At 45.8% G+C, this 72089-nt stretch overlaps 2 protein-coding genes across 2 annotated transcripts; one reads left to right on the top strand and one right to left on the bottom strand.

Annotated features, from left to right (window-relative positions):
* Window positions 1–16242: 16242 nt before the first annotated feature.
* Window positions 16243–16944, bottom strand: LOC127309093 (uncharacterized). The gene has a single exon (XM_051340074.1). The coding sequence runs from the start codon at window positions 16942–16944 to the stop codon at window positions 16243–16245; it is 702 nt and encodes a 233-aa protein (XP_051196034.1).
* A 25816-nt stretch (window positions 16945–42760) lies between these two features.
* Window positions 42761–49412, top strand: LOC127305127 (anthocyanin 5-aromatic acyltransferase). The gene is made up of 4 exons (XM_051335501.2): window positions 42761–43272; window positions 43599–43703; window positions 43789–44031; window positions 47936–49412. Exons 1-4 carry the CDS (start codon window positions 42922–42924, stop codon window positions 48626–48628), a joined length of 1392 nt encoding a protein of 463 aa, XP_051191461.1. The 5' UTR covers window positions 42761–42921; the 3' UTR covers window positions 48629–49412.
* The last annotated feature ends 22677 nt before the right edge of the window (window positions 49413–72089 follow it).

Raw genomic sequence — 72089 nt, 5'->3', positions numbered from 1 at the left:
CGGTGGGTTTGGCTGAGAAGCCCCCGACTTGGGCGATGAAGCCCCCGGGTTTGACTGAGAAGCCCCCGGGTCAGCCGGCACGAATATGGAATCCGAGTCCGGTGACGGTGTGATGGATGGCTTCCGCAAGTGCTCCAGGGCGACGCCTGGTGGGATTGCTTGCCGGGTTGAGCCTATCTTGGATAGGGCGTCAGCCGCCTCGTTGTTTGCTCACGGCACATGATGGAATTTACAACCATCGAAGAAGCCGTATAGCTGCTGGACGTGGAAGCGGTACGACGCCATGTTGGCATCCTTCGCGTCACAGTCGCCAGACGCTTGCTGTATAACCAAGTCGGAGTCGCCGAAGCAAAGGATGCGACGCACGTTGATCTCCTTGGCCAGCTTGAGCCCATGAATGAGCGCCTCGTACTCCGCCACATTATTGGATGCGGCGAAGTGGATCTGCAGGACGTAGTCCAGCCGGTCTCCCTTGGGAGAGGTGGTGACGATGCCGGCTCCCAAGCCGGTGCACATCTTCGAGCCATCGAAGTGCATCTTCCAATGTGTGGAGTCAGGCACAGGCGGCAGGCATTGCATCTTAGCCCATTCGACGAAGAAGTCGGCGAGGATCTGCGACTTGATGGACGTTCGTGGCTCGTAGAGGATGGAGTGGGCCGCCAGCTCCAGGGCACACTTGGCAACCCGGCCATTGGCATCCTTGCTGCCAATGATTTCTGCCAAGGGCGTTGTGGCCACCACCTTGATGGGGTGCTCTTGGAAATAGTGCTTGAGCTTCTTGGCCGCCATGTACACGACGTAGGTGACCTTTTGGTAGTGCGGGTAGTTTTGCTTCGACTGGGAAAGCACCTCACTGAGGTAGTAGACTAGGCGCTGAACCGGCTGCTCCTTGCCGGCTTCCTTGCGCTCCACCACTAGGACAATGCTAATCACTCGATTGGTGGCTGCGATGTACAACAGCATCGGATCCATTGAAGCTGGCGATGCAAAGACGGGTGTGGTTGAGAGCACACACTTCAAGTCACGGAAGGCTTCATCCTCCTGCGGCGAGCAGACAAATTTGTCCGATTTCTTGAGCAACTGGTATGGGGCAGTGCCTTCTCCCCCAGCCGGCTGACGAAGCGGCTCAAGGAGGCTAGGCAACCGGTGAACTTCTAGACGTCCTTGAGGCACTGCGGCAGCTCCATATTCTCGAGGGCACTGATCTTCTCCGGGTTGGCTTCGATCCCTCGCTGAGAGACGAGGTAGCCAAAGAGTTGGCCGACTGGCACGCCGAAGATGCACTTAGCCGGGTTGAGCTTCATCCGGAATCTTCACAGATTGGTGAAGGTTTCTCTCAGGTCATCAAGGAGGGTGTGCTTCTCCTTGGTTTTCGGAACGACATCGTCCACGTATGCGTGAACATTTCTGCCGATTTTCTCTTGTAAGCATTTCTGCATGCACCTTTGGTAGGTGGCGCCTGCATTTTTCAAGCTGAATGGCATAGTCGTGTAGCAATAAACCCCATACGGGGTAATGAACGAAGTCTTCATTTGATCAACCAGATTCAAAGGAATCTGGTGGTAGCCTGAATAGGCTTCTACGAAAGACAACAGTTCACAGCCGGCAGTCGAATCTATGACTTGATCTATGCGCAGCAGGGGGAAGGGGTCCTTCGGGCACGCCTTGTTCAGGCTGGTGTAGTCGATACACATGCGCCAGGAGCCGTTCTTCTTCAGGATCAGGACCGGGTTCGCCAACCAGTCCGGGTGCAGTGCTTCCATGATGAAGCCGGCTGCGAGAAGCTGGGCGATCTCTTCACCGATGGCCTTCCTTCTTTCTTCGGCGAAGCGGCGAAGGGGTTGCTTCACCGGTCTGGCCTCTAGCCTGACGTGGAGGTGGTGCTCAGCCAGCTCCCTCGGCACACCCGGCATGTCCCTTGGAGACCACACGAAGATGGCCCGATTCTCACGGAGGAAGCTGGTGATCTCGCTTTCCTATTTACTGTTCAAGCCGGCACCGATGGTGACGAACTTGACCGGCTGCGCCGGGTCCAGCAGGATCTTCTTTGTGTTGTTGGTCGGCTGGAAGTGTGTCGTCCCAGCCGGGTTGCCTACAGCCGGCATGTCCGTCTGCGCGGCCTTGGCCATGGCGACGGCATCGTGGATGAGCCGCTTCTCGGCAGCGATGACCAGCGTCTGAGCCATCTTGGAGCTCTGCGTGGCACATTCCATGGAGCGGCGATAGTCGCCGGCTACGGTAATGACCCCTTTTGGGCCCGGCAGCTTCATCTTCAGGTACCCATAATGGGGCACCGCCATGAACTTGGTCAGGGCCGGACGGCCCAGGAGCGCGTGGTAGGGGCTGACTAGGTCCACCACCTCGAACTCGATCTTCTCGGTGCGGAAGTGGTCCGGCTTCCCGAACATGACCTCCAGCGTGATCCGGCAAATCGGCTGGCAGGAATGGCCTGGCGCGATGCCATGGAATACGGTAGGGGTGGGGCGCAACTCACTCTCCTGGATGCCCAGCTGGCGGGCAGTGTCGCGGTAGAGGATGTTGATGCTACTGCCGCCATCGATGAGGACGCGCGAGAATCGCACGCTGCGCCGGCTTGTGCCGATGGTGGGGTCGAGGACCATGGCATAGCTTCCCGGCTTCGGCAGGACAGACGGTGTATCGCGGCGATCAAAGGTGATGGCCTGCTCTGACCAGTTTAGGTACTGGGGGACCGGCGGTATGACCGCGTTTACCTCGAGGGAACGGCTTCGTTGGCTCGTTTTGTCCTCGGGCTCGGTGGTGAAGACGATGTAGGTGGCTTCCTCGGCCAAGTATCGGCCATGGTGCACTTGGTTATCCTCGTGGTGCTCGAGGTTGGCGTTCTCTGCGCCAGCTGGCCACCCGGCCTACCGGCTGGAGGAGGCGGAGGTGGGGGTGGCAGCGGTTCACCGCTTCTCAGCCGCTTGGTGAACTGGCACTCGCGGGTGGTGTGGTTGCAGGGGTTCTTGCCGCTGTGGTACTTGCACGGCATGTCGAGCATCTGCTCAAAGGTGAACTCCGGCTTCCAGGGCCGGTCCTGTTTCTGGCGCTGGCCGCCGCGTGATCCACGGCTGCCACATGGGTGGAACCATACCGGCGATCCGACTGGTCGTTGTGCCGCTTGCCGCGGTAGTTGTCCCTCTGGCTGCCATGGGAGGCTCCTTCTGCCGGCTTGTTCTCAACCGGCTTGTTGTGGTCGCCTCGGGCCGGAGCCGGCGAAAAGTCAGCCGGAGCCTTGCCGGCTTCCTCAGCCAACACATACTTTTCCGCGATGGCCATCAGGGCCACCATGGTCTTGGGGTCGCTGCGTTGCAGCTTCTCCCACAACATCGTGTTGGGCCGGCAGCCGGCCATGAAGAAGCTGATGGCCTGGATCTCGTGCACGCCCTCGCAGGAGTTGCGCATTTCGCACCAACGCGTCAGGTACGCGCGATCCGTCTCATCCGGGCCCTGCAAGCACATCTCCAGCTGCTGGGGGCGACCCGGATGGCGATAGGTCAGTGAAGTTGTTGACGAAGGCGTCTTCGAAGTCCAGCCAGCCATTGATGCTGCCGGCTGGCAGGTTGTTGAGCCAGGTGCGGGCGGAGCCGACCAGCATCAAGGGAAAGTAGCGAACAGCCCAGCGCTTGTTGCCCTTGGCAATGCCAACTGCTGTGGAGTAGTCCAGCAGCCAGTCCTCTGGCTTGGCGGTGCTGTCGTACTTGGGGGTGTCGCAGGGGAGCTGGAAGCCGTCGACCATGGGCTCGCCTAGGATCCGTGGCCCAAAGCACTTGGGGCCGGCTGGGCCTTCCTCTTCCGCAATGCGGGATTCCACGAGCCGGTCGAGGCGGTCTCGGGCGTCAACCGGCTCGACGCGCGGGCCCAGCCGAGAGCGGGCCGGCTGGCGAGCGCCGCTTGCCTCGGGAGCCGGCCGGCGCTGGCGCCTGTCTTCCGGCTGCTCGTAGTCATAATCGTCACGCCGGCTTGGCGGTGGGCGGCTTCGGCCGCTTCCGCCGCTCCACTGCCGGCTTGGGCTGTCGTGCGTGGCCTGGGAGTCCCTGCGCCAGCTTGGCGAAGGAGAGGATGACTCCGCCGTGTCCCGGGGGCCGCCTCGGGTGTTGCCGGCTGCACCAGGGGCAGGGGAAGCACTAGGGGCATTACCAGCATACCTGGGGTGCTTGCCGACCGCGTCCTGCGGCGCGTTGGCGATGTTGAGTAACTCGGTTACCCGCCTGATTTGGCGGCACAGCTCCTCGCCCTCCATGTGTCGTAGCTCCTCCACGGCCGCCTAGGCCGCGAGCATGTTCTTCTCGGGGGTGTTGTAGACGGGCAGCTCCGTGGATGGAGCCGGCGTTTCCGTGCCATCACGCTCGATCTCCGCGCCCAGGGCGTCTCCCCTGCGGCGGATCATGCCGGCTCTGCTGGGGTCGTTGCCGGCTGGCGTGTAGCTGTGGGCGCGGTTGAACTCGCGCTGGGTGATCTCCAGCCGGCGCTTGGCAGCAGCTACTTCCTCCGCTTGCTTCAGCAGGATTTCGCGGTGCGCCTCGAGGTCAGCCTTGATGGTGGTTGGATCTGCGCCGGCTGTGAGCAGGGTGCTGAGCTTGGCGCAGACTTCCTCCAGCCGGGAGGGTGGTGGTGGCGCTTTGGGGCCGGAGCCGGAGGCGTCGCCGTCGATGTTGCGCTCCAGGTGCGGGCCACGGATGCGCGTGGTCTTGGTGACGTGTTCGTCGCCGGTTGCCATAACCTCCTGCATGACACAGGGGCTGGCGAGGGTGTTGCTGGCGCCGGCTCCTGGGGGAGGGCTTGCACAACGCAGCACCTGCCGCGGGTAGTGCGGCGGTTCGACGGTTGCGATGTAGACGTCGTGTCCGCCGAAGGAGATGCCGCTGCCGCCGACAGGTAAAGGCCTATCGGCGAAGCAGCCAGCATTGTCGTTGACGCAGTCGAGGGAGCCGAATCTCCAGATCAAGCCTGAAGCGACTCGCTCGCCGGTGGTTGTGAAGCCCGTCCGGAAGGAGACAGCGGCCGCAGACGCTGAAGGCCCCACGGTGGGCGCCAAATGTCGTGGTATCGTCACAGCATATGCCATAGGGTGGCTAAAGAGAGTGTTTCCTACTATGATCTACGGTGGTATCCGGATGCGGGTATGGGCACGAGCAACACGGCGATGTACCCAGGTTCGAGGCCCTCCTGTGGAGGTAACACCTCTACTCCTGCTATGAGTGTATAAGCAATGTCACAGTACAATGGTGCTCCTTGAGCTGTATCCGGCTGCTCGGAGAGGCTAAAGGTAGACGAAGGTCTCTCTCCCAGAGTAGCTCTAAGACTAGAATGGCCAAAGGATCGATCGTCCCCCGCACGAGAGGGGTAGCGCAACTTATATAGGCGCTGAGAGTTTACAAAGAAGTCCCTATGACCTAGTGGCCGGCTCCGCCGGCTCCAGCTTTCCCGCTCGTTCCCGAGGCACTGTCGTCAGCAGCCGTTGAGGCGTTGAGGCTTGTCTCGTCCTACTGCCGAAGTCAGCGGCGACAGGACGTGCCAAGCATCGTGGGAGAGGTTTCTCTGTCACCACCGGTAGCCTGTAGCAGTACGATGCAGCGTGAGCCACGATGGCCTGTCCGCTGGGGGCACTGTTGCTCCACAGTGCCCCTTACTTTACAGGAGATGAGATCAGCGTGGACTTTTGCACCCGGATCGCCCTTCCAGTTCCTTCTCCTGCAAGGCTCGCTAGCCTCGAGCCGGTCAGGGAGAAACAAACCAGCCGGACATGGCACGTAGAAGCCGGCCCAGCCACAGCGCAGACGGCCATGGCCAGACCAGCGTAGACTTTAAGCCAGCCGGCTCCCAAGGTAGCCGGCCACGGCTCCAGCCGGCTGTTCCTCAGCCGGCCTTTGCCGCGGGCCAGCCGTCCTTGAGCCAGCTGCTCCCAGTCCTTTGCCCTACCCGGGGTCTTCCCCCCGACAACAATAGTTGATGGACAGCTCTACAAACGAAGTGCAAATGGGGTATTTCTGAAATGCGTCTCAAATCAAGATGGCATCAAAATCCTCAGAGAGATCCATGTAGGTGATTGGGGGTATCACGCCGCTCCCATGTACCTCGTTGCAAAAGCTTTCCGGCAAGGGTTTTACTGGCTAACAACTAAAGAAGATGCTGAGAAAATAGTGAAAACCTGCCAAGGTTGTCAGTACTACGCTACTCAACCAAATGATCCGGCTCTGGAGCTGAAGAACATCCCTATCACTAGGCCGTATGCGGTCTAGGGGCTCGACATGGTCAGAAAATTGAAAAAATCATCTCTTGGCGGTTTTGCGTACCTCTTGGTTGCTATTGACAAGTTCAGTAAGTGGATCGAGGCAAAGCCAGTGAGAAAAGCCGATGGTGCTACGGCACTAAAATTTGTCTGCAGCCTCGTAGTGAGATACGGCATCCCACACAACATAATTACAGACAATGGAATGAACTTCGCTCAAGGAGAACTAAAGAATTATTGCAATGACGTAGGAATCCGGCTTGACCTTGCATCCGTGGCGCACCCACAGTCCAATGGGCATGTCGAGCGAGGCAATGGCCTCATACTAGCCGGAGTTAAACCTCGCCTTGAAGAACCGTTGCGCCACGCCCGGAGCTTGGGGTGAGGAGGTTAGACTCTGTTATGTGGAGTTTACGAACTACACCTAACATATCAACTAGGTTTACCCCCTTCTTCCTAGTATACGGATTTGAAGCTGTGCTTCCCTCCGACATCATCCACGACTCCCCGCGAGTTTCCGCCTACAATGAAAAAACTGCTGACGAGGCTAGACAGTTCTTTATGGACCTGATCGAATAAGCTTGGAATTTAGTTGACCAACATTCCACCATCTACCAGCAGAAACTCCGACGCTATCACAGTCGTCGAGTCCGGAACCGCTCGTTTAAGGAATGTGACTTGGTCCTCCGCCTTCAACAGGTGAAAGAGCATATGTTGCAATCTCCATGGGAAGGACCCTTTGTCATCAACAAAGTGCTGCACAACGGATCTTACTACCTCATCGATTTACGCGAGTTAAAGGATAGACTTGCCAATTGGCACCGGAAACGCAAGCGAGAGGATACGGATGACATATACGATGAAACATACCGCCCTTGGAATATAGCACAACTACATCCTTTCCACACATAGCAGTTTTCACATTACATACTTTATAATAGTTATGATACATGATCAATGAAATAAAGCATATGGTTCACTCTTTGAGTCTTTTACCTCCTTTAGTTGTTCATTTTTGGATTGTGTATGTTTTTTGACTAAAACCGTAGAGCTGGATGTTTCCGCCTAGGCGTGTATAAAAGTTGCGATTTTTTCAAAATCGTCCTATAGGGCGTAAGCTTAAGTTTTCTGGTGGATGATTTATTTCGTTGCGAATTTATGGATTCCTGGTAGCGGCTTCCGGCACCTGGGATGGGGGATTGTTTCCGCAGTCATTGATAGATCGCCATTAGGCTTCATCGCCGTCGGCAAGTCTTTTCCGGCTAAAGGTCTTCCGGCTCGTGGAAGGTCAAAGAAATAAGCCGGAGAACTTAGAAACTAGCACTTGCTTTCCAAACAAACGAAACATGCGTTCATAAATTAAAACGGATCGCAGGATATGTTTTTTCCGCCCACATACGCATGTTTCGTCCTAGCTACTTCAAATGATTAAGTTATATTACAAACCCACACAGGGGCCAAAGTGATGCATCTTATTGTTTTTCAGGAATCACTCGGGGGATTCTGCGTCATCCTGTGAGGCTTGGTATGTGCGTCCTTGCCGGAACATTCACCGGAGTCATCATCTAAGCGGTTCGCGCTGGACCCGGAGCCCTCCTCATCCTCTTCGTCGTCTTCGTCCTCTTCGTCATCCTCATCGTCGGAGAAGCCAGGCGGAGGGGCATGCTTCTTATACCACGCAGAGTGATTCACTCGTCGGGCAAAGAGCGTGTCGAAGCCTTTGGTCTCCACGAGAGCTTTCTTGACGTTGCCGCCCTTGGGGACTCTGCGTGCAACTGTTGCGAAGTTCATGGCGGGGAAGTACGACTTGCACATCGCCAAGGCAACCGAGGCGGCTCTGCGAGCTGAGGACTCTTGCCAGTCCCTGATTAGATCCGACACCATCTTCATCATCTTCATCATCGTGTCGATGACTGAAGTGCGGGCTCTCTTCAGGGATAGCGTTTGGGCAATGCCACGACAAGCTTGGAAAATATCATCGATAGAGTTCCGGGCCTCTTCGTATGCTTCCATCCTCGACAACGCATATTCATTATTCCATTCAAATTCAAGACATGTTGGTTCATACAAACAAATGTATGATCAGTTTCCGGGTAGGATGAAAAGCGTACAAAGGATGTGCCGGAAATACAAATTCCTTACGGAAGATTAGTTCATCAATGTCGGTCGCCTCCGCCTCGTAAGCCTTCGCCTTTGACACAAGAGTTTTGACCCTCTGGTTGCTCGTTTTCAGCTTTTCGGCAAGCTCCGACATAGCCTTGGCATGCTTCTCCTCGAGTTCTCTCTTCTCTTTGGTTTCTTTCTCGGATGATTCTTTGAGGAAATTCTTGAGGGACGCATGCTCGGTCTTCAGCACCTCGAGCTCGGCGGAGATGTCATCGACGGAGGGGCGCTTGGCAAGTTGTTCTGTAAGGCGGAAAGCAAGATTAAAGTACAGACACAAAAATATGTTAACATGAAGAGTGCGTTGAGGAGCTTGAAGCAAAGTCGGAACCCTTACCATCGTTGATTTTCAAACGAGTTTGAAGGATCGAAATCGCATTTTGGCTCTCCACATACCTTTTGTGCAGCCCCTCGATCTCCGCCTTCTGCTCCAGCACCAGCGCGCGTACGCAGATCCTCGTGAAGCTTGCGGGTGTTCTGTGAAGCAAATAGAATTTTTTTTTTTAAATCTAGGGGGCTGGACGCGAAGTTAAAAATTCTTGTGCTGGGAAATTTCAAGTTTCCGCTAAGATCTATTGGAGTTGATGCAGTTAAAGCATCGGTTCACACATATTACTCGGAAAAATCTAAACCAATGCTTAGGGGCTGGTATTACCTGGCGCATATTCTTGTGCTTGTCGAAGAAGATTCGGAGACTCCCCTCGAGCGCCGTTAGATCTTGTTGCTCCGTCTCCGGGTTCCCTGTAATATCCCAGGTTTAGAGGCTATAAAATGAAAGAACACCAAAGTGTGCATTGCATCCATGCATAGAAAATCCGGGGAATTTTCGTGCTTTCAAATAAAACTTGTCATAGTAACTGAAGTTTCACTTGACTTGCTGGAATTGAAGTAGAGCATCAAGTCAAGCGCTATAAACTTCACTGTGATCTTTGCTAAAACCTTGCTTTGGGTAGATATGGTTTGATCCAGGGGCTAGATCAAATGGAATTAGTTTTACAACAAACAACACCTTATGTAAGGATCAACTACAAGATCTTATAAAGAATCTTAACATAACCTGTCAAACAACAACACAGGAATAATTATTCAACCATAAATCTAAGAACACAATTAAATAAGAAACTATTCTCTACTTATCTTTTCTATGTTCTTCTACTTAATCAATGTTTCTACTATGATGCTCATTGTATATCTTCAACTACAATATTGAACCCAAGTCAAGGACAATCATATTCTTTCTTGATCAACCCTTGACTATTCAATCTTGTTCATTCAAGCCTATTCCCATTAAACCCTAGAGAAAGGAGAGAACCATTCATATATTTATACTATCCATTAAGTGGAACTCTAGGTTAATATTCAAATCCTATCCTAGTGAGATAAGTCCTTGATATTAATTAATGCTACCAGAAATATAAGTTAAGTGCTAAACCCTACTTGACCTGGTTAACCCTGGATGGTAAGTAAGAACCTATTCCTCTAATAATTCATTAGGAGGCCAATGTTAGGATCATTACACCTTGGTAAGGATAATAAACCCTAGAAGAACTCTACCTATTCCAGATAGTTCAAGCTACATGTGTATACTGAAGTATATGGACTAGTACTTGATTTTGGAGAAGAGAACCATGTTTCACTAAGGAATCCTTATAGGGCCAATATCATGATCATTACAAATTGGGTGATGATCATAAACCCTAAGAATATAAGTGAGTGTGATGAGAGAAATGATAAAGAAGGGATTAGTGAGGAATAAGTGGATCATGTCTAATGGATGATCATATCTTGTAGATTGAGATGATAAGTTAAATCTATATGATTAATAAATCTCATCTACCACATGAAATAATAGGTACATCACTAGTAGTTCACCCCAAACCAATCCTCATGCCTTGGGTGGGGGAGTAATGACATTGTACTTAAAGATTGTTTATCCAAACACTAGAGACAACCCTAGCATTGTCTTTATCCATGAACCCTACCATACTAAGGAGAATAACCCTATCCAATAAAACATAACCAAAGTTGATGCTCATATCCTAATCCTAGTTGTGTATCACATGGGTGATCCCAACTAAAACTTTCGGCCACATTTGCATTTCAACCCAAGTGTCACCTTGGGTTATGAGAAGAACCCTGCCATACCTCATGCCTATTTGATACTTCAAATAGTGAAGCATCACTAAAATCCTAAACCTTTCACATAGGATTCACTCCACATGAAATATTATGCCTAACATGTATATCATGGATCACAAGTGTACACCTAAGCTAGAAGTACCTTAAGCTTAAGTACCATTTAAGGGATTAGAGTGAAACCCATATTCAATTCTAATTTGCTTTCCAATTACTTTGTTTAGTTGACCAAATAATGTAGTGTTGGATAAAATAGAACCACTTTAGTAATTGAATTGAACCATGATGAGTTTACGATTTATCTTAAGTAATTCAAGTAAAAAGTTGCCAAGCAAGGTTAGTTAATATAGAGTTTATTCAACCATCTTCTTAAATCCTTAGAAATAATCGTATACATAAAATCATGATTTCAACACCATCCTCATTACCATTTTTCTTAAGTCTCTAGAAATTTTAAGCACCTGCAATCATGACCATGACATCACTTCTCAATTAAGAAATCAATTTAGTATTAGCTTATAAAGTGTTATTTGTAAGTAAATACAAGATGAAACTAATACTATCACTTGTTAATTAAAGTAATTTTTGAAAGGTAAATTGAACACTTCAAAATTCTTATATCAAATTATACCTATGGGAAATATTCTCTTCTCATACGCAATAATGTTAATAAGATTATAAAAGTATTCAAACAAAGTATCTTAAATAACCCAAAGTATTTATAAATATTGAAGATAATTAAGTAGGATTTAACTAATCTAAAACATGCAAAACAGAATTGAATTAAAAATAGAATTCAAAACAAATACAAAATAGAAAAAGAAAAAGAAAAAGGAAAGGGAGAGAAGGCTTACCAGAGCAGGCCACCGCAGCCCAGGAGTGGCCCAACTGCAACCAGCGCATCAGCCCACACGCCGGCCCAACCCAAGATACCGTTTCATAATAAAACAAAACGATGGTAGGACCGTCTTCCACCTCCCGATCGTGCAAGCACCTGCGTGTCGCTCCAATCGTTGTCCTCTGTGCCAAGATGCTCGCCGCCGATGTTGCTCGTCCATAAAGCCTTGACGCCGCCATAGAGGAACCCTAGAAAGCCATTTCCCCTCTTGATTTTTGATAATTTTGAAACCCTAGCTCGTCGGCCTCTGCTTCGTTTCACCATGTCCGACCACCCCGGGGCCTTCCGAGTAGCTCAGGAGGAGCGCCTCGTCTTGCTAGTCCTCCTGGTGAAGTCCTGCGTCAAGGGGAGCTCGGGGGAAGAAGAAATCGAAGATTCCCTCCACGGTCCTGAGAGGAAAACGACGACCGTATCATCGTCGCCTTCCTCAATCCACCCCGGCGACAGTCCAGGGAGCATCCAGGTGATTATCTGCTTCTCGAGACCTTCCGTTTGCATCCCAGCTCGTGCTATAGCTCGCTATCACCGTCGCTCGCCGAAGACCGCCGCGTTTCATGGTCGTTGGTACGGTTCCAGTAACCATTTTTGAGCGGCGCCACCACCATCAGTTTCGTCTTTGCATGATGATTCGAACGGAACCAATAGCCCATCCTCTAGAGCCCAGGATCGACGGCGCCATCGTCGACTTCCCGCCGTCTAGGAGCTCCCTAGCCACATCTCCGATTTTGACCAGTCAACTGCCAACGTGGCAGCTGACATGGCCAAGGTCCACCAGTCAGTGTCTCTGGCTATCTTCTATCTAGGTACAAATAGCATTTTAGCTTAAATTCTAAATTCCAGTAATAACTGAAATCTTACAGAAATAAATAAAATTCAATATAGCTCAGAAAAATGCAAGTAAGATATCAAATTGTTCAAAAAAAAACTCTATTCAAATAAAATATAATATAAAAATGTTTGTCAAAATGAAAATTTAATTATTTTAACTTTATTAAATATGCCTTTTCATTTATCCTAAATACAATTTGAATTCAATAATTATTTAAATTTCAAAAAAATAGTGTCTAATCAATAAGTAAATAAAATGTTAAAATTAGTTTTCCTTATCCTATTTTCATCAACTAAAATATTAATAATATTTCATTAAACCGTAATTTGCAAATTATTATTTTCTATTTTCTTTAAATATTAATAAAGCAAGAAAATATTAAAAACTAATATTATTTTGGTAGCTTAAAGATTGTTTACTTAAACATTTTTGGTTCATAAGTTATTATTTTAAAACCTAACAATTATTATAAAACCCTAGTTCCTAACTTAAACCCTAAATAGGAATTACCTTAATTCTTGAATCTTGTGAAAATTAATAAAATGTTAAATCATTATTAATTTTACTTTCCAAGTACTTAATCACATTAACTCTAATACCAACTATTATTTTAAAGGTTGTATCATAATTAGAAACTATAATTCTAATACAAGTAAGAACCTTGGTCCCATTATTTTATGTGATCATTCCACATTAGAATCAACTCTAAAACCCTAATTATTTATCACATGTGATCATGTGAATTTCACTTTACATGTAGAACCTTGATAAGTAACCAATGAATGCATGCTCATGATCCAGTAAACTAAAACAAATTCACATAAGATCATCATTGCATGTCTTTATTTTTGAATAATACCTATACAATCCACTAGTGCCACTTAGGGGCAAACCCTAACTTGTTACTCTCATCTAAACCACCTTGGTAACCATCCTTTGATATGATGCTTATGAGAAACCATCGTAATAAACCTGCCAAAACTTGTTACATAGACCCATTCTACTTTCGAACCTAACTAGTCCCTAATAACGAACTAAATGAATCCAATAGTAAACCTTATAGCACTTAGCTCCTACTTGTACTAACTCTTGTTCTTTATCAGACCTGTTCTTCAAAAGTTATTCCTTTGAAGTCAATAACAAACAAACCATAGAGTCCAATAGTTCTTACGTAAAATACTTCTTATTTATTATATAACTTGTTCTTCAAGAGTTATTTTTTTGAAATATAACATATGTAATCATCAACCATGCATCATAGGACTTAAAATTGACAACTGTTCTTTACATATTATACAACCACTATTCTTTGTGTGTATGCTTGTTATAATGCATTATATCACTTGCTTATGCTATTCATATCACTCAACCCTAATCATAACCTCGTTTGAGAACGGTCCTAAAAGTGCAACACACCCTAAAGAAATCTTTACAACTCACCCAATCCTAAATCATCGGGGTTAGGTTACACTCGGGATGATTGCATCTCATATTATGCATTATAGCATCTTTGCCAGTTCTTTAAACATTGTACTTACCGGACAATGATGGTATTTCAGAATTTGGAGTTCTCACGTATCGAAGATTTTGCCTGCATAATCTTGCAGTCTAGAAAGGTAAGTTCATCGCTTGCTCATGTCATTTGATTATTTTTATGAAACTATATGCAAAGTATTATACTTATCACTCTTGCATTGAAAAGCAAAGTATTATTTTACAATTATTAATATGACTATGTGGTGGGCAATGAAACCATGGTATGTGCTGATTGAAGTAGCTATAATTCTATAGCAAGCCAAGTATCTATAGAGCAAGAGTTAGCAAAAAGTTAGATTGCGAGTCGTTCTTCTGAAGCATTATTTGAAGTTTTACCTCACTGTAAAGTAGGAGGCTATGTTGATCTTCGTTCGTGTATTCTTCTATAGACATACCTTGGACTCGCATATGTTTCTGTTGTACCACTCCGAGGGATGTAATATGAGTGGAACGGTATTTCACTTGTGTTATGTCAATAACTTGTGTACTACACCATGCAGTGGTACGCTGGGTCACCACATTCCCTCACACTTAATTCATCAGATTTGTCATCTCCACATGACTCTGTGATAGGGGAATCTTTTAGAGAAATGGAAACAGATGCGGGTGTGTTTGGGGCGCACCAGTCGCACTGCTCAACAACAGCTTCTTTTTGGCATCATTAGCCGTAGCTTCAGCCGAGGTAGCGTCGGGCTCTTCAGGAGGAGGCTGGGATGAGGAGGCGCCCTTGCTGGATTCTGCAATTGGTTCCTCTGGAAGGTCATCATTGTTGATGACGTACTTCAGGTTTGGAGCTACGGAAGAGGTGGCTTTGGGCGGAACGTCCACCTCCGGGGTAATCGGCATCGAGGTAGGTGAAGGCTTGGCTTTCTTCATGGGGTTCTTAGGGGGCTTGCTTCCGGAACTTTTGCTGCACAACAGGAAAAGAGCATAATACTTAGCATTTGTTGAGTTGAGTTGCAAACATAAGTCGGAAGTCAAGCACTTACGTAGACGAAAGGAAAAACTGCTCGATGTTGGGTTGTTTGTGCTTGCTGGTGTCAATCTGTTTGAGGCGCTGCTTCTCCTTCTCGGCTTTCCGGGTAGCCGCGGCACTTGGAGCCTCGCGCGCACGTTTCGGGGCCTGGCCGGAGGTTGCGCCCCTCTTTCGCTTGGCAGCAGCAGGAGCCTCAGGGGCCTTCGCGTCCGACACGGCCTCCGGGTCAGTAGTGCTGGAGTGAGGAACCCGAGTTAAGGTTCTGAGGTCCTTCTCCTCTAGAGCTTCAAGATGTTCATGCAAAGGTAAATTCCTTAGTCAAAATTCACAGGAGCAACAAAAGGAATCGATGGTTAGTTGGAAGACTTACCGCGGTGCCGGCACCGCCCGTGTGAATGTCAATATTACACACGTGAGAGTGAACATCACGCGGAATTTTGATCATCACCCAGATCCGCTTGTCCAAGGCGTCGGAGGAGAGGTTGTCCTTGGAGGCGAATATGGTGTCATCGCGCCCCGTACATTGGTACATCAAGCGGTCCCGATGTTGTAGTGGTTGGATCCAATTGGTGAACCATGACATGGTCAGGTCCTTCCCCGACAAGCCATCCTCCGTCAGCTTACAGATCCGCCTTACCGCCCTTGTCAGCTGAGGCGACTCGGAGATATGTGGGCATTGGGACAAGGCTAGGGTCTTGCTGATGGGCCCGTCCTTGAACTCTGGCAGCGTCTTCGAGCTAGCCGGATCAGAGACATCCTTCACGTAGAAGAAACCTCCGGACCAGTATCTGCCGGATTCATGGCGATCCGTGTGGGGGTAGACGCGGCCGGGGCAGAGCTTGAAGGTGATGCTCCCGCAGGTGGCCAGAGAGGAAGTCTGCATAACCTTCTCTTTCTTGACGGAGAAAAAATCAACTCAGGTGTTACCCGGAGGTGACCCTCGCAGAGGGTGACGTGGTTGGTGATGGCGAGGACGCTGTTGGGCGAAATTTTGTGGGGTTGCAAGTTGTACGCTTTAAGGATTTCCGTGAAGAAATCGCTTGGCGGCAATGAGAACCCGCATTCGACCAACGCCTTGGTCAACACCCACTCTCCGGCTTCGGGGCACCGGGATCAAGGCACTCGGAACCGTTCGCCAGGATCTGGGTTGAAGGAAACCTTCCGCCTCGAGGTTGCGGAGTTCACTCTCTGTGGTGGTGCAGGGCCACCATTGCCCCTTGACCTTGCCTTCGCGAGATCAGGCCTTTGACTTCTTGATGGTGACCTCTTCCACGTTCTTCTCCATTTGTTTGGATCTGGCCAGGTCCTCCGGATTGGCCGATGTCCCTTCAATGTTTTTGCCGGTACCCTTAGAGGGATCCAGCTGAATAGGGCTGAACGGTGGAGGGGCGGAGGAGATGGGCGTTGCTGAGATCGATTCCGTCTAAGTAAGCTTCGAGCTAACCACTGACTCTTTATCTATAACCTAAACCTGTTTTGTTTTGGTTCGGCCTATTCAAAGCAGTTGGTTTGACAATGGTGGTGGTCGAATTGGGTCTACGGACGATCGACGTCGTCCTCATCGGCTGTCCATGACTCGTCGTTGGCTGAGTTGACCTCCTGCAAAAAGGAGCTTCCATTCTCGCCCGAATGTCAACCTCCATCCTTGCCTTCTTCAACATCGGGTTCTTGTAGCCGGAACCGGAAGACATGCCGCTTCCTCCTCCGAAATAGCTTCGTTTGCAACTGCTTGGCTGCACCTTCGTGAAGCGCTTGATGGCCTTGCTCTCCCTCTCAGCGTTCCGCGCCCGGCACTTGCTCGTGAGCGCCTCCACCATCCTGTCTTCCAACTCCTTCTGCTGCTTTGTCTTCGCCTTGAAGAGATCCTTCCACTTGTACCGCGCCCCGGCCCGCTGCATCCTGTCCACGACGCGGCTCGTGTGCTCCTCGCCGAACTGCCGCCGATAGAACCCCTGCCAGAGGACGTCGGTGACCGGGGTCAGGTCCGTCGCCGTGCGGCTCTCGATGCGGGTCAGCTGCTCCAGGTCGCAGTGGGGCAGGATCCTGCGCAGCAGCGGCGTGTCCACGCCGTCCACGCTCTGGATATGCCGCAGGTTGTCGATGGCCTTTCGGACGCACAGCTCCAGCAGACTCGGAGCTTTCCCTTCTGCCTCCATCCTGAATTCCTGATGGTTCACGGCGATGCGCCGAGAATGGATCGCCGGACGTCGATGCAAAACGAAAGCAAAGAAGAGGTCGAGTTTCCCTCTGTGGCTTTCTCTTCTGTTTTCCCCGGGGGTATTTATCTCCCGTAGAATGGACGTGAAACCGTGAAGACGGATGCGGAACAGGAGTCATACTCGAACTCTTTTCCTTTCGCATATCGGATCAGTCGGACGTGAGTCGCAAACAAGCGGATCATACTCGGAGTCGAATTGGTGCATCTACTAGCTTGTACTCTCTTTATCAAAAAAAAACTAGCTTGTACTCGACAACTCGACCGATGGGCCAATTCGGCTCTACGGTGATGGCACACAGGACCTCAACAACTCCAACGGGCACACATAGAGGCTAATAGACGTAAGCCCGATCGAAACATGAAGAAAGGCATCGTCGACGCAAACAGATATGGAGCGACTTCGCCACCGCGTGGTGGATAAACGTGTCTGCACCGCGACGCTTTTCCCACGGACCCACCTGGCAGTGACCGAGAGGCCTGTTTCGAGCGCATCATTTCCGTGGCCGTTGTTTCGGTGGTTTTCACTTTCGTGCGGCGCAGCCTTTACTATCAATGGCGCTGCTTTCTCTTCTGCACGCGCACCAGACCTCGTGGACGGTGGCTGGACTTCTGCGCTGCCATTAATCCGCGCGCCCAGCCTTTTAAAAGGCGACCGGCATCGTCCCTGCCATCGTCCACACCACCGACACCTCCGCTCCCACCTCACCACCGCGCACCGCCGCATCACCATGGGGAAGAAGAAGCACGACTCCGAGGCCCTCCGGCAGCGACGTGAACAAGGAAGTTCAACTTCCTGCCGACGATGAACGACGAGGAGATCAAGAGGCTCGACGTCCTCGTGTCAGAGGTGGACCGACCGATGCAGCCTCCACTGCCCCGGTACGCCATCGACATCATGCTGCCAGGCCTCACGGAGCAAGAGGGCTCTACAGAATTCGGCCCCGCACCCGCCGCCGCCTCCACCTTCATCGTTCAACCCGTGGGCTGGTCCACCTCCACCTCCACCACCGGCGTATGTTCCGCCAGATGCTAACTGGACGTGGCAGATTCCGGATTTCATCGTGCTCGACGACGACAAGGAGGAGCATGCTAGGGTAGCAAGTGGTACATGCGCCTTTTAATATTATATTATTTTTAATTTCTTTTATTCACTATGTAAATTATTTTTATGTTGAAGGATGAAAAAATATTTTTTCGCGTCACGGTGCAAACGAGCGCGATCGATTTCGATCATTTTGGTTGATGCAGAGGGATGCGCCGACTCTTTTAGGGTTCGGTTTGGGTCGCCTGCCATGAGACAAAAATTTACGCCGAGTGCTGCTGGGCCCACTAGCAGTGGCATGCCCCGTGCGCCCATAGCAGAATATGAAATCACCATTTGCATAGGTAAAAAATGACTTACTGGTGTGCCTGCGTTCATTTTTTTAACAGCGTCATCTGCTTAGATTACTCAATCCGTAGTTCCGTACACCTTTTGGAATCTATTCTGCAGAGACATTCTTGATTGGCACTGGTTTGTCATATTTGTGCTTTGTTTTACTAACAAAAGTCATACGGAAAAATCATTTGTTCAAGTGCCAATCTCACAATCAAAGTCCTAGGATTAGATCCATCTATATATTTCCCATGTTTCTCAGGCTGGCTTATGCCGGTCGTAGTTACAATATAAAAAAATCTCATGTTTCATATTAGTTGTACGCCCGTACTTTAGATATATGTAATTAAACATAGGTAGAACCCTCCTAATAATCAAAATTAGTGATGGCAACAGCAGTTTAACCCGAAAAAACCCTAGCTCCTGCGTCGGTGCCGTGAGCGACCAGGAGCTTCCGGCGGCGCCCTTCTCTTGCCCCTTTCCCCTTCCACTTATCCTCGCCGCCGCCGGAGGGCGTCGCCCGGGCGAAGCTCGGGTGCGCAGCGGCGGGGCGCCCGACCCTCTCCTTCGCGCGGTGGTGGCGACGTGGGCCGCGATGGCCGGTGGAGGCGCCGCGCTGGGCATTGAGCGCGGTGATACGGTCGTAGCGGCGACGGTGCGGTGGCTTCGCGGCGGTGGCGTGCTCGTGGCGGTGGCGGAAGCTACTGGTGCTGGCGGCGCGATCTCCTTGCATGGCGGGCCCTAGAGGTCGAAGTGGGAAGTCCCGACGGCGTCTCCTTGGCCCTCTTGGCCGGCGGCAACCCCGCGTGCTGGTCCCGGATGTGATCTGGCGCCTCACGGGTCTGGTAGGGGCTCGGGCCCCTTTTGAGCCCAGATCCAGTCCCCAGATCGTGCTCTGGTAGCTAGGTGGCTACAGATCCCGATTTGGTCGGGGTTCTCTCTGAATCTGTGCATGGGTCGAGCGTTGTTGGCACTGCCACGGAGGCAAGCTTGGTCGGCGGCGTTGGTTGCCTGCCGGTGATGTTGAGTGTGCTGGGACGAGTGCTGGATTGTTTACAAGCCAGGTAGGAGCCTGGGTCCATGCGAGACCATCATCTTCCGTCCCAAGATCTGGTGCTGCCGGTAGCCACGGGGGTTGTTGGTCGACCTATCCTCGGGAGGTGCTTTCTCTAGTTAGGTTTGATGCCTCTAGGCAGGGGTCCAGGGTACTCGCTGCGAAGGTTCTTCTCGTGTCCAACCTCCATTTCCGCTGAGCACTTAGTTGGGACGCCGGGGTGGCGGACCTGGAAGGTGGGAGTCTTGTTGATCGGCGGTCGAGCCAATGACTTTGGTGCTAGCCGCTGACCACGGCCGTGAGGGCGGCGTGGTGGTCGGCGAGTTGAGTGCTGTGGGTTGTAGAAGGCGGTGATTTTCCAAGGGAAAACGTTTGCCCCTTTGGGCCACTGTGGAGACGTTCGCGGACGTCGTTCCCTTTATGAAGGCGCCGTGAGGCTAATCTCCGTTCCTCTACTTCCTCCAGGTGAAACCTAAGATCCTCAGATCGGGCGGTGGCGGCACTCCGGTGTCATGCTCTTCTTGAACACACCGTCTTGGAGCCCACAGCACGAGGCTCTCCGATGGTTGTGATGGAGGTGATTCTTCGACAAGGCTTGCTTTGTGTCCGTCCCTTGTTGAGCTACCTTGGTGCTGCATTTCGGTCTGTGAGCAGCGTGGATTGGTTCCCGATGGTGGTAGGCATTCGGTGGTGTTTCTGTGCTGGAGGTGTTCTGTCGACGGTCCGCTTGTTTGTTGGCTCGCTCTTCAGTGAGCTCCAGTTGTAGCTGTCCAGCTCTGCTTCGAGTCGTCGTAGTCTTAGTAATGGCCAAGCCGTTGGTCGCGCTTCCGGCTGTAGCTTCTTTGGTAGTTCGTGTGGGTATGTGGTTCGTTTTGTAAGCCGGGTTTAGCACTTTGTTGTTTCGTCGTTGATGGCTTTGTTAATTTAAAGCTGGGGCACTTGAGTGCTCTCCTGATGTCTGGAGCAGGCGGACCAGGTCTGGGCACAGCTGCCGGTGGCAATCATTTGCCAATGATTGGCACTGATGTTCTAGGTGTGGCAGAGGATGTATTGTTGGAGGGATCTGCTGTGCATGGCTATTATGTGGGCAATGGTCACAGATGGAACATAATAAAGCTCCCGGGCCTGACGGTTTCCTGGCAGAGTTTTATCAAAAAATTCAAGTGGTAATAAAGGACGACTTGATGGCGCTTTTTAATCAGTTCAGTAATGGGGATTTTCCTCTTTATAAACTGAATTTTGGCGTAATCACATTATTACCTAAGAAACAGGATGCGGTTCAAATACAACAATATAGACCAATTTTTCTACTTAATGTGTGTTTTATAATATTTAGTAAAGCGGGTACAAATCGTATAACGGGGATTGCCCCAAGAGTTATAAAGCTAACACAATCAGCCTTTATGCCGGGGAGGAATATTTTAGAAGGGGTGGTCATTCTTCATGAAACCATTCATGAGTTACATAGTAAGAAAATGTGGTGACCCAGCATACGACTGCATGGTGTAGTACACAAGTCGTTGACATAACACAAGTGAAACACCGTTCCACTCATATTACATCCCTCAGAGTGGTACAACAGAAACATATGCGAGTCCAAGGTATGTCTATAGAAGGATACATGAACTGTTTACAGAAGATCAACACAGCCTCCTACTTTACAGTGAGGTAAAACTTCAAATAAATCTCTAGAAGAACGACTCGTAGTCTAACTTATTGCTAACCCTAGCTCATTAGATACTAGGCTTACTACAGAACTCTAGCTACTTAGGTGCTAGGATTAGGGAAAGGTTCCCTTCTAGTACTAGTTTAAGTTTCCACTCTAGCTGATGCAAAAGTTGACTCCATTGACTTCTTTGATTGTATTCTTCATCTTGTTGCAGTTGACTTCTTTGTCTTCGAGTTCCATGGTAGTTCCTCCTCTGGTGACTCCATAGCTAAGCAGGGGATTTAAGAGTGGGATGAGTACGAGCGTACTCAGCAAGTTCATATTAGGAAATAGGTGTATCATGCACTAGCTACAACCATAGACCAGAAAGTCATAGGCGGATGCAAGTTTTCGTAAATAGTTCTTCAAAAGGTTTATTTGATTCTGAAAACTATGCCCGTCAGTCTTCGCAGGTTGACCAGAACTTCATGGTGTTCCTTTCCTGCCGCGTTCGTAGTTCCCTTCCCGGAACAGGGAGTGACAGTCACAATTCAATACACTCTGCAGAGGTGCGTTACTTTTCCCATAAGAGACCTTATCCTTGTTGCCAACTAGGAGTCGGCTTTCCCGTCCACACTTCCTTTGGTGTGAGGCCAGGTGTAAGATCCAAGCCCACACCGCCTTCTCCGCGACCCTGCAAACCCACCCTTTTGTCCATCCGTACACCCTCGGTAGACATCTCCCGATCATACGGTTTTACCCCCGGTGTACTACGGACAATCCTTCATAGACGGTAGAGCCTCTCATCCACACGGATGGGGATTTTAAAGGATTTCCCAACCTACTGCAGTGTTATCTCCAACACCTAGCCAGGCTCTATCAAGTCCGTTGGCGTGCAGGAGGGAAAAGATACAGTTGGCTTCCCCAGAGCCATTATAGATCTTATGGTCAACGCGATATGTACGGCGCTAGAATCACTGGACGGCATTGGTACTTAATCCTAGGTTAATAAAACCCATGCAATGGAACCTCCACCATATCAACACATACCATGGTTCCATTGCCCACCACATAGTCATATTCATAATTGTAAAATAGTATTTTGCTTTTCAATGCAGGAGTGATATGGATAGTACTTTGCATATAATTTGATAAAAATAATCAAATGACATGAGCAAGCGATGAACTTGCCTTTCTTGACTGCAAGATTATGCAGGCAAAAGCTTCGATACGTGAGAACTCCAAATTCTGAAATACCATCATTGTCCGGTAAGGACAATGTTTAAAGAACTAGCAAAGATGATATAATGCATAGTATGAGATGCAATCGTCCTGAGTGTAACCTAACCTCGATGATTTAGGATGGATGAGTTGTAAAGATTTCTTTAGGGCGTGTTGCACTTTTAGGATGGTTCTCAAACAAGGTTCTTATTAGGGTTTGGTTATATTAGCATCATAACCAAGTGATATAAGACATCATAACAAGCACACACATAAAGAATAGTGGTGGAACAATATGTAAAGAACAGTTGTCAATTTTAAGTTCTACAGAACATGGTTGATGATTACTTATATTATACTTCAAAAGAATAACTTTTGAAGAACATGTCAATTAAGAAATAGTAAGTATTTCAGATAAGAACTATGGCTTCGATGGTTTGATTGACATTTGTCCTTCAAAAGAATAACTTTTGAAGATCGGGTTCCATTAGAACAAGAACTACTATACATAGGAGCTATGGGATTCTATAGTTTATGATTGGATTCATTTAGTTATACTAATAGGAACTAGTTGGTTCTTAACTTGGAATGGGTTTATATGTAACAAGTTTAGACAAGTTTATTTCTATGGTTTCTCATAAGCATCAAATCAAAGGATGGTTCAAGATGATTCCACAAACTAGCTATTAAGATTTACTATGGCTTCACATTTGCTTCACTAAGTAATCACTAATGGTTTCCAAGCTAAGTGGTTTATTACTTTCTAAGTAGGGTTTAGTGGGATAGAAATATGTTATGTGCATTACTACACAAAATTGGTGTTAGGGTTCATCACTAGGACTCTATTAGGGTTTGATGGTTTAGGTTGATCTTAATGGTGTAGTATATAGGAGTGGTGATCAATGGCACTACTCTAATTAACAAGCTAGGGTTTGCTCCTAAGTGACACTAGGGAATCATATAAGTTTTAATTAAGAATAGGGACATGAAATGATAATATCATGTGACTTGGTTTTATGCTAGTGGATCATAAGCATGCATTCATTTGTTTCTTACTAGGGTTTTATAGGTATAGGTGAAGCTTATATGATCACATGGGCTAAACCCCTAGGGTTTTAGAATTGAAACAATTTATGATGAACACATAAAATAATGAGATCAAGGTCTTACTTATATTAAAACTAGGGTTTCTAAATTATGGTATAACTCTTAAAATGATAAATGGCAATATAGATGTGGTAACTAATTACTTTGAAACAAAATTAATAATGGTTTGACATTTTATTAGTTTTAAGTGATTTAACAATTAAAATAAATAATACTTAGGGTTTAATTAGAAACTAGGGTTTTATAATTGTTATTAGGATTTAAACTAATTAACTTGTGAACTAAATATGTTTAAATAAACAAGTTTTGAATTACCAAAATAACATTAACCTTTAGTATTTTCTTGCTTTATTTTATTTAAAGAAAATGGTAAATGGTGATTTGCAAATTAGGGTTTATGAATTACCACTAATATTTTAATTTATGAGAATATGATAAAGAAAATTAATCTTAACATTTTACTTATTTACTGATTAGATAATATTTTATTTTGAAACTTTACTAATTATTGAATTTAAAACAAATGAAAAGGCATAATTAATAAAGTTAAAAATATATAAGTGATTTTTTTATTTTGACACACATTTTTATTTTATATTTTATTTGAATAGAGTTTATTTTTGTGAGCATTTTGATATCTTATTTATATTTTTCTGAGCTAAAATAAATTTTATTTATTTCAGCAAAGTTTCAGTAATATTCTGGAATTTGAAATAAGTGGAAATACTAAACACACCAGTTCGTTTCTACCCACAGAGACAGACATGTGGGGTCAATGCCACGTTGGCTGCCACGTTGGCTGCCACGTGAGGCTGACCAAGTCAAAATTGAAACATGGCAAACGAACTCACTGCCGGCGTGAAATCCACGACGGCGTCGTCGATTCAGACCTTCCCCAGATGATTGGGGACTACCGTTCTCCTCAGCACACGACAGGGAACCGATTGATACTAGCGCCGCTACCTAAAGGTCGCCGGAGCATGTTCGACGGCGAGGCGAAGCGGCGGCGCTCACAGGCTCACGGTGCTGCAACACTACGATGCGTAATCGAACTTGCCGAGGACACCAGCGGGTCGAGTGGCTCACCAGAAGCACAGAGGGCTTGACGGCTTTGCTTGAGGTGGTCGCAATCGATGGCATCGACGACGACCGGCGTCGGAGACGACGAGCTCGCCCAGGTCGTTGTGGACTGTCCCAGCTCGATTCCTTGCTCAGGCTGAGCAAGTCGAGGTCGGAGAAGACGATGGTGACCACGGCTTGGCTCGGGAGGGCTCCAATCACTGGCGAGAAGAAATGGCCGGCGACTAGGGTTTCGGTTTTGGGGAAGAAATGGAGCAGAGAGAGAAGGAACGGGAAGCTAGGGTTTGTCCCGGGGTACTTATAGGGCTCCAGAGACGCGCCTCGTCACGCGGCCGATCAAGGAGGGGTTGACAGCAGCGAGGAGAAGGGGCTCACGGCGTCGTGCTATCGAGCGTGGGTGAGAGGAAGACGAAGCTCGTCTTCTTCGTTCTTATCCCACAAAGGGGTATGATGGGCCGGGCCGAGCTGGCTTCTGCACATAGGTGGCATGGTGCTGGGCTGGTTTGGGCTACGTTGGCCTGCTGGGGTGCACCAGGTAAGGTAAGCCTTTCCCTCTCTTTTCATTTTTTTTAAATTCTGTTTTATAATTTTCTGTTTTCTATTTCTTGTGATTTGAATTCTGTTTTGTTTTGCAAGTTATATAATATTTGAGTATCAAGATAATTTAATATTATATCTTACTGCATAGTGTTACCTTTTTAATAAATATTTTAATTTATGATTAGATTGATATTTTGTGAAATTTAATGAAAATAGACATGGATCTATGTGTTTATTATAGTTTCTTATAATTTAGGAACCAAATGCATTTAGGTGATTTAAATTTTATAACCTATGCATGAAGAACATATTATATTTCTCTAGTGCTTAACCATGGTGATTACTCACATATACTTTAATTATGGCTAGAGTTTAACAAATGGTAAAGGAAATGGGATTGGTTCATGATTTTATGTGAATAATAGTTCTTAGGGTTTAAGAAGAGTGGTTGGATCAACTCTCTATTCACTAATCTTTCTTAGCAAATTCTAGCTTGAATTATTTAAAATAAATCCTAAGCTCATCCTGATTCCTCCTCTTACTAAGGTGATTCTATTTTACTAAATACTACCTTATTTGATATACTAAACAAATTCCTTGGAAGGCAAAATAGAATTGAATATTGATTCACTCTACTCACTTAAATAGCACTCAAGCTTAGGTAAGATGGCTGGGTTTATACTTGTGATTTATGATACACAAGTTAGGACCTAATAATTTAAGTGGAGTGAATCCTAGGTGAAAGGTTTAGGGTTTTGCATACTCTTCACTAAATTGAATATAAATAGGCATGAGGCATGGCAAGGTTCTACTTATAATTCCAAGTGGTGCTTGGATTGAAATTCAAAGGTGATCTAGGGTTTTAGTAGTGATCACCAATGTGATACACAACTTAGGATTAGGTGAAAGGATCGTATGCCGCACCTAGAGGGGGGGTGAATAGGTGCTAACCAATTTTTAGTTCTTTTTCAATTTAGGCTTGACACAAAGGTAAATTCTCTAGATATGCAACTAAGTGAATTTCCCTATATGACAAGGTTATCAACTAAGCAAGATATAGCTACGCAATATATAGGAGATAGAATAGGATAGAGGTAACCGAGAGTGGAGCACGCGATGACACGGAGATGATTCCCGTAGTTCCCTTCCTTTGCAAGAAGGTACGTCTACGTTTGGAGGAGTGTGGTTGCTACGAAAGCCAAACCAACAGCCACGAAGGCTTCACTCAGATCTCCTGTGAGCAACGCCATGAAGGCCTAGCCCACTTCCACTAAGGGATTTCCTCGAGGCGGAAACCGGGCCTTTACAAGGTTCTTGGGGCACACATCCACAACCGAATTGGAGGCTCCCAAATCTGTTACAACACAACAATCAACAACAATACATCAACACAAATCAACTAGGGAACCAAATAGGAACACTAGCATGAGATCCCTCAAACAAATGAGGGGGAAATGAAAAACACTTCGGTGAGGATGTAGATCGGTGTCTTCTCCTTCGAATCTCCAAAGATCAAGAGCTTTGGTTGGGGGAGGAAGGAGATCTTGTAAATCTTGTGTTCTTGAGGTGGCTCTAATGGTGGTGAAGCTTGGCAGATATTTCTTGCAATGATTGAGCAAAAGAGGAAGGAAGAAGAAGAGGGGTATAAATACCCCTCCCCAAAATCCAGCCGTTGGGGCTTCCGGGGGGGCCGGATATTCCGGCCTAAGTAAGGGCCGGATAATCCGCCCCCCCCCCCCCCCCCGGATAATCCGGCCCCAGGTACAAAACTGGGACAATGTCCGGCCAAATATCCGGCCACACACCAGACTTGCTTTTCTTCAGATCCTTAGCCATTTTCGAGGGGGCCGGATATTCCCGAAATGTCCGGCCCGGATAATCCGGCCCTGGGACAAAACCGGGACAATATCCGGGCAAATGTCCGGCCCCAAACTAGAAACATACTGAGCCGCAAAACCTCAAGTCCTTAGCCGAAAAACTGGGGGCCGGATATTTTGGAAATATCCGGCCCGGATTATCCGGCCTGATGATCTTTTTGCTGTATCTTTTTGACAGAACTGACCACATCCAACACACATAAAAATGTATCTATATAATCCTTGTACCACTTAAACAAACATTAGTGTATCACATACATTGTCATCAAACACACAAAACCATGATATGAGAGATGTTCTTTCATTAGGATATGAGCATAAGCTTGGTTATGTGTAATTGGGTAGGGTTATTCCTCCTCACTTAGGTAGAACTCTTGTATCAAGGCAATGCTAGGTTTGTCTCAAGTGTTTGGATAGGTAAGGTTCAAGTACAATATCAATACTCCTCTACACGAGGCATGAGGATTGGCCTGGGTTTAATTGTTAGGAATCTATCATTTTATGTGGTGGATGATCTCTGATTATCTCACAAGTTTGTCTGATCATCTTAATCTACAAATCATGGTCATGCATTGGACATAATCAACTTATTCCTCACTAATCTCTCTTCTCTATTACTTCTCTCATCCCACTCACCTAGATTCTTAGGGTTTATGATCATTACCCAATTTGTAATGATCAAAGCATGGGCCTTGTAATAATTTATTAATGAAACATGGTTCTTCTCCAAGATCAAGTATTGGTCCATATACTTGAGTATACATCTTCAGGTTGAGCTATTTTGAATAGGTAGGATTCCTCTAGGGTTTATGATCATTACCAAGGTGTAATGATCATAACACTTGTCTCTCTTGAATCCCTAATAAAATAGATTCTCACTTACAACCAAAGGTTGGCTAAGTCAATTAGGGTTTAGTACTTGACTTGTACTCCTTATAGAATTCATTAATATTAATGGTTTACCTCACATAAGTAGGGTTTAAATATTAACATATGGCTATACTCAATGAATAGTATAAGCACATGAATGGTTCTCTCCTTTCTCTAGGGTTTGATAAGAATGAGTTTGGAGAAATAAGTTTGGAATAGTCAAGGTTTAATAAAGAACTAATAGGAATGTCCTTGACATGGATTCAAGTATTGTAGTTGAAAAGATATACCATGTGACTCATGGTGGTAGGAATATTTAGTTAGTGAAAGACATGGAAAAGATAAGTAAAGAATAGTTTCTTAATTAATTGTGTGCTTTGATTTATAGTTGAATAATTATTCATGTTTTGTTGTAAGGAATTTCATGTGGAGATCTTTTATAAGATCTTGTAGTTGACCCTTACTTAAGGTTTTGTTTGTTATAAAACTAATTCCATTTGATCTAGCCCATAGATCAAATCATCTCTACCCAAAACAGGGTTTTAGCAAAGATCACAGTGAAGTTTATAGCGCTTGACTTGATGATCTACTTCAATTCCAGCAAGTCAAGTGAAGCTTCAGTTACTGTGGTAACTTTTATTTGAAAGCGCGAAAATTCCCCGGATTTTATATGCATGAATGCAATGCACACTTTGGTGTTCTCTCATTTTATAGCCTCTAAACATGGGATATTACAGAAAATGGATGGGATTTTGTTTAAGATTGATTTTGAAAAGGCATACGATAAAGTGAAATGGCCGTTTCTACAACAGACTTTGAGAATGAAGGGACTTGCTCCAGAATAGTGTAGAGTAGTTCAACAATTTATTCAAGGGGGGAGTGTCGGAGTAAAGGTAAATGATGGCATTGATCATTATTTCCAGACAAAAAAAATTTGAGGCAAGGAGATCCGTTGTCTCTAATGCTTTTTAATATTGTAGTTGATATGCTAGCCATCATAATTGAACGAGCAAAAAATGATGGTCAAGTTGGGACTTATTCCTCGTCTTGTTGAGGGTGGTATCTCTATATTACAATATGCCGATGATACAAATTTTTTTTTTTGGAACATGACCTCTTGAAAGCTGTTATATAAAATTAATTGTATGCCTATTTGAGGAGCTCTCGGGACATAAAATTAATTTCCACAAAAGTGAGATTTTTTTTGTTTTGGTAGGGAAAATGATGAGGTCGACCAGTACAAGCAGATATTTGGATGCGACGCTGGTTCCTTACCCTTTAGATATTTAGGTATTCCTATTCATTATAGAAACTCAGAAATTCTGATTGGTATCGAGTGGAGACCCGGTTTTAAAGTAAATTGGGATGCTGGAAAGGCAAATTACTGTCCTATGGGGATAGACTTGTACTTATCAATTCAGTTTTGACAAGCTTACCTATGTTTATGTTGTCTTTTTTAGAGATACCTATTGGGGTAAGGAAAAGACTGGATTTCTATAGGTCTAGATTTTTTTGGCAGTCCGATGAAAATAAGAGAAAATATAGACTTACAAAATAGAATAGTGTCTGCCGACCTAAAGATCAAGGGGGGGGTTAGGTATTGAGGTTCTTGAACTTAAAAATAGATGTTTATTGAGTAAGTGGCTTTATAAACTTCTTAACGAGGACTGGGTGTGGCAAGAATTGCTACATAATAAATACCTAAGACAAATTAACTTATCTGAGGTGAAAGCTTAGCCTACTCTCCTTTTTGGTAGAGATTTTTTCAAAGTTGGTAATGGAGCATCTACTCGTTTTTGGGAAGATACTTAGTTGGGGAAAAACCACAAATCCAGCAATATCCATCTTTATATAATATTGTGCATCACAAGAATGTAACGGTAGCTCATGTGTTAGCTCAAACGCCTCTGAATATCAGTTTCAGAAGGCTGTTCGTGGGAAACAAATGGACTTTGCGGTCACAGTTATGCCAAAAACTTATGACGGTTAATCTAAATGGAGAGAATGATCGATTTGTTTGGAGTTTGACACAAATGGCTTGTTTACATTGAAATCTATGTATGAGGATCTTATGAATGACCACACACCTTTTTTGAGAAAATACATATGAAAAGTTAAAGTTCCCCTTAAGATAAAAATATTTATGTGGTTTCTGAGTAATAAGGTTTTGCTTACTAAAGATAATTTAGCTAAACGACGGTGGAATGGGTGTACAAAGTGTGTTTTTTGCGGAGAGCAGGAGACTATTGAACACATCTTGCCCTTTAGCTAAACTACTTTGGCACACGGTTAATTTCACTTTTGATCTTCCACCTCCAGCCAATATTACGAATATGTTTGGTAATTGGTTAAATGGACTTGATAGACAATCTAAGGCTTTCATCCGTATTGGAGTCTCTGCCTTATGTTGATCTATATGGAGGGCGAGGAATGATATTATTTTTAACAAAAAATAATCTTTTCACTTTTTGCAGGTTATCCATATGATGCCACACTGGGTTCAGCTGTGGGCTCTGCTGTCACCGAAGGGACATCGGGATGCTATGGCTACTGGTTGCACATGGCTCTAGATGGTCGCTCAGGATATCTTGTGCCAGAATGGCTGGCGGTATAATAGGCGGCTACATTGATGTGTAGTCCATTTTTACTTTATTTTTTTCGCTGGTTGATTCTTGTATCAATTCTAAGCGATGCTTGAGATCTTTTAAACTATGTACTCGTAACTTTTTAATAAAAAACCGTGTACATCTGATGATGCGGATGCCGAGGGTTTAATCCCAATTTTGAAAAAAAAAATTAGTGAGCACAGATGTGTGCTTCCTGGTCATGTGGACACACCGCAGCACACTGCTTACCTAAACTTATTCCATATTTAGTATTGTTGAATATATTGTATATGTGTGCGTTACGTAACCGGCCCACCTCCTAGTTTCCTTGTATAGTTGAGGTAGAGGCCCGCATCATGTATTATATATACGTGCCAAGGTGCACCGATCAATGTATTCCGCTTGCACCCAAAACCCTAGCCTTTTACATGGTATCAGATTCCTCCCACGACTCCTAACCTAGCCGCCGCCGCCGCCGTGCTCCCCCTGCACCGCCGCCGCCGCTGCCTCATCGAGCCACCACCGCCGTCTCCTCTGAGCCGCCGCCGCCGCCTACCCTCGAGCCGCCGCCCCACCGCGCGCCACTCTCCCTCGACGCCGCCATGCAGTCCCCGGCCTCCTCTCTCTCCTCCGGCAGCAACCCCTTTGCTGGCCCGGACATGGCTCTCATCCGCGACCTCAACATCGCCGATCGCGTCCCGGTAACCCTCAGCCAGACCTCCGCGTCCTACTCTCCTTGGAAGCGGTACTTCTCTCTCGTTTTTCGCGAGTTTCTTCTTCACAGCCACGTCGACGGCTCCGTGGACTCCCGTCTCATGGTCAACGACGAGGAGTGGATGATCATCGACGCCACCATCATCCGTTGGTTCTACCTCACCATCTCCACCGACCTCTTCCACACGGTGGTGGCCGACGAGGACGACGCCCGCGCCGTCTGGCTCAAGCTCAACGGTCTCTTCACCGACAACAAGCTCCAGCGCAAGGTCCTCCTTCATGGCGAGTTCTACGGGTGTCACCAGCTCGACTCCTCCATCGACGACTACTGCATGCGCCTCAAGAAGATTGCGGACGAGCTTCGCGATCTCGGCGAGCCCATCGGCGACGAGCTGCTCATCACCACCTTCACCGCCGGCTTGCACGAGGACTACGGGAACGCCGCCTCCAACCTCACCCTGCTCCCGGACCCCACCTTCCCCAAGGTCGTGGCGTACCTCAAGCTTGAGGAGCGTCGGCTGCGGATGGTGCGGTCCTGCGCGACGCACACCGCCCTCGCCACCGGCACCCGCGCCGGACCTGCGTCCCCCGTCGCTCGCCCTCCTCCGCCCGGCTTTCCCCACCCGCCGGTCTACCAGCTGGTGCCGCCCCCACCGCCACCGGCCCCACCCGCCAACAACAACAATCGTCGCCGTGGGGGTCATCGCGGCGGCCGCCAGCAGCAGCAGCAGCAGCCCCAGGCGCAGCAACAACCCATGGGCGGCGCTGCCCGTCCGCAGCAGGTCTTCCAGCCGGCCCCTTGGTACGCCGGGCAGAACCCCTGGACCGGCGTCGTGCATGCCTACACCATGCCGGTCCCCCGCGCGCCTGCCCCCGGTGTCCTCGGCCCGCGGCCACCCTCCCACCAGGCGTACTTCGCCGCGCCGCAGCCGTACATGCCGCCCTACGGGTCCTACACGGTAGGGCATCCGTCGCAGCCAGGCGGGCTGCCACCGCTGCCCCCGATGCCGCCTGCGCCCTGGGATCCGTCCCTCCTCGCCGCGCTGCACGCCGCTCCGACACCGACCGCCTACGCTGGCGGCGGCGACTGGCACATGGACACGGGCGCCTCCGCTCATATGGCCGCCCACCCCGGTACTCTTCATACCTCCCGCCCCGTCACCACTTCTACTCGCATTACCGTCGGAGATGTTTCCTCTCTTCCTATCACTCTTATAGGCCATGCATCTCTCCCGTCTACATCCACTCCCCTCTCTCTGTCTAATGTCTTAGTGTCTCCTAACCTCATCAAAAATCTTGTCTCTGTTAAACAATTTACACGTGATAATCCTGTGACTGTTGAGTTTGACTTGTTTGGTTTCTCTGTCAAGGATTCCCGAACCCGGATGGTGCTCCTCCGATGTGACAGTCCTGGCGACCTCTACCCAGTGCACTCCTCGCCTTCCACATCCGCCGCCCCTGTCGCCCTCGCCACCGGTGTGGACCTTTGGCACGCTCGCTTGGGTCATCCCAACCCCGCCACCCTTCGTCACATTCTTCGGAGTTTTTCTTTCACGTGTAATAAGATCGCTGATCATTCTTGTCATGCGTGTCGCCTCGGCAAACATACTAGGCTTTCGTTTCAGGCTTCTTCTCATGTCGCCTCCTACCCTTTTGAGTTAATTCATAGTGATGTTTGGACCTCTCCAGTTGCAAGTAATACGGGCTATACTTATTATCTTGTCATCCTCGATGATTTCTCCCATTATGTGTGGACCTTTCCGTTGCGCCGCAAGTCCGATACTCTCGCCACTCTTGCCGCATTTTATTCCTATGTCGCCACGCAGTTTGGTCGTCCCATTCTTGCGTTGCAAACAGACAACGGGAAGGAGTTCGACAACCTCGCTGTTCGCACTCTCCTCACCACTCATGGCACCACTTTTCGACTCACATGCCCATACACTTCGCAACAGAATGGTCGCGCCGAACGCGTCCTCCGCACTCTCAATGACTGCGTTCGCACTCTTCTCTTTCACGCCTACATGCCTCCGCGTTTCTGGCCTGACGCGCTCTCTACAACCACTCTCCTTCTTAACATTCGCCCATGCCGCACCCGCGGTAACTTCGCCCCTCATCATCTCCTCTTCGGTGCACCGCCTTCTTATGACGAGCTTTGCATTTTTGGCTGTCTCTGCTATCCTAGCATCGCCGCTACTGCGCCTCATAAGCTTGCACCCCGCTCGTTAGCCTGCGTCTTCCTTGGCTACCCACCCAACACAAAAGGATATCGATGCTATGATCCCGTCTCCCATCGCGTCTTCACGTCGCGACACGTTTACTTTGACGAGATGCAGTTTCCTTTTCAGCAGGTACCCGCCGCCACTCCCTCGCCGCCGGTACTCGCTTCGCCGTCCACCACGGACGGCTCTGGACGGTCCAGTCTTGGGCCGCCCCCTGGCTTCGGTGCTGCATGCGCCTCGGGACGTGCTGCGACCCTCCCTGGTCGCGCCCCCTCGCCGCCCGGCTGCTCGCAGTCCGACTCCGACTCGGAGTCCGCCCCGTCGCCCGCTGCACCGCCCACGGCGTCGCCCGCCCTTCGGCCTCTGGCGCGGCCGCTGCCCCGCCTTCGGCGTCGCCCGCCCCCTCGGCCCCTGGCGTGGCCGGGGCCCCTGCCGCGACGGTCCCAACCGTCGCCCCTACGACGCGGTCTTGGACCGGTACCCACCGCCCGAGCCTGAGATACTCCAGCGACAAGTATCTCCTTGCGGCCTCCACGTCCACGCCCTCTCCGCTTCCCGTATCTGTACGTGCAGCTCTTCGGGATCCTCACTGGTTCGCTGTGATGCAGGAGGAGTACGCCGCCCTACAGCGGAACCGCACCTGTACACTGGTTCCTCGGCCACCTCGTGCCAATGTCATCAGTGGCAAGTGGGTCTTTCGGCACAAGACTCACTCCGATGGTACCCTTGAGCGCTGATACGTCCCCGACGTATCCATAATTTCTGTCGTTCCATGCTTGTTTTATGACAATACTTACATGTTTTGCTTGCACTTTATGATGTTTTTATGCGTTTTCCGGAACTAACCTATTAACGAGATGCCACAGTGCCAGTTCCTGTTTTCTGCTGTTTTTGGTTCCAGAAAGGTTGTTCGGGCAATATTCTCGGAATTGGACGAAATCAATGCCAAACCTCCTATTTTTCCCGGAAGGCTCCAGAACACCGAAGAAGAGTCGGAGAGGGGCCAGGGGGCCACCACACCACATGGCGGCGCGGGCCAGACCCTGGCCGCGCCGGCCTAGGGTGTGGCGCCCCCAGGTGCCCCCCTGCGCCGCCTCTTCGCCTATAAAATCCCTTTCGACCTAAAAACACCGTACCAATTGACGAAACTCCAGGGGCGCCGCCGCCATCGCGAAACTCCAATTCGGGGACGAAGTCTGCGTCGGCACCCTGCCGGGACGGGGAAGTGCCCCCGGAAGCCATCTCCATCAACGCCATCGCCTCCATCATGCTCCGTGAGTAGTTCCCCCATGGACTACGGGTTCTAGCAGTAGCTATGTCGGTATACTCTCCCCCATGTACTTCAATACAATGATCTCATGAGCTGCCTTACATGATTGAGATTCATCTGATGTAATCGGTGTTGTGTTTGTTGGGATCCGATGGATGATACATTATGATTAGTCTATCTATAAAGTTTGTGAAGTTATTGTTGCTGCAATCTTGTTATTCTTAATGCTTGTCACTAGGGCCCGAGTGGCATGATCTTAGATTTGAGCTCTATACTTATTGCTTAGATTGTATCTGCAAGTTGTATGCACATGTCACTGTCCGGAACCAATGGCCCCGAAGTGACAGAAATCGGGACAACCGGAGGGGATGGTAGTGATGTGAGGATCACATTTTTTCACGGTGTGTTAATGCTTTGCTCCAGTACTCTATTAAAAGGAGTACCTTAATATCCAGTAGTTTCCCTTGAGGCCCGGCTGCCACCGGCTGGTAGGACAAAAGATGTTGTGCAAGTTTCTCATTGCGAGCACGTACGACTATATACGGAAAACATGCCTACATGATTAATAATCTTGATGTTTTGTCTTAATGCTTTGATTCCTATCAATTGCCCAACTGTAATTTGTTCACCCAACACTTGTTACTTGTTATTGGAGAGTTACCACTAGTGTAGATCGCTGGGAACCCCGGTCCATCTCTCATCATTATATACTCATTCTATATGTCATTGGAAGTAGTATCAACTATTTTCTGGTGCCATCGCTCTCATATTGCTATTACTGCTGCTGTGTTACTGTTACTACTGCTCTCATATTACTGCTACTTTCACATCACCCCTGTTGCTAGTGCTTTTCCAGGTGCAGCTGAATTGACAACTCAGTTGTTAAGGCTTATAAGTATTCTTTACCTCCCCTTGTGTTGAATCAATAAATTTGGGTTTTACTTCCCTCGAAGACTATCGCGATCCCCTATACTTGTGGGTTATCAAGACTGTTTTCTGGCGCCGTTGCCGGGGAGGCATAGCTCTACTCATAAGTTCACCTAGGGAGTACACTCCACCTCTCTCTCTGTTTTTATTTTATTTTGTTTTGTTTTGCTTAGTTTACTTTTATCTAGTTTATTTGTGCTTAGTTTATTTCTGTCTAGTATTAGTTTGCGTAGTTTACTTTTGCTTAGTTTATTTTTGTCTTGTTTTACTTTTCCTATATACCCAAAAATCCATAAAAATTTGAAAAACCGAAAAATTAAAAACTGCTGTTATGGGAGAACCAACAACCTACTTGGAGCTTATGGAATGTTATAATTGTTATAGAGAATCAAGAACTGGTAGAATAATGAGTGCTATGATAGAAAAATTAAATACAATTGCTAGAATCTTGCTTAGACGCCATGATATAAACTGTTGCTCTCAACAGGATAAACATCTGAAATTTCAATGTGGCTTTAGTGAGGAATATTTTATTAAGAGCTATAATCGGAATTGCTATATTCATTATGGGTTCGAAGAGGTAGAACAATTTGTCTTATTTATGGGAGCCTCTGAGATAGAATCCTTCATGGTTGAGAATTATGAAACTTGTGCTATTTGTAAGGACCTTAAAGATTATGTCTCTACTATCCTTAATTCTTGCATAGAATGCTACAGTAGGAATCCTTATATCCTTGATTATAAAGAGAGACACATTAATGCACAAGAATGCACTCACAATTTGCAGGAATCGGTGGACGAAGAAATTGATGAACCTGAAAGCGCATCGGATGAAAAAGAGGAGGAAATTGATGAACCTGAAAGCTCATTGGATGAAAAAGAAGAGGAGAGCGACGAACAAAAGGAGGAAGAATGGATTAGCTACCCATGCCAACCTCCTAATGAGAGTAACTCTTTATCTCTTACACTATTTGATTGTCCTCCATGCTTACCGGAAGAGGTTGAATGTTATGTTCCTGTGGATTCTCTTGAAATAGTACCTATGAGTAAAACTTGTGAGAATAATTATGCTACTGTTATATATGATAATCCATGCTACTTTGATAAATCTTATGATAATGCTTTGTTTGTGCCTGATGTCGAAATGCATGGTACTAAAGAATTTTGCTTGGCAAATGTTTATGATAAATCTTTAGATGATGGTCCTATGTTACTTGATACTATTAATTGTACTACTAATGAAAATGGGATTGGAGAGTCCTTGACTTATTCTATGAGTCTCATATCTCTTGAGATTGATCAACTACCTTGTTATATTATTAATAAAAGTAAGTTTGAAAGTTTTTATTCCACTATTCTTGAACTTGATAAAAATTATGTGCTTGGAAATCATGAGAAGTATGCTGCATGTGATAGTTATATTGTTGAGTTTGTTCATGAAGCTACTGAAAATTATTATGAGAGAGGAAAATATGGTTGTAGAAATTTGCATGGTACTAAAACACCTCTCTATATGCTCAAAATCTCAAAGTTATTCTTGTTTTATCTTCTTATGCTTGTTACTTTGTTCTTCATAAATTTATTTGTGTACAAGATTCCTATGCATAGGAAGCATGTTAGACTTAAATGTGTTTTGAATTTGCCTCTTGATGCTCTCTTTTGCTTCAAATACTATTTCTTGCGAGTGCATCATTAAAACTGCTGAGCCCATCTTAATGGCTATAAAGAAAGCAACTTCTTGGGAGATAACCCATGTGTTATTTTGCTACAGTACTTTGTTTTATATTTGTGTCTTGGAAGTTGTTTACTACTGTAGCAAACCTCTCCTTATCTTAGTTTTGTGTTTTGTTGTGCCAAGTGAAGCCTCTAATCGAAGGTTGATACTAGATTTGGATTTCTGCGCAGAAACAGATTTCTATCTGTCACGAATCTGGGCTGTTTTCTCTGTAGCAAAATCAGAAAAATATGCGAATTTACGTGCGTGTTCCTCAGATATGTACGCAACTTTCATTAGTTTTGAGTTTTCTGATTTGAGCAACGGAAGTATTTTATTAAATTTCGTCTTTACTGGTTGTTCTGTTTTGGCAGATTCTGTCTCTGTTTTTTGCATTGTCTCTTGTGGACTTTAAGCGAGCTTTTCTAGACATAGAGAGCTGTAGCTAATGTTTTATTGAGTTCTTGCAATGTGCCACTACAGGACCAAGGTGGATTCAAACTTTTTGAGTACTAACCCCTCTAATGAAGTTTATGAGAAGTTTGTTGTGAAGGAAGTTTTCAAGGGTCAAGAGAGGAGGATGATATATGATCAAGAAGAGTGAAAAGTCTAAGCTTGGGGATGCCCCCGTGGTTCATCCCTGCATATTTCAAGAAGACTCAAGCGTCTAAGCTTGGGGATGCCCAAGGCATCCCCTTCTTCATCAACTTATCAGGTTCCTCCCCTGAAACTATATTTTTATTCGGTCACATCATATGTGCTTTACTTGGAGCGTCTGTTTGCTTTTATTTTCGTTTTGTTTGTGTTTGAATAAATTCGGATCCTAGCAATCCTTGTTTGGGAGAGAGACACGCTCCGCTTTTTCATATGAACACTTGTTCTTCGTTTTACTTTTAATGTTCAATGATAAAAGTTGGAAGCTACAATACTTATCTTTATTTGGTTGGAAAAAGAAAATGCCTCATATGTCTTGGATAATTTGATACTTGGCAATTGTTTTGAGCTCTCAAGTAGATCATAAGTTTTTGCATGTAGTTTAAACCTATTAGTGGAGAACTACCGTAAAGCTTGTTAAAATTGGTTCGCATAATTGATCTCTCTTAAGGTCTAGATATTTTCTGGTAAAGTGTTTGAGCAACAAGGAAGACAGTGTAGAGTATTATAATGCTTGCGATATGTTCTTATGTAAGTTTTGCTGTACCGGTTCATACTTGTGTTTGCTTCAAACAACCTTGCTAGCCTAAGCCTTGTGCTGAGAGGGAATACTTCTCATGCATCCAAAATCCTTGAGCCAACCACTATGCCAATTGTGTCCACCATACCTACCTACTATGTGGTATTTCCTGCCATTCCAAAGTAAATTGCTTGAGTGCTACCTTTAAACAATTCAAAATGCTTCTCAATTTGTGTCAATGTTTTATAGCTCATGAGGAAGTATGTGGTGTTTATCTTTCAATCTTGTTGGGCAACTTTCACCAATGGACTAGTGGCTTCATCCGCTTATCCAATAATTTTGCAAAAAGAGCTGGCAATGGGATTCCCAGTCCCAAATTAATTAACAAAATAGACACTCCTCCATGGTTTGTGATTGTTGGACGGCACCCGAAGGATTCGGTTAGCCATGGCTTGTGTAAGCAAAGGTTGGGGGGAGTGTCATCATCATAATAAAGCTAAAATAAAAGGCACTCCTTCATGGTATGCGATTGTTGGCAGGCACCCGAGGATTCGGTTAGCCATGGTTTGTGTAAGAAAGGTTGGAAGGAGTGCCAAATAAATATGCAATAATTCATGGGAGCCGCTCTTGAAAGTCCGGTTGGCGAGGTAGTTAGTGTACCCATTACCATTCGTTGACAACAACATACACCTCTCAAAATTTTACTTTTTATGCTCTCTTTATGTTTTCAAAACCAAAGCTCTAGCACAAATATAGCAATCGATGCTTTCCTCTTTGAAGGACCATTCTTTTACTTTATGTTGAGTCAGTTTACCTACTTCCTTCCATCTTAGAAGCAAACACTTGTGTCAACTGTGCATTGATTCTTACATACTTGCATATTTGCATTCATCATATTACTTTATGTTGACAATATCCATGAGATATGCATGTTGAAAGTTGAAAGCAACCGCTGAAACTTATATCTTCCTTTATGTTGCTTCGATGCCTTTACTTTGAATCTATTGCTTTATGAGTTAACTCTTGTGCAAGACTTTTGATGCTTGTCTTGAAAGTACTCTTTATGAAAAGTTTTGCTATATGTTATCTACTTGTTAGCAACTATAGATCATTGCCTTGAGTCACTTCATTCATTTCATATGCTTTGTAATAGTATGATCAAGGTTATGTAAGTAGCATGTCACTACAGAAATTATTCTTTTTATCGTTTACACTCGGGACGAGCAGAACTAAGCTGGGGATGCTGATACGTCCCGACGTATCCATAATTTCTGTCGTTCCATGCTTGTTTTATGACAATACTTACATGTTTTGCTTGCACTTTATGATGTTTTTATGCGTTTTCCGGAACTAACCTATTAACGAGATGCCACGGTGCCGGTTCTGTTTCTGCTGTTTTTGGTTCCGAAAAGGCTGTTCGGGCAATATTCTCGGGAATTGGACGAAATCAATGCCAAACCTCCTATTTTTCCCGGAAGGCTCCGAACACCGAAGAAGAGTCGGAGAGGGGGGGGGCCACCACACCACATGGCGGCGCGGGCCAGACCCTGGCCGCGCCGGCCTAGGGTGTGGCGCCCCCAGGTGCCCCCCTGCGCCGCCTCTTCGCCTATAAAATCCCTTTCGACCTAAAAACACCGTACCAATTGACGAAACTCCAGAAACACTCCAGGGGCGCCGCCGCCATCGCGAAACTCCGATTCGGGGGACAGAAGTCTCTGTCCCGGCACCCTGCCGGGACGGGGAAGTGCCCCCGGAAGCCATCTCCATCAACGCCATCGCCTCCATCATGCTCCGTGAGTAGTTCCCCCATGGACTACGGGTTCTAGCAGTAGCTATGTCGGTATACTCTCCCCCATGTACTTCAATACAATGATCTCATGAGCTGCCTTACATGATTGAGATTCATCTGATGTAATCGGTGTTGTGTTTGTTGGGATCCGATGGATGATACATTATGATTAGTCTATCTATAAAGTTTGTGAAGTTATTGTTGCTGCAATCTTGTTATTCTTAATGCTTGTCACTAGGGCCCGAGTGGCATGATCTTAGATTTGAGCTCTATACTTATTGCTTAGATTGTATCTACAAGTTGTATGCACATGTCACTGTCCGGAACCAATGGCCAGAAGTGTGTAAATCGGGACATAGGAGGGATGGTAGTGATGTGAGGATCACATGTTTTCACGGTGTGTTAATGCTTTGCTCCGGTACTCTATTAAAAGGAGTACCTTAATATCCGGTAGTTTCCCTTGAGGCCCATTTGTGCCACCGTTTGGTAGGACAAAAGATGTTGTGCAAGTTTCTCATTGCGAGCACGTACGACTATATACGGAAAACATGCCTACATGATTAATAATCTTGATGTTCTGTCTTAGTGCTTTGATTCCTATCAATTGCCCAACTGTAATTTGTTCACCCAACACTTGTTACTTGTTATTGGAGAGTTACCACTAGTGTAGATCGCTAGGAACCCCGGTCCATCTCTCATCATTATATACTCGTTCTATATGTCATTGGAAGTAGTATCAACTATTTTCTGGTGCCATCGCTCTCATATTGCTATTACTGCTGCTGTGTTACTGTTACTACTGCTCTCATATTACTGCTACTTTCACATCACCCCTGTTGCTAGTGCTTTTCCAGGTGCAGCTGAATTGACAACTCAGTTGTTAAGGCTTATAAGTATTCTTTACCTCCCCTTGTGTCGAATCAATAAATTTGGGTTTTACTTCCCTCGAAGACTATCGCGATCCCCTATACTTGTGGGTTATCAAGCGCTACAAGGCTCGTTGGGTGGTCCGCGGTTTCCGTTAGCGTGTCAGCGTCGACTTCACCGAGACCTTTGCGCCGGTTGTTAAACCGGGCACGATTCGCACTGTGCTGCAGCTTGCGGTCTCTCGTGGATGGCCAGTTCACCAGATGGATGTCTCCAATGCGTTTCTTCATGGACACCTTACTGAGCAGGTCTATTGTGAGCAACCTACTGGCTTTGTTGATGCTTCTCATCCTGGACATGTGTGCTTGCTCTCTCGGTCGCTCTACGGCCTCAAGCAAGCCCCTCGCGCCTGGTACCAGCGGATCGCCAGCTTTCTGCAGACTATGGGCTTCTGTGTTACTCGCTCGGATGCCTCGCTGTTTGTCTATCACCAGGGTGACATGACTGCCTACTTGCTACTGTATGTCGATGACATCATACTCACGGCCTCCTCCGCCGCTCTCCTTCAGCAGCTTACTCTCCGGCTACGTGACGAGTTTGCCATCAAGGATCTGGGAGCTCTTCATTACTTCCTTGGCATTGAGGTCACTAGGCGTCCTGATGGCTTCTTTCTTCATCAACAGAAGTATGCCAATGAGTTACTAGAGCGTGCTGGTATGCTCAATTGTCATCCTGTCGCCACCCCTGTAGACACGAAGGCCAAGGTTTCCGCTCTCGATGGTTCTCCAGCGTCTGATGCTCCGTTCTATCGCTCTATAGTTGGAGCCCTACAGTACCTGACGCTCACACGCCCAGACTTGCAGTATGCTGTTCAGCAGGTGTGTCTCCATATGCACGCTCCTCGTGATTCCCATTGGACGCTCGTCAAACGGATTCTCCGCTATATCCGTGGCACGACGTACCTTGGACTCACCCTCACAGCGTCCCCCTCTATGGAGATGGTGGCCTAATCGGATGCTGACTGGGCTGGCTGCCCCGACACTCGGCGCTCTACCTCTGGCTACTGCGTCTACCTTGGTCCCTCACTCGTTTCCTGGTCATCGAAACGACAGCCTACTGTCTCGCGCTCTAGCGCGAGAAGTGAAAATCTGCAGAAATGTGTAAGTGCTTTGTTCTGAGAGTGTACATGGCTTCGACAGCTGCTTCAGGAGTTGCATCACGGTGTGTCCCGCGCTACAGTTGTCTACTGCGACAACGTTTCGGCCGTATATCTCTCTGCCAACCCCGTTCATCATCGCCGGACGAAGCACATTGAGCTTGACATTCACTTCGTACGCGACCAGGTTGCTCTCGGACAGACTAGGGTTCTTCATGTTCCGACTGCGCAACAGTTTGCCGATGTGATGACCAAGGGATTGCCGACTTCTACCTTCGAGGAGTTTCGTTCCAGTCTCTGTGTCTCTGACGACGCTTCGACTGCGGGGGGGTGTTGAATATATTGTATATGTGTGCGTTATGTAACCGACCCACCTCCTAGTTTCCTTGTATAGTTGAGGTAGAGGCCTGCATCATGTATTATATATACGTGCCAAGGTGCACCGATCAATGTATTCCGCTTGCACCCAAAACCCTAGCCTTCTACAAGTATTACTACTTGATTTCATAACTATATGGGCACAGATGAACCGTCAATTTCCATCGGACAGGACAAGAAGCACCGCAAGTCTGCAACGGTGGCACCACCCGCTGGAACACGCAAGCTAGCGAACAAGCAGACAGCTGCGTGCCGCACTGCCGCCTCGTATCTATCCGGTCTCTGGCTCTCTGCTAGAGCTAGCAAGTGCCAAGCAAGCGACCGAGAAGATGCCCCCTACTATGGTGCGTGTGCGTCCCAGGAAGACCTCGGCCATCGCTCTCCCGGCCGGCGGCGCGCCGCTGCCGGAACCGGGTCGGAGAGTCCCGTTGTCTCCCTTCGACGCCTACTGGGTGACTCTGCCACCTGTCCGCCGCGTCTTCCTCTACCGCTCTCCGCCCAGCCTACTGCCGTTCACGGACGTTGTCGCCGCCCTCAGGTCCTCCCTTGAGCGGGTGCTCCCGGCCTTCCACCCGTTCGCCGGCGTGCTCACCAGCTCGCCGGACTCACAGGAACTGTCCATCGTACTCCCAGATGGGGAGGGCGCCTGCAGCGTCGCGCTAATCGAGGCCGAGACGGACCTCGAGTTAGGACGCGCGGTCAGCGCAGTGGCTTGGCTTGGCAGTGGCCAGCCAGCCCGCCTGGGATCGATCCCCGCAGGGGACGATTTTCAGGTGTCTCACCGGGGCTTTGCTCCAGAATAAAATCCCCTCCACACATATGTCTGCGCAACTACTAAACTCCTGCAGGACACTCAAATTATGTGTGCTGTGTGTATAGTTCTAGGGTCTAACTTGTGCACTAGTGGTGTGCGTGTGTGTGGTGTGAGTGTGGTGTTGAGTTAGTGCATAAGTTCAGATACTACAACTGTAACACAGATCGAGGGGTCTCAAAAAAAAAGACGGACCTCGAGTTCGACAGGCTCGTCGAGGAGTACGACGAGGAGGCGCTTCGGCAGCTTGCTCCGGACATCCGCCGGGACGAGCTCCCGGCGCCCGTGATGGCGGCGCAGGTTCGCCACGCGAGCAATTACCCTTATTTTCTTACTATTTCTTTTGGGTCAGCCGCGTTTCTGAAAAGCGAGGCTTCATGCGCAGGTGACGGAGTTCGTCGGAGGCGTGGCGGTGGGGGTGGCAGTGCATCACTCGGCGGCCGATGGGCGCGGCCTGTGGCGGTTCTTGGAGATGTGGTCGGCGGCCGCGGCCGGTGTCATGGAGGGCCAGGTGTGGCCCGTGTTGGTCGGGCCGGAGCCTCTGCATGACCGGAGGCTGGTGCGGTTCGACGGGGACGACGACCTTGCCAGGTTATTCTTGCGGCAACTCGCGCCGGACTTCCCTCGGGTGAGCGTTCCCAGTGTTTCTACTAGCCAACTAATTAAGAAACGAAATCGCCATGACAAATTCAGATCCTATTACTACTAATGTCTCTTGGTGGTAAGGTAAGATACAATTCTACGTCTACGGATTTTTTCTACAGAAATCAGCTTACGGAAACACGTGGTAATCAGCCGGAGGGTTCAGGCGCCTAAAATCACGGAGGGCTAGCGAAGCACACCTATCTATTTTCTCCACGTCTGTCCGTAGGAGTCTTCCGTAACCAGGATTCCGTAAGTCCAGCATTCATAGGTGCGCCAAAGTATAAAAAATCACCACCAGCAGTCGTGCTAAACATAATTTTGCAAACAAATAAAAGAACAGAAAAGATTTAGAAATTAAGCATAAAACATTATTACGGATTACATTTAGCATAAAAGTCTAGTGCATAAAATAAACTAGTGCAGAAAATAAACTAGGAAAGCTAAACATTTTTATTTTCACGGCCATGATCTAGAAATTCCCATCTTCTTCGGAGGCCGATGACGCCGCCGTGGTCAGGAGTTCATCCAGCCAACGATCGTCGTGGTCGCTGATCGTGCATGGCCCCTCCCTCTGCGACGCGATGAATGCCTTCTTCTAGTGGACCTCCATCTTCGCCACCTTCTTCGCCTTCATCTTCTTCGCCGCACGTTCGGCCCTCTTCTGCGCGAAGAAGGCCTCCTCGTCCAGGACGTCCTGCGGGAAGAATTGGCGCGAGGGTACAACAGTCGCGGAAGTTGAAGGTGGTGGTCGGGCACCCAAACCACCACGCGGGGGCATCATACGCGCTCGCGCCGAACTTTGCCGTGTCGAACGTCCCGAGACGATGCACTCACCGGTGGCGTGTATATCCGCATAGAACCTTCTGCCCGGGTGGAAGCGCACGCCGGTGAAGCCCGTCTGGTTCGCCCACGAAGGCATGGCGCCGGCGGCGCTGCGAGGTGAAGCAGGGGCGGCATTGCGAAGCGGTGGGCGTCGCGTGGCGAGGAAGGAGAAAAGGGCGCGCTAAAGCGGTGGCGGTAGGCAGCACACGCGTGCTCTTCATTTATACAGCGTGCTCAGCGGGCCCCAAATTTACCGCGCGCGGCACCGTTTTCTCCTGCGCGCCAAAGTTTTTCGAGAGCGCGCGATTTTCCCGCCTCTACTGGAGCAGCCCGTGTGGTCTTCCGTGCGCTAAACTAGCAATTAGTTTACCGTATGCGCGTTATAGCGTCTCCGCTGAAGATGCTCTAAGAAGATGTTAACGTGCTCCTTTAAAAAAAAAAGATGTTATATGTGCTCGAGCATCACCCGTCGGAGCAGAAAATTACAGCACACGGCCAATTTTAATGTTAGGCTAAAACAAACCCCATTTTGATTGAAGATTGTTCGGCAAAATTGGAAGAATCGAACGCAGCGCACCTAAACTTCCCCATTTCCATTATCTTGGTCATTCGAGGGTTCAACTGTTCAAAACTCGCATCGAAACTCCACTATCTGCCCCTCCCGACACATGCACGCATGTACCATTGGACTTTTCTGGTTTTCTTTTGCATTCATATCATGCAATTTCACCAACACGTAGCGCTATATGTAAGCCTAATTTTAAAATTCAATACTTCAAAAAAATAGAGTTTTAGAGAATACTTTAGTTTCTAAACAACAATATTTATCGGATCCAAACACCTTAAAATATTTAATACTTTAATATTTTTAGAAGCTGAAGTATTCCCTCAGTACTTGAAAAATAATTTGATGCCAAACGGGACCTAAGTTTGTTTCCGATGTAATAAAGCCCTTATGATGGCTTTCCTAAAGAAAAGAACACCATTAACTTCTTAGTCATTGTCTTGCCAATTGGGCAAGGAGCATCGTACTGAGTTTTGGTTTTTCATGTCCTGAAGTCTTTCTTCGGGAACTTTTTTTTTTTTGCACAAAGGAGGGGTCAGACGACCCCGGTGGAGCTATTATATAAAACCAAATGGCAGGTACATCTTACAGAAAAGTCCCTTTACATCTCTTGTCCAGAGAAACCTACAATTTGAAGAAGGGACCTTCCACTTTACAAAAACCACCCTGAACAAAGAGTAGAAAAAGCAATCGAGTCCAGGGAGACCTCTGCCAACCACCGCCGGCGAACTCCAGGCGTCTCTGCCGAGTTCCGAGCGCGAAGTGCCCGAACGCCCTTGACCAGGGCCAAGATCCAGCCCCTGGCTACCTCCAGAGAGTCGCGAATGAACCACTTGACTCCCCGTCGGCGTCGAGCTCCAGCGGCCGACCATGAGTGCCTCCGTCTTGGAGGAAGTAGAAGATTGGCCACCATCTTTGCCGAAGAACACGGCGACGATCTTGGTCACCGCGTGATGTGCGCAGACGAGATCAGCTCCAGGATTGGCATCAGCAGATCTGACAACAACGAACTCACCGCTGATCCCCTCCCAATCTTCATCACCAAGATGACCAGAGAGAGGGGGAAACAGGGCAAAATCGCCCAGATCTGGTGAATAGCCGGCGAGCTTTATTGAAGAGGTCGTTGCCGCGCCGCCGCCGCCTGCCTTCGGCTCCTTCCACCGGAGCACCGCAGCCAGCAGCCACGCCGCCACAGACCACCGGGAGCCGCTCCAGCTCCACCGTGGCCGAACCCCTATTGGCATAATGCCATTCTCCACATGGGTAAAAGCAGCAGCAAACCTAAATCTACACCTAGATCTAAACCTAGCTACTCCGGCGCCTCTCCTGGCCCTACTCCGGCCGGCTACTCCGGCGGAGATGGCCCTGGATCGGCCCGGCAGCCACCGGCCGACTCTCAAAGCACTGTAGATGAGCCGCTATAAATTCTTGGTTAAGTCTTCTTCGGGAACTTGAAGTGGAGCAGGATGTAAGCCCTATTGTTCAATAAGATCTGGTTTTACCCGTAAAAAGAAAAACTTCTTCCTTGGTTTTTCGCTGGTTAGTTGAGTCTGTCGGCCACCGGCTCCTTTCATCTTGTGCCATCTCGCACGAGTCTCCATCAGAATTAAGATGTGATACGTACACGGAGATCATCACATGTGGTGAATGGGACGAAGACATGTGTACTATAAATTGCAAAAAGCGGCCAGACGTCACCATAGACGCTCGTGACGCCTGTCGGCAATGCCCACACAACAGGATGTGGCTAGCAGCACGACACGAAGACGTGCATGTGCGATCCGTATATAATCCCGCTCATGTACATGGAGCCACTTGAATGTATCTACCAAGAAAGGTCTGATTAGTCTGAAAAGAACATGGGCATCAAAGTAGTATAACATCATTTCTTCATCGAAGTTTCAAGTGAAAGGTTGATTGCTTATGTGTAATTGATGATTAGAGATAGAGATGTTTCAATGAAAGACAAATTTCTCTCTTTAAACATAGAGTCATATATGTTGTGAAATGTATATGTGGATTGCCTAGCCCTTTCCGTAAGTTCGGACTTTTGGTTAGTGCACAGTGCATGGAAAACTTAACGTGGTATCGGTAGGGTCTCGAGTTCAAATCTTGGCTTTTACATGGTTTTCGCAATTAAGTCTAAAAATTGCTATTGCCCCCTGGTTTTCGCAATTAAGCATAAAAATTGCTGTTGAAATGTATATGTGGATTGCCTAGCCCTTTCCATCAGTTCGGACTTTTGGTTCAAGTGGCTAGTGCATGATGCTTAACAATATATACATATATCTTGTCTGATTTAGATAGTTGTGGGAATTGGGGATTTCCAGTGTACTTGTCTGATAATGAACAGTATCAAATTCAGTATCAAAAGAGCAAATGATTAAAAGGACCCGCCCCTGCTGCAGAACACTTCAAAAATTTACCACTTTAAGCTCTGGGTTAAGGTTAAATGATACACTACGCGATATGCCACAAACTGAGAACCAATCCCCTGCAGGTTGCTCCGAAGCAAGATGCCGCGCGGGAACGCGAGCGCTGTCTCAGCCGGCGGACTTTCACGTTCGCCGCGTCTGCGGTTCAGCGCCTCAAGCAGCGTCTGGCCGGCGCCGTGAACACGTGCATGCCACCGTCAACATTCGCGGCGATGGCGGCGCATGGGTGGGTGTCCATCGCGCGGGCCAGGGGCTTCACCGACAACGCCCTGGTTTTCGCCGTCTTTCTCGCCGACTGTCGGGCACATATGTCGCCGCCGGTGCCGGGCGCATACGTCGGCAACTGCCTCGCGCTCTGCACGGCCTCTCTGAGTGGGTGGCAGCTCGCGGGACCGGATGGGCCGCCCATGGCGCTCCTGGCCATACAGGAGGCCGTCGCGGAGGTGAAGCGTGACCCGCTCGGCGACCGCGTCCGGTGGTGCACCAAGTTTGCGGCCATCCCGCCGGGCCGCGCGGTCATTCTGGCAGGGTCGCCGTGGTTCCCCGCGTACGGAGTGGACTTTGGGTTGGGGAGGCCGGCGAGGGTGGAGCTGGCTTCCATGAACCACGACGGTGAGATGGTGCTCGTCGCCGGGAGGGAGCGCGGCTCGGTGCAGGCGTCGGTGGCCATTGCTGCGGACAAGATGACGGTGTTTCGTGGTATGTTTGAATTGGAGTGTGACCGTGCGTCGGCCATGCCAGTGTCTGAATCGGAGTAGAGTAGTTCGTATGTAAAGCTGTAGCTCGAGGGAATCAGACGGAGCTTGGACCGTCCCTATCTCCCGCTACAGTGTTAGATAGGCGATTTGTGAGAGCAGCCAGTCAACCCGCCTCGCTCGCCGGAGATCTCCGGGTTCCCTCGCCTCCGACGGCCGCCTCGCCGGCGGGAGGTGGGGGAAACCGTAGATCCCGGCCTGTACATAGCGCAGGGTTAGGTAGGCCCTCGGCCGGCGGCGCCATGGAGGAGAAGGTGGTGTCGGTGGAGGTTTTGGTGTCGGTCTGCGTTCCCTCTCGCGGTGGCGCTCTGCGGAGCTTCGTCGCGCCGCGGCTGGCTTCCTCGAGGCCGCCGGTCTTCGGATCTGTCGGCTTCGCAGTGCCCCGACCGGTTCCTTGGTGGCGGGGGATCCGGATGTTGAAGGAGATCAAGGAGAAGATGGCGTTGACTCCCAAAGCGACGGCGACGACGTTCAGGCGAGTAGGGTCTTTGGGCCCGGCGATTGGCGACTTCCCGGCTGCCTCGGGGCTGGCTCCTATCCAAGGCGTGAAGCGGAGCAGCGGCAGCGGCGCGTCACCGACGGCTCCAGCGCGCTGTCCTCGTCGGGACCTAGAAGAAGGAGTTACTTGTAATTTCCTTTTTTGTCTGGGTCTTTCTGTAAGAACTTTGGGTTAATACTATCTCCTCCTTTCGCGAAAAAAAAAAAAAGCTGTAGCTCGATCATGTACATTTCAGTGTTCCACATCAGCGGTGGCTTTCAATAAAGGATTTATTGGTTTTTGCTGCTATGTTGAACCCAGGTGTAGATGCTCTTGATTTAATAAAAAAATTGAAAAAATAGTAAAAGAAAATTAAAAAAATCTGAAATTTTTGGAAAATGAACATGAACACTTGTTCTAACTTTACACCAAAAATCTCCGAAAAAAGACTTACGTAGTGATCTGTGCAAAAAAGACAAATTAAAGTGATGTAAGAAACAAATATAGACGTTCTAAACATCACCGTATTTTAGCTTTTTTGCACAAACAACTATAGATGTCTTTTCTCGGAATTTTTTGGTGTGCAGTTAGAACACTTGTTCATGTTCATTGTCCAAAAATATTAGATTTTTTTAAATTATTTTACTATTTGTTTTGATTTTTTATTAAACCAGGAGCATCTACACCCCAGTTCAGATTTGGTTTTTCGCAACTTTATGAGCTTAATACCGTGCAGCGTTAGGCTAAATGAGTTTCTTATTTGCATCTTCATTCATATACTCCGTATTTTGCAAATATTAGCTTTAGAATTTTCAATAAGATAAGGCATCAGTCAGCACAATGCAGAAATTTTGTATCCAATGCAACATAGATATACTAGTACAATATTCTGTAGCCTACGAAACAAATTTGCCAGTTGAACAAATTCACACTCGATACGCTTAATAATCACTTTATGTGTGTTATTTGCTCACTACATGAATTGGTGCTGGTCTAGCGGCCTAGCGAGTGATACTCAAGTTTTCATACTTGCATGCTACGTCGATTTTGCTATTCACTAAGAGCAGGTCTAACAGACCCCGTAAAAGGGGCAAACCCGTATAATAACCGCCGATTTGAGGGTTTCGGCTCTACCCGGCCGTCTAGCACGCCCGTAAAAACGGCCCCAGAATCGTTTTTTGCTGTTTTCGAGTACGGGGCGGGTCCTCGCCCCCTACTTGTGCGGGGTGGGAGCGGGGATAGTGGGCGAAACCACTATCGCCCACTCCACTGCGCGGGAAGCATTTCGCTGAAGCCAACTGCAGCCGCCGCCGCCCGATCTCCTCCCCCGCGCCATTCCCGGCCGGATCCGGCCGCCATGGACCGTCCGCAAGAGCCGCCTACCGCCGGCGGTACACCTCCTTCGGGCGCGGTGGTTGATGTCCCCGTCGGAGGTCCGCCGGCCGCCGGCGTCGTGTCGGCCATGATCGCCTCCACCATCCCGTCGAAGAGGAAGAGGATCCCGAAGCAATTCTTCGAAGCACCGGCGGCGGCCGCCGATTCAGCGGGCGAAGCGCCGCCGGCTGCCAAGAAGACGGGCCGGGTGAAGACCAAGGCCGCCGGGCCGAGGGGTGTGGCGCCGGCCAAGGTGCGGACCAAGGCAATCAGCCGCATCGGCCTCGCGCCTCCGCCGGCCTCCAAGGTCACGACCCCTCCTCCGTCCGTTCCGGCCATTGCGCTGCCCGCGCCGCCCGCGCCGCCGCCAACCACCATCGACGTAGACAAGGTGTTCGATGTTGAGTCCACAACATCGTACTTGGACATGCTCAACGATTCCGCGGTGAATTTGGACGCCGGTATCGGTGCATTCGATGGGGAGTGCAATGTTGAAGAGATTGATGAGGAGGAGGATAAGGGTGACGAGGAGGAGGTGGTTGAGGTTGATCCGGCTGCCGCCGGTTCTTCGTCGACGCCCGAGGAGAGGGAAATCATGATGATGCGCATGGACGGCATGGACGAGGATCAGCTGGCGTGGTGGAAGGAGACCAAGGCGGACATCATTGCGAGGAAGATGGCTGCGCGTCAAGCTCGTGATCAAGGTGAGTCTCCGGCGAGCGGTGGCTCCGGTGGCGATGGATCCCTTGATGGTTGATCACATTTGGGAACTTCCGTGGCTTGAACATTGCCTATGATCGCGTTGTGATGTTAAAACTATGAATTATGCATCATATATTTTGGATGTGCTATGTTTGATGTGAAATTGTTGTGCAAATTGGTGTCTAAAACCCTGTTTTGAGGGGTCGGAAACTCGGACGAGCTAGCAGAGCCCGTATCCCCACCCCGTAAAACAGAATTTTACGGGGTGGGGATACGGGCTCTGCTAGCTCGTCCGAGTTTTTGGCCGGTGAAATCCGGATACAGGCCCTCTACTCGGGTTTTACGGGGCGAAAAAATACGGGGCCTGTTAGACATGCTCTAAGAGCATCTCCAACATGCTCCCAAAACAGCCGCGCTAAAACAGCGATACAACGCCTGATTTGCGTTTTTTTACGCCCGGGAGGGGATTGCTTCACCGGGCGTCCAAAAGTATTGCGCGCGGAAATGAGCGCTTCACCAGATACGATAAAATACAACACCGGAAACACTATTCGTAGTACAAACATCGATAAACATAGATAAAATAGACCAATTAAAATAGATTAAAAGGCGAATATATTACAAATATATTAACTAGAGGAAGAAAGGAAAATACGATGAACTAATCTAGTAGTTCGATGTCTGGAGCCCGACGAACTGGATGTGGTGGACGAAAATAGATCCGCCCACCGGGGATCATTATCGTCGATGGTGGTCGTGCCTTCCATCTGCACCAGGATAAAGGCCTTGTCCACTCGCTTCGCTGCCTTTGGCGTGTTGCGCTCCGCCCACTGCTGCGCGAAGAACTCGTTTTCGTTGCGGACATCTTGGGAAAATTCTCGCGCCACGCCGCCATGGCACGCTTGTCCACCTTGGTGATGGCGAGCCGGCGCTGGCTACTGCGCTGCCTCTCCTCATCGGTAACAAGGCACAGTGGGGGCACCAACGCCTACGTTTGGGAGGCGGAGTTCACGTCATGGAAATTCAAATTGCGGCGTGGAAGACCGAGCCGACACGCCACTGTGTCGTAGGCGCTCGCGGTTTTGAAGGTGCCGAGCTTGATGTGCTCGCCGGCGGCACAGATCTCGGCGTAGAACTTCCCCGCCGGCCGGAGGCACATGCCATGGTAGCCGGAGGAACTGCGGCGCAGAGGCATTTCGGTGTGGTGGGGGAGGATTTGGAGCGGCGCACTATGGCGGCGGAACGGAGGCAGTGGGGAAGAAGAAGAGGAGAGAAATTTCAGTGGCGGTTGAGTGTGCACGGTTTCTCATTTTTGTAGCGCGCTGGAGCCATTGGTATCTTATGTAGTGTGCTCTACGTTACTTTTCTTAATTTTTTTCCCTTTTGATGGAGGTTTCTGATTTTGTTCTTCATTGATTTAGTACTTAAGTTCCTAGAAAAAACATAATTTGAGGAGTAGTAGCTTGGTTTTATTGTTCAAAACCATTGCAATATATGTCGTATGTTTCAGTTCAGATCAAGAATTTGTGGAGTAAAGGCAGATTGGCTTTATTTTTGTTGTCAGTTTTCTTATTTGGAGCTCTTAATGGGATATTGGAAATTATTGTTATGACGAAAAAGCTAGAGTTATAAAGTTTCCCATGTTGTCATTAAGTAAACGATTGGGGGCATGAATGATCATATATATCAGTTTTCGGGTCGAAGGTGGGTCCTCTTTTTTGGTTCATGTATTGCGTTGCAGAGCAATGGATGCAGGCTTATCTATTATTATGTTAGTGCTTTCTTATGCTTATTAGATTAACTTTTATTCTGAATAAGTTGTTGATATGTTGTTCTTTCAAAGTGTTCATTGGGCCATCCTCTGGAATATCCTGTTTTGCTTAATGCCCGGTTTTGAAAAACTCATTGTTGGTGGACTCTAAGGCGCCCTCACTTTCTTGGAGGTACCCCGAGGGACACGGAGTCATGGATACTGATTACTATATATATATATGCTTCATAAAGCTTCCTGCTTATTTCTGCAACACTTAATGTGGCTTTTCTGCTGATGTTTGATTATTCATGTTAAGAACATTTGGCACCACAGATGTTGTAATTTTCCCATGCTAAAACAAGAGAGATTCAGCTTTCATGTTTGCAGCTTCCGAGCAAAATATTTTTTATGTTTATTTGGAGCGAAAAGTATATCATCACTTTGCAGATCCAGTTATGTAACTGTCAGCAATTTATGTCCTCGCTACCAATTTAAAAATAAATGAGTTTTGGATAAAATCGTGTGATTGTCTATTGCAAATAACTATATTCTCTTTGAAAAACCATCTTTCAATTTTTTTGCTCAGTATAGTTTATCCGCCGTTGGGCAAGCAACCGCCCGGCAAGCTGCTTTTCCGACCTGATTTCATAAATGAAACAGGGGGACGTTGCTCTGCAGTGGTGTTGTGTAACATCCCAAAAATTTCAAAAAAAGAAAATGAATTTCACTATTTCCAAATTTCGGAACCAAGAAAAAGTTTTCTAGAATTAAGTTTGAGACATAGTGATCTTGCTTAATTATTGTTTTATTGCCATGATTGCTTGTTATTAGTATTTGAAATGATCTTAAACCCTAAACCTCACCCCTCTTTTCACCACCCAAGTTAAAATAAAATAAAAGGAAATTAAATAAGGAAAAGGTATATGTGCCTATGGCTATTTTTGTAAATCTTTACCCTAGGCTTTCTACTTTGTTTAGAGGTTTGGAAAACCCTCATAAACCTTACCTAGTACTTATCAAACCAAATCCAAGTTGAATCCAAAGAAAATAAAAAGAAACTAAAAATGCCATAGAGGCATATGAGAGAAAAATGCAAATTTATGAATTTGGGAATCTTGACCCTAAGACTTGTTGTGAATGGTGGGATCACTCCTATATACCATTTCAACACTCAACAACACCATTTGGGTCAGGCCAAGTCAAATTAAAACTCAAATGCCACATATGCATAGAGGCATATGTGACACATAGCCATAATACCCAATTATTGCCCTATGACTTTAAACCTTGACCAAATGATGGGAAACCATCTCTAAACCTAATATAACACTAACTTGACCCTAACCCATGCCCAAGCAAAGCAAGGGGAACAATTTACAAGAATAATGAAATTTGACATACCACCTCTTATGTGTTTTGGCCAATTTTGCAAATCTTTGAACAAGACCTTTTGGGAATGGTTTCAATGGTTTGAAAATGGTTCTAAACTAATAAGAATCACATTAGAGTCAAGGAAAGTCAAATCAAATGGAGAGAAATCAAATAGTGAGAAAATCCCAATTTCACTCCCATAAACATAAGGCCAATTTTGCAAATCTTCACTCAAGGCCACCATTGCTTGATCTTTGGTTTCTAAAATACTTATATAACTTAAACAAACCCAAATGCATCAAAGAAACCAGAATCAAATCAAAATATTTCTCAAAATCATCTCACATATGATCATGGTCATATGTGCACTTTTTAACATGTTCCTCACTTTACCCCTCTGGTTTTATTCTTTTTTAAACTAAACTTGGTCAACCATTGACACCTCATCCAAGCTCAAGTATTCAAATCTTGTTTAATTAGTTCAACTCAATTACAATACTGATGTCAAATTCAAATTTGAATAACTTTCAAACTACTGCACCACATCTAGCAAACTTTATATCTCTGGAAAGCCCATGAAATTATCTACGCAATGCCACTGGTCTCACTTGCAGATTGTTTGCAGAATTCAAATAACAAAAATGACAAGTCAGGGCATTTTCAAACTTCAAATAATTATTTAAAATTATCTATAATTGATCTTGAGTTGATTCCAACTCTCATAAATCCCAATTGATGTCCTTTAATTTATTATGCAATAATATAGCCAAGTTGTTTGCATGATCATGTACTGGATCAAAGTAATGGCTATGTAGCCATTTCTAGTGCATTCAAATTTTGAATTTAAATCTTATAAATAGTATGAGAGCTACTCTCTCATTTAAATATTGATCCTAAGTACTACAATAAGATGAAATGACCTTAGGCTAATAAACCTCTGATTGTTATTACTTAGAGATTTTTAAAGCATTTAAACGTTAGTTTTAAATTGTATGAGGTGTAGCACCTCATTTAAATTATTACTCCCTCATAATAGATATGAAAGGTTGACCTTGGTCAACTTATATTTCATACCTTATTATTATTTGTAGAGATTAAATCTTGATAGGATTTAATGAGAGGAAATTATTTTCTCCAAAGACTTAAATAGCAAATCAAATAAATGCTTATAATGAGAGGAAATTATTTTTTCTCTTAAATAAGAACAAATCAAGTAATTCACCATACCATGCTTGAAGTGATGTTAGAATTAGATGTGTGAACCCTTTGGTGTGTTTTAGTCTAGCATGTAAGTATTGTTTGGTGATTGTGTACCTCGTATTCATTTATAGACGCTAGTACCGGAGACTATCAAGAGGAAGAGGTATTCTACCAAGAGGAAGAAGAAGAGAACTTTGATCACCACACCAATCAAGGCAAGCTAGACTAATGCAAGTTATAATGTTGCAAGCTAATATTCTTGCAAGATACCCTATGGCAAAGCTCTACAAGAGCAAGGCCTCATCCCCATTTAATTTATGCTTAATCATCCTATCCCAAGTTTTTACCTTACAAGTTTTTGACTTTGGTTTATCAAAGCTTACTTTTTGATTCATGATTCACTTGGTTTAGATATAGAGTAGAACAAGAGCATCAAAGTTAGCCTAGAGCAAGACAAGCTAGTTAGCACCCCTCATGACTAGTTGCTAGTGCTAAACAAATAAAATTACTACTCTAGATGGGAACATGTGAAATGAAATGACTTTGAAAACCTTGGAATGATGATTCATTCTATTGAAAGACTTTGAAGGTGAATATGACTTGTGAATGACTTGGTGAATTTTACAAAAAAAACTGATGGTTGGGTTCGGATGCGATACCATTCCAATTTGAAAGTACCCCCACAATACCCAACATGGGTAAGGGCTTAACTAGAAATTTATGTGCTTTAGTATGGGTTCCCTCTAAACAAGCGTCATCGGGGTTATGCCGAGAGCTGCCTCTACAACAAAAGAAAGGATTGTGATATGACGTGAATGAGGTGAATGTCCGGCCCAAGCCCTGTGCAGTTCCCAGGCTGACAGTCTGTCTTCACTGGGAGGCCAAGCTCATGGGGAGAGGTGCCTATACTAGAGTATGTAAGTGAAAGATTATGGTTGGTAGTCCGTATACAGAGTATGATAAATCAGGGCCAGTTAACCCTGACGGATTATTGCAAATGTTGTGGCACAAGTGTACTGTTGGGATTCGTAGCATAGAAAACAAAAAAAATCCTACCGCGAGAACGCAATCCAAGCCAAGATGCAATCTAGAAGATGGGAGCAACGAGGGGATGAACGAGACTAACCCTTGAAGATTTCCAAAGCCTACAAGAGGAGGCTCTCGTTGCTGCGGTAGACGATCACTTGCCGCTTTCAAAAGCGCGTAGAAGATCTTGACGGTGCCACAATCGGGCAGCACCTCCGTACTCGGTCACACGTTCGGTGTTGATGAAGACGACGTCCTTCTCCCCGTTCCAGCGGGCAGCGGAAGTAGTAGATCCTCCTTGGAATACCGGCAGCACGACGGCGTGGTGGCGGTGTCGATGGTGAACTCCGGCAGGGCTTCGCCTAAGCGTATGCGGGAGTTGTATGTGGAGGAGGGGTGCTAGGGTTTGGGGAGAGGGGTGCCTTGGGCGCCGGCCATGAAGGGGGCAGCCAAGGTTGGAGGCAAGAGTGGCCGGCCACCCTCCCCTTGTCCCTCATTATATAGGTGGAAGCCCCAAGAGTTGTAGTCCAAGTCTTCGAATAAGACCCCAACACTAAAACTTCCCAAAGGTGGGAAACCTACTCAAGGGGGGAGTCCTACCCAAGGTGGGACTCCCACCTTTTCCTTAGGTGGGGTGGCCGGCCACCTCAGGTGGAGCCCACCTAGGACTCCTCCCTTAGGGTTTGGCCGGCCAAGCTTGTGGAGTCCCTCCGGGACTCCACCTTCCATAGTGCCTTTCTTCCGGACTTTTCTAGAACCTTCTAGAACCTGCCATAAATGCACCGGATCATTTCCAAACTTGGAATATGACTTCCTATATATGAATCTTATTCTCCATACCATTCCGGAACTCCTCGTGATGTCCTGGATCCCATCCGAGACTCCGAACAAAACTTCGAACTCCATTCCATATTCCATATCTACTTAAACGACATCAAACCTTAAGTGTGTCACCCTACGGTTCGCAAACTATGTAGACATGGTTGAGACCTCTCTCCGACCAATAACCAATAGCGGGATCTGGAGATCCATAATGGCTCCCACATATTCAACGATGAATTTAGTGATCGAATGAACCATTCGCATACGATACCGATTCCCTTTGTCACGCGATATTTTACTTGTCCGAGGTTTGATCATCGGTATCTCTATACCTTGTTCAACCTCGTCTCCTGACAAGTACTCTTTACTCGTACCGTGGTATGTGGTCTCTTATGAACCATTCATATGCTTGCAAGCTATTTAGACGACATTCCACCGAGAGGGCCCAGAGTATATCTATCCGTCATCGGGATGGACAAATCCCACTGTTGATCCATATGCCTCAACTCATACTTTCCGGATACTTAATCCCACCTTTATAACCACCCATTTACGCTGTGGCGTTTGATGTAATCAAAGTACCTTTCCGGTATAAGTGATTTACATGATCTCATGGTCGAAAGGACTAGGTAACTATGTATCGAAAGCTTATAGCAAATAACTTAATGACGTGATCTTATGCTACGCTTAATTGGGTGTGTCCATTACATCATTCATATAATGACATAATCTTGTTATTAATAACATCCAATATTCATGATTATGAAACTAATCATCTATTAATCAACAAGCTAGTTAAGAGGCTTACTAGGGACTCATTGTTGTTTACATAACACACATGTATCAATGTTTCGGTTAATACAATTATAGCATGGTATATAAACTTTTATCATAAACATAAAGATATATATAATAACCAATTTTATTATTGCCTCTTGGGCATATCTCCAACAGTCTCCCACTTGCACTAGAGTGAATAATCTAGATTAAATTGTAAGGTACTTAACACCCATGGCATTCTGGTGTTGGTCATACTTTGCCCTAGGGAGAGCTTTAGTCAACGGTTCGGACACACTCAGAAACGTATGTATTTTGCAATTCATTTGCGTCTTCACGCATCACTCATTTTCCAAATGAGTCGGCATTAAATATGTTTGGTCTTCTGGTGGAACCTTAATTCCGCGGTCTGAAATATGTCACTAATATTGTCATACACAATATAGCTTCAAAGTTCTGACACTATCGGAACTACACCAAGTTCTCAAAGAACCTCTTGACTTAACATCCTCAGTCATTGTCAAAACAATGACATATTCTGCCTTCATTTGTAGAATCCGTCACAACATTTAGAATTCTTCTAAATCTAGCATTGTGCTACCTTTTAAACAACACTTAGCCTAATTTTGAGATTGAAATTTTATTTTTATATGTGACAAAACCAATATCGGTGCAACACCTTACAGCGATTTGTTTGTCATTTCTCCATACAAAATTATTTATATATCCTTGGTTCTTCTAAAGTACACAGGGATATTCTTACTGTTTGTCCAATGATCATCACATGAATCATTCTGGTATATGCTCCTAACATTTTAGAGCACAGGACATCTGATTGTGTACATATTAATTGTGATCTAAATCACTCATGTGTTTTTACTCATTGAGTGTCAGATACACTCAAGTTTTGTTAAAACTTCACATGACAAGAACATTTTCTTAATATTTCTATATTGAACTACTTCAATATCCTTTCTATGTACTTTGACTTAAACTTATTATGTGTTTCAATCTATCTTCATAGATATTGACACTAAATATGTTTCAGTCCATATCCTTTCATTGAAGTTAATTCTCAATGAAACCTTTTATAATCAAGTATATAATTACATCATTTATAACCAACTATATGTATCTACATAAAGTATTATAAATATGTCTCAGCGCTCCCACTTAATTTCTTGCAAATGCAAGCCTCTTCATCGTTTCTGATGAAATCAAAAACTTTTTGACTATTTCATCCGGTGAAGATTCCAACTCCGTGATACTCACTTCATCCAATTGAAGTTCGTTTACCTATCTAGTATTCCACGGACTAGCAAAACAATTGGTTGTATCTTGTATACACCTTTAATACACACTTCTGTTAAGTAATGTATTTTGCCATCCTACTATTATATCTCATGAAAGAAATACGTAGCGATTACTAAAATAATCCACATAGACTATAAGCATTGCTACGGAATATCTAATCTTATCGTAGTCAACTCTTTGAACTTTGTCGGAAACAACTTTTCGACAAGTCGAGCTTATTCAAGGATATTCCATCCAAGTCCATCAATTTAATAGATCCGTTTACTTTCAAAAAGTATTCATCTATCTTGGATTTCATGATGTATAGCCATTTTAACGGAGTCAGGGCCCATCATAACTTCTTTGTATGTAGTTGGTTTATCATTGTTCAAAAACAATCCTTTGTTCACAAATCATTTATTTGATCACAAAGTAAACCATACCTACAAGGTTCAATAAGTACTTCGATCTCCATGACTATAACATTTTGTAGACATGGGAGCCATGATCGTCGTGGCCGCTTCCGGAACCAATTCCGATGCTGCGCTACTCTGATCATTATGCTCAGGTTCATAAACCTTATCAAGTTTTATTGTCCTCCCACTCAAATACTTCGCTAAAAACAATTTCTTGGAAATAAGTAAGAAACATCGACAAACACTTTTGTTTTTGTTTCCATAGTGGAAAGAATTCCCAATCAATTCTGTGGGATAACCAACAAAGACATTCATCTGATTTTGGTTGTAAACTTATTTACTTTATGCTATGCATTCCAAAATTTAAGAAAGGACTATTAGGGTTCATACCCATGCCATAACTCGTATGGTGTCATTTCAACGGATCATGATGATGCTCTATTTAGTGTAAAAGCGGTAGTCACTAAAGCATAATCCATAAAAATATAATAGCATCAATATTTTATCTCATCATTGACCCAACAAGGTTTGGATACATCTCTCGGATACTCCATATATATGATACTCCAAGAAACGTGAGTTGTAGAACAATTTCATAACTCTCTTAGATGTTCGCTAAAACTCGTAATTCAAATATTTCCACTATGATCCAATCATAGATATTTGACTTTTCCATTACGATGATTACCACCTCATGCTGAAATTTATTTGAATCCATTCAAATGTTTCAAACTTCTTCCTTATCGAATATATCCACATATATATACTCAATTCATTGTTGTAAGTTTTCATGAAGTAGAAGAATCTCCCGCACAACCTATGCCCAGTGAACCACATACATCATCATGTATTTTTCCACTAAGTTAGTTGCCCGTTCAACTCTTGGCCTATGAACGGTATTTCAGTCATTCTCTTTAGAAAAGATTTGCAAGCGCCAAACGATTCAAAAATCGAATGACTCCAAAAATCCATTTGCATGGAGTTCCTTCATGCGTTCCTTTCTAATATGACCTAAATTGCGGTTCCACAAATAAGTGGAATTCAAATCATTTGCCTTATGGCATTTTAACGTCAGTATTATGTATGTGTGTTTCACCATTAAGATTTATAATAACTTATCCATCGTACATGGAGTAATGTCATAATTTGAACAACTCATTGTTTTCATTTGACCAGAGCAAAATAACAATTATTAAGTTCTTTATTATAAATTCTAAGGGCTAGATAGGATGCCAACGACGAACATAATAACACTTTATTTTTGTTCCAGAAGTGAATTCCTATCATATTCCTTGTCAGTCACTTAGGCCATTGTATTCTTGTATTGCGTTGTTTTGTATGACATTTCATACCAACCAATATGGTACTAATACCCAAGAATTTCATTGTGTGACCAAACTAGGAATACAACCATAACATGTATATCATGTATATATACCTGAGCTAGACTTTCTAGTCTTCTCTTTTCTTTCTGCCAAAATATCTTTTGTAGTTTCTCTTTTAGCTTTCCTCATTATTCAGAAAATACTTCACCTTCAATAACTTCTAGGTTTGTTGGTCAAATACCAATAACCTTGAGGTTCTTACTTTGAAGTTGATCATCATATGACAAGTGTTTCAGATTTCACTATTAGTAACTTTGTAATATGATGAACAATTTCACTCATAATTTTATCCATCATATCATGACGACTTTTCCGAGACCATGTCTGTACATGCTAGGCTCGTAAAGTTTAACCTCAGTATTCGTATGTGCAAATCTGGCTTGCACCCGTTGTATGCACACGTAGAATCTATAACACCCGATCATCACGTGATGCTACGAAACGACGAGTCTTAGCAACGGTGCATACTAAGGACGATCACTTCATGGATATGCGAATATCGTTAGTGCCCCAATAGTTGGAGGATTGGGACGCCTTGCGTCTTCAACCTTCCTACATTCCCATAAAACTTATGAGTTTATGTAGTCTCACCAAATTATATTCTATCATCTTGCAATAAGGTCTTAGATATCACATATATCTCATACCTTGATTATTTCTGAAAACAAAATTTTCAGCTCCTTACTTTTCAAACAGATTTGAACTTCAAGTTTCACGGAGACAAGATAACTTTAGGTACTAATTGAAACCATAGCTCTTTGAATCAACAATGTGAGGTTTACTAAAAGTTTGCAATAGGACTTAATCATTTCTTGATTCTTTAACAATATGGTACCAGTCCGTAAAGTTTCTTGTCAGATTTTAACAGTATTTCTATCTCAATTACAAGACTAGCGCTTGGTAGAAAACGGATGCCAATACTACAAATTAATTCAAAATACTACTCAGACTATGTTTATGATAATTAGTTCATGTTTTAATCTAATTACTAATGAACTCCCACTTAAAACAACATCCCTCATAGTTGTTAAGTGGTACACGATCCACATCCACTACACCAAAACCGATCATCACGTGAGATGATGTAGCTTCAATGGTGAACATCAACATGTTGATCATATCATCCATATGACTCGTGTTCAACCTTTCGGTTTCCGTTGTCCCGAGGCCATGTCTGTACATGCTAGGCTCGTCAAGCAAACCCAAGTATTCCGCGTGTGCAACATGGCTTACACCCGTTGTATGTGAACGTTGAGTCTATCACATCCGATCGTCACGAGATGCTTCGAAACGACGAACTGTGCAACGGTGCATACGAGGGGAGAACACTTTATTATCTTGATATTAATGTGAGGGATCATCTTATAATGCTACCGTCGCGTTCTAAGCAAAATAAGATGCATAAAGGATTAACATCACATGCAATTCATATGTGATATGATATGGCCCTTTAGTCTTTGTGCCTTCGATCTTCATCTCCAAAGCACGAACATGATCTCCATCATCAACGGGCATGATCTCCATCATCGTCGGCATAGCGTCAAGGTCCATGGCGCCGTCTTCATGATTGTTCACCTCATGTAGCAACTATTACAACTACTTTGAAATACTACTCAACATGAAATTTAAAGACAACCATAAGGCTCCTGCCGGTTGCCACAATACAATAATGATTATCTCATACATATTCATCATCACATCATGGCCATATCACATCACCAAACCCTGCAAAAACAAGTTAGACGCCTCTAATTTGGTTTGCATATTTTACGTGGTTTAGGGTTTTCGAGTAAGATCTAATCTACCTACGAACATGAACCACAACGGTGATACTAGTGTTGTCAATAGAAAAAGTAAATTGAATCTTCACTATGGTGGGAGAGACAGACACCCGCAAAGCCACTTATGCAATACAAGTTGCATGTCGAACGTGGAGCAAGTCTCATGAACGCGGTCATGTAAAGTTAGCCCGAGCCGCTTCATCCCACCATGCCACAAAGATGCAAAGTACTCGAACTAAAGACAACAAAGCATCAACGCCCACAAAACAATTGTGTTCTACTCGTGCAACCATATATGCATAGACACGGCTCTGATACCACTGTTGGGATTCGTAGCATAGAAAACAAAAAATTTCCTACCGCGAGAACGCAATCCAAGCCAAGATGCAATCTAGAAGATGGGAGCAACGAGGGGATGAACGAGACTAACACTTGAAGATTTCCAAAGCCTACAAGAGGAGGCTCTCGTTGCTGCGGTAGACGATCACTTGCCGCTTTCAAAAGCGCGTAGAAGATCTTGACGGTGCCACAATCGGGCAGCACCTCCGTACTCGGTCACACGTTCGGTGTTGATGAAGACGACGTCCTTCTCCCCGTTCCAGCGGGCAGCAGAAGTAGTAGATCCTCCTTGGAATCCCGGCAGCACGACGGCGTGGTGGCGGTGTCGATGGAGAACTCCGGCAGGGCTTCGCCTAAGCGTATGCGGGAGTTGTATGTGGAGGAGGGGTGCTAGGGTTTGGGGAGAGGGGTGCCTTGGGCGCCGGCCATGAAGGGGGCAGCCAAGGTTGGAGGCAAGAGTGGCCGGCCACCCTCCCCTTGTCCCTCATTATATAGGTGGAAGCCCCAAGAGTTGTAGTCCAAGTCTTCGAATAAGACCCCAACACTAAAACTTCCCAAAGGTGGGAAACCTACTCAAGGGGGGAGTCCTACCCAAGGTGGGACTCCCACCTTTTCCTTAGGTGGGGTGGCCGACCACCTCAGGTGGAGCCCACCTAGGACTCCTCCCTTAGGGTTTGGCCGGCCAAGCTTGTGGAGTCCCTCCGGGACTCCACCTTCCATAGTGCCTTTCTTCCGGACTTTTCTAGAACCTTCTAGAACCTGCCATAAATGCACCGGATCATTTCCAAACTTGGAATATGACTTCCTATATATGAATCTTATTCTCCATACCATTCCGGAACTCCTCGTGATGTCCTGGATCCCATCCGAGACTCCGAACAAAACTTCGAACTCCATTCCATATTCCATATCTACTTAAACGACATCAAACCTTAAGTGTGTCACCCTACGGTTCGCAAACTATGTAGACATGGTTGAGACCTCTCTCCGACCAATAACCAATAGCGGGATCTGGAGATCCATAATGGCTCCCACATATTCAACGATGACTTTAGTGATCGAATGAACCATTCGCATACGATACCGATTCCCTTTGTCACGCGATATTTTACTTGTCCGAGGTTTGATCATCGGTATCTCTATACCTTGTTCAACCTCGTCTCCTGACAAGTACTCTTTACTCGTACCGTGGTATGTGGTCTCTTATGAACCATTCATATGCTTGCAAGCTATTTAGACGACATTCCACCAAGAGGGCCCAGAGTATATCTATCCGTCATCGGGATGGACAAATCCCACTGTTGATCCATATGCCTCAACTCATACTTTCCGGATACTTAATCCCACCTTTATAACCACCCATTTACGCAGTGGCGTTTGATGTAATCAAAATACCTTTCCGGTATAAGTGATTTACATGATCTCATGGTCGAAAGGACTAGGTAACTATGTATCGAAAGCTTATAGCAAATAACTTAATGACGTGATCTTATGCTACGCTTAATTGGGTGTGTCCATTACATCATTCATATAATGACATAATCTTGTTATTAATAACATCCAATGTTCATGATTATGAAACTAATCATCTATTAATCAACAAGCTAGTTAAGAGGCTTACTAGGGACTCATTGTTGTTTACATAACACACATGTATCAATGTTTCGGTTAATACAATTATAGCATGGTATATAAACTTTTATCATAAACATAAAGATATATATAATAACCACTTTTATTATTGCCTCTTGGGCATATCTCCAACATGTACGACCTCTGCAGAGTGTAGAACTATTCGAATAGCCGCGTCCACGGTTATGGACGGTTGGAAAGGCCATACTGTTCCGTCATCAGACCATTTTCAAAAATGTGACATATGACTTGTGACTTGAATTTGAAATGTGAATGATGAATTTGAGTTGAATCAAAACCAAGTTGTGGGAATGACACTAATGTTCCCACTTGAGTTAGTCTAGTGATTCAAGCATCTTTACTAAATGTTTATGAAATAAACTTGGCTTTATGCAAATAAACCTAGAGCTTAGTATCCCCTTACTAAAATTGATAGTGCTTACACTAGTATTAGTTTGCGAGTACTTTAAAGTACTCATGGCTTTGTCCCTGGCTATTCAAATGGCCAGACTTCGAAGGAGAACAGCAGTACGAGGAAGATGGACAGCAGGACGTCTACGACAACTAGGACTGCTCCTGGCTGATGACCCACAAGTATAGGGGATCGCAACAGTCTTCGAGGGAAGTAAAACCCAATTTATTGATTCGACACAAGGGGAGACAAAGAACACTTGGAAGCCTTAACAGCGGAGTTGTCAATTCAGCTGCACCTGAAATAACAGCAGCAGAGTAACAAAGACAGCAGTAGTGATTATAGTAAACAGCAGGATTAAAATACTGTAGGCACGGGGACGGATGACGGGCGTTGCATGGATGAGAGAAACTCATGTAACAATCATAGCAGGGCATTTGCAGATAATAATAAAACGGTGTCCAAGTACAAAGCAATCAATAGGCATGTGTTCCATATATAGTCGTGCGTGCTCGCAATGAGAAACTTGCACAACATCTTTTGTCCTACCAGCCGGTGGCAGCCGGGCCTCAAGGGAAACTACTGGATATTAAGGTACTCCTTTTAATAGAGTACCGGAGCAAAGCATTAACACTCCGTGAACACATGTGATCCTCACATCACTACCATTCCCTCCGGTTGTCCCAATTTCTGTCACTTCGGGGCCATTGGTTCCGGACAGCGACATGTGTATACAACTTATAGGTAAGACCATAAACAATGAATATCATGATGAAACAATAACATGTTCAGATCTGAGATCATGGCACTCGGGCCCTAGTGACAAGCATTAAGCATAACAAGTTGCAACAATATCATCAAAGTACCAATTACGGACACTAGGCACTATGCCCTAACAATCTTATGCTATTACATGACCAATCTCATCCAATCCCTACCATCCCCTTCGGCCTACAGCGGGGGAATTACTCACACATGGATGGGGGAAACATGGCTGGTTGATGTAGAGGCGTTGGCGGTGATGGCGGCGATGATCTCCTCCAATTCCCCGTCCCGGCGGAGTGCCGTAACCGAGACTTCGGCTCCCGCGACGGAGTTTCGCGATGTGGCGGCGTTCTGGAGGGTTTCTGGCGACTTCGACTTCTCTCCGTGCGTTTTTAGGTCGAGGCCGATAAATAGTCCGAAGGAGGGCGTCGGAGGCCGGCCGAGGGGGCCACACCATAGGGCCGCGCGGGCCCCCCCTAGGCCGCGCCGCCTTATGGTGTGGGGCCCTCGGGCCTCCACCTCAATTGTCCTTCTGGCTCCGTCATTATTCTGGGAAAATAGGGCCTTCTGCATAAATTCCGAGGATTTTCCCGAAAGTTGGATTTCTGCACAAAAACGAGACACCAGAGCAGTTCTGCTGAAAACAGCGTTAGTCCGTGTTAGTTGTATCCAAAATACACAAATTAGAGGCAAAACAATAGCAAAAGTGTTCGGGAAAGTAGATACGTTTTGGACGTATCAACTCCCCCCCAAGCTTAGCTTATTGCTTGTCCTCAAGCAATTCAGTTAACAACTGAGCGATAAAAGAACTTTCACGAACACATTTACTCATATGATGTATATATTCTCATGCTATGGCTAATACTTAAGCAGTTCATAATGAGATACATGCAAATAAGATCATCTAACAGCCATGTCAATCATGAAGAGGTACCAACAATTAATAATAAGCATCATGAATCATGTATATAAGCAGGATTGCAACGTTCATAAGAGAGTATGATAAAGTGGTATCTCGCTTGCCTGTATTTGATTGGCAAAACATAAATGCCCGGGCACCTCTAGAGTTCATAAAAAGACTAGAAGTAGTGATTGTCAAAAGATAAATGAATCAAAGTTATACCACAATTCATCATATTTTGAGACAAGCATATTATACTAAGAATGACAGTTGTGCTCTCAAGATAGTGCTCAAAGAAATAATGGAGACACAACATAAAAGTAAAAGATTGACCCTTCGCAGAGGGAAGCAGGGATTAACATGCGCTAGAGCTTTTCATTTTTATAAATCGGGAGTAAAATTATTTTGAGAGGTGTTTGTTGTTGTCAACGAGTGGTAATGGGTACACTAACTACCTCGCCAACCGGACTTTCAAGAGCGGCTCCCATGAATTATTGCATATTTATGTGGCACTCCTTCCAACCTTTCTTACACAAACCATGGCTAACCGAATCCTTCGGGTGCCGTCCAACAATCACAAACCATGGAGGAGTGTCTATTTAAGTTAATTAATTCGGGACTGGGAATCCCATTGCCAGCTCTTTTTGCAAAATTATCGGATAAGCGGATGTGCCACTAGTCCATATGAGAGTCCGTCAAAAGTAAATGACAAGGTTGAAAGCTAAACACCACATACTTCCTCATGAGCTATGAAACGTAAACACAAATTGAGAAGCATTTTGAAGGTTTTAAAGGTAGCGCATGAGAATTTACTTGGAATGGTTTGAAATGCCATGCATAGGTATTTATGGTGGACACGCTGGAATAACTTGGTTTTCATGTGGTTCGAAGCACGAGCAGCGTTCCCGCTCAGTACAAGTGAAGGCTAGCAAAAGACTAGGGAGCGACAAATCAAGAGAGCAGTAACTGTCATAATCATGCTTGCGGCAAAATAAATTAACGGAGGCATAAAAGTGATACAAGAACTCTGAAACAATATAGATCATCGAGGCTTAATTGACTTTTTGTTCAGTCATATGCATGCGTGAGCATGTGCAAGTCGATATAAATGAATTATTCAGAGAAGGATACCACAATGCCATACTTACTTATGAATAAAATAATGCAAGCAAACATCCATGTCATGCTACTCATATTAATAGATTGGAGCTAAACATGAGAGATCATGAACTACTAGACTTTCTCAAATAACATATACCTCACATGAACCAACTAAGCATGCTCACATGGATGAGTATATGTACAAAAATGAAAACAAATAGAGTTCATACCAGCCTCTCACCACAATCCAATTGTCGTAGATCGTCATTATTGCCTTTTCACTTGTGAAGCTTGGATAATATGAAATGAAAACCACGTTCCAGCCACCGAAGACCATTGAACTCAAGATGAACTTTACAAACCAAAGAAGAACAGCAAATATTTTTGGTGTTTTCAAATTGCAAACAAGAACAAAAGGAAACAAGCAAACAAAGCAAAATGTTTTTGGGTTTTCTTATAGCAAACTAGCAATAGCAAATAAAGCGAAACAAATGCAAGAAACCAAAGCAAACAAATTATGAAGAGAAACAACAGAAATATTTTTGGTCTTTTTGTGTTTTGGAAAGGAAACAAAGCAAAAACAAGAAATAGCAAACTAAAAGAAACACAGAAAAACGAGATGGCAGAAATCTGCCAAAACCTGACAGCAGTACAGAAATCGATTTTTACAAAAATCTTACGTTGCTCAGATCGAAAAGTGTTCAACTAATGAAAGTTAGATAACAACCTGGGGAACCTGCGCAAAAATTGGCAGCTCAAAATAACGCTCTGGCTGTGCGTACGAATTTTTCTAGTAACAGTCCAGAATCTGTTTTCAGGCAGCACTTCCCCAAATATCATCTTCCTCTCATTAGAAAACCACTCAAACGAACAAAACAAGTATGTACAAGTATCCAGCAATCATAATATGCAAAGAATGAGTGATGCCGGTATACCTCCCCCCAAGCTTAGGCTTTTGGCCTAAGTGGAGTTCAACCCCAACGAGGGTCATTGTTCCTCGCCGGTGGGTAATTCATGGAGTAGTCATAGTAAAGCTCCTGTGCAGAAGAAAAGCGTGGAGGCTCCGCATATCCACCATGTTGATGCGAGGAACTTGCTGCATCGGATGATGAGTCGAGGTGCTCCTCGACCTCCGTGTCGTCTCTTGCATGTTGGCCTCCTCTCTCTATGTGTGCATCCAGTGCACCTTCTGTGACCGACCAATCTCCCCTGGAATCAAGGTTAGACAGAACAGGTGCAGGCAATCTTACTAATTTCTCAGTTTTCTTAGTTATTCTCCAGACTTTCTTATAAAATGTCATCTTGTAAAACAGGTTACCCAAGTTGGAGGAATCAGAAACAAATTCATGTTTAATCATAGAGGCTATGTCAAGTTTTTCTATGGGGAATGGAATATCAAAATGATGAGGTTCTACATTATGAAAAGCTAGTAAACGAGAGGCAATGAGACCTCCACAAATTCCACCTTTCTCACGGTTAGTAGCAAGTCTATAAGCTATCAATGCCCCCAAATTATAAGTCTTACTACCTTGAAGTGCCACAGCTAGAAAAGCCAAATCCGGGATAGAAAGTTTACCACCAATCTTTTTAGCAAGAACGCATTTGGTAATAAAATAGGCAAAGTAGCGGATAGCCGGGAGCTGAATACTAGTGATTTTACCACTATCCCCTGAGAAACTCCTTCCATCGCAAATCATCGTGAAGAGGTCCAAGAGTTCTTGTGGCGATCCCCTTATCTTCTCGCATGACCCCCATTGCGGTACTCTAATTGCTGCACAAAAAGCACTAAATGGCAAGTTGACAGCTTTATTGTAAATTTTATACTGAACCGTGGGGTTAGATCGCGACCAATTGAATTTAAAGTCCTGCACAACAGACATAGTTAATTTTGCATATTGTCTTGGCTCTCCTTCAACAAAATCACTCAGCCCTGCACGAGAGATTAGAGTTTGAACATCTTGTAAAATCCCCGCACTTCTCATAAAGTCCACGCATGGGTAGTACGAGGGGTATACTCCCTCTTCACGATTGACTCGCATAACTTGTTGGACTACCAATTCTTGTTGGTTCAAGTGATATCTATTCCACTCCATTTTCTGAAATTTCAACAAACAATATAAAAAATTGATTTGGTGACATATAATTGAGGGAAACTACCATAGGAACTTGCTAGAGTACTAATCATGCATCAAAACTAGTTTCTACCACTTAGAACAAGCATGCAAGCTCACTAAACATGTTACCTACAGCAGCAAAATATTCAAGATATACTCAACCAAACAAAATTCTACTTGGATGGGTGGAGGAGTCACATACCAAGGAGCAAATGTGCTAAATTTCAGACAGAAATCTGGGCTGAGCAAAGAGATCGAGAAATCTGGAGTTCTTGAGCAAAAACGCGAGTGAGAGGAACCTGGTACGAGTTTTTTCGGGAGAGAGAAGGTGCTGGGAGAAAGAGATGGCAAAGTGGGGCAAGGAGGGGCCCACACCACATGGTGGCGCGCCCACCTCCTTGGCCGCGCCGGCCTGTGGTGTGGCACCCTCTGGTGCCCCACAGGTCATCCTCTGGTGCTCCCAGGTGCCTCGTCGAAAAATAGGACCAACGGTATAATTTTTGTGAATTTTTGAAAACTTTGAAAAATGCACATTTCTGGGTATTTAGTTTATTATTACTGGCCAGGAAATTTTTTGAAATCTTCAATTAACTAAGGAACTTTGCAAATTAAAAGTGCTACAGCAACTAGAGCAAATGGAGGAAGAAAGAGATGTTGTTTACCTCCTCTATGCATATAAAAAGTATTTGTTAACAAGGTTGATCAGGTCTTGCCACCAAATAAATTTTACATAACATAAGAAGAAATAAACCTCAAATCAATCATGTTACCTTGAATTGTATTGATATGGATCCAATCACGAGAGTTTGATATTCTTCCTTAGGCTCATATATGGGGCAATCAATAGTTCCCACTTTGATAGTTTTCACATTAAAAATAGTATTGACTCCACATACTTTATCAATCTTCTTGGGGAAATAGACGGTATGCTCCTTATCATCAACATTAAAAGTAACCTTTCCTTTATTGCAATCAATAACAGCCCCTGCGGTGTTAAGAAAAGGTCTCCCAAGAATAATAGACATATTATCATCTTCAGGCATTTCCAACACAACAAAATCAGTTAATATCAAGCAGTTAGTAGTAACTTGAACAGGAACATTCTCACATATACCAACAGGAATAGCAGTAGATTTATCAGCCATTTGCAAAGATATATCAGTAGGTATCAACTTATCTAAATAAAGTCTCTTATAAAGAGAAAAAGGCATAACACTAACACCGGCTCCCAAATCACATAGAGCAGTTTTAACATAATTATTCTTGATAGAACAAGGAATAGTAGGTATACCTGGGTCGCCCAACTTCTTTGGAACTTTGCCATTGAAAGAGTAATTAGCAAGCATAGTGGAAATTTCCTCATTGGGGATTTTCCTTTTGTTGGTAACAATATCTTTCATATACTTTGAATAAGGTGGCAATTTAATAGCATCAGTCAAAGGGATTTGCAAGAATAAAGGTTTCATCCAATCACAAAATTTATTATAGTGTTCTTCTTCCTTTGATTTTAGTTTCTTAGCAGGAAAGGGCATTTGCTTTTGAACCCAAGGTTCTCTTTCATTACCATGTTTCTCAGCAATAAAATCTTCTTTAGTGTACTTTTTATTTTTAGCATGCTTTTCAGGTTCATCTTCTACCTCTTCTTTATCAGAAGCATCTTTCTTATCATTATCTTTATCATGTTCATTACCGCTTTCAGTTTCAGTATCAGAAATAGAAATACTATTAGGATCATTATCAGGTTCAGAGGATTCTACAACATTCTTATGTTTCTTTTTCTTTTTCTTCTTAGAATGAGCACTAGGTTCAATGCGTTGAGAAT

This window comes from Lolium perenne, chromosome 6 (assembly GCF_019359855.2).
Source record: "Lolium perenne isolate Kyuss_39 chromosome 6, Kyuss_2.0, whole genome shotgun sequence".
In the NCBI taxonomy this organism is placed as follows: domain Eukaryota; kingdom Viridiplantae; phylum Streptophyta; class Magnoliopsida; order Poales; family Poaceae; genus Lolium; species Lolium perenne.
This window is presented reverse-complemented; position numbering and strand designations above follow the sequence as displayed.

Bases quoted from the DNA above. Each gene is read 5' to 3' on its own strand.
- LOC127309093 (XM_051340074.1), bottom strand. From the start codon at position 16,944: ATGGAGGCAGAAGGGAAAGCTCCGAGTCTGCTGGAGCTGTGCGTCCGA.
- LOC127305127 (XM_051335501.2), top strand. From the start codon at position 42,922: ATGCCCCCTACTATGGTGCGTGTGCGTCCCAGGAAGACCTCGGCCATC. The intron at 43,273-43,598 runs CTCGAGTTAGGA...AAAAAGACGGAC, and splicing joins TAATCGAGGCCGAGACGGAC to CTCGAGTTCGACAGGCTCGT. The intron at 44,032-47,935 runs GTGAGCGTTCCC...AATCCCCTGCAG, and splicing joins TCGCGCCGGACTTCCCTCGG to GTTGCTCCGAAGCAAGATGC.